Below are 70,459 nucleotides of genomic sequence, written 5' to 3'. Positions count from 1 at the left end.
TCCCAGCTAATTAGGACATGCACCCAAAGGCACACATGCAGTGTCACCTCTGCATTAACTGACTTAACAGCATTTTCCGTCTTAATACATAAACACACTGATTGTAACAGCTAAGTTCAGGTCTGCTCTCCTGCCTCAGGCACAACTCCCTGGTAATCAGGCATAACTGCTTAAGCCCACAATGATCATTATTTGTGCTACACTAAAATCTGAAGCTTCCAAGTAGAGACATCAGTTATCTTCCAGGAGCTTGCAAGCAATCTCCTCTGCCCACAACTGGCAGGCAAACAAGCCCAGGTAGGGCTTCTCAAATCTAGGCCTCCAACATTGCCTTGAAATTCAGTTTCTCTATTTCAGACAGCCAGCCTCTGGCTCTGTGAAGGTCCGTGACAGATAACAGCACCGTGCTCCTCCACTGGTAGGGGCTCCCTCATGCCGCAACAACGCTGCCACACCACAAGCCAGCTCTAGGCTCACCCGAGCTTCAGTCCCTGCAACGTAACACAGTCCCCACCACCACCACCCGCCTGGGTTAGCCGACAGCTTTCAGCATCAGGTGAGCCAAACCTTTTGCTTTCATTCTTCACCGCTCTGCCAAGAGCAGGCTTTCACGTGAGCCTCGACTCACACCCTGCCCTCTGTGTGACCGTTCGGTGTGACTGAGCTCCCATGCCAGATTCGTGGCCGCTTCAATTCACAACCTTCAGGATAAACTGAGCATCACCCTGGGTAGCTGCAGTAGGGACCCAATGCACGTCCAAGGGCAGTGCCTTGGCACCAGCTTCTGACATCTCCCCAGGCAGGAGAAGCAAAGACACAGGGAGCACAGAGTGCCGCTAACCTCAGGAAGCAAAATCCATCATGTCCCCAAGCTGCCCTCAAAGGACGCAGCACAAAGGGGGAAGGAAACTTTGAAGCCATCGCTTTGCTAAGAAGTAATCCCTGTCCGCAACAGAAGGGGCAAGGGTCTCCTGAACCTTCACCTAACATATTATTTACTGAGACTGCTATTAGCTCAGAAAGGTTGGGGGGGAGGGGGCGCGAAATCAGAGACCAGAGTCACAACAGAAGGTAAATACAGAAATCTTTACACGTCACCTAAAAAATGTGAAAACCAGGCAGGCAGTAAGGAGAATTCCTTCATTCTCTTATTTCAAAAATATAATTCTGGAAGAGCTTTTCAGTGTGTTCTTGCACAAATCTTTGCATTCCCACCCATGCGGCAAGAGCCTAGCCTAATATTGCTACACACATAGGCAAGTTAGGCTTTGTCTGCCTGGCAGCACTATGAGTTTTACTGCTGCAATTCCTCACATGGAGGTATTTTCCGGGGAAAGATAAGATTGAAAAAAGCACCAGTCATAGAACAAAAATTTTAGAATTCTCCCAAATATAGAGAATTATCTTACACCTTGGAGCTTCTCCAAAAGGACAAAGTCTAAGGTGTTTCTGCAACTACCACAACCAGACACTGTGCCCTCACAGTTAATTTTTTTAAAAATGCTTCTTGAGATTGATACAGGCGACCCATCTTGCAAACCACGCCTTCTTGTCAGAGAAAAAACTGCAGCTATCGCCGCATTCAGTTGAGAGCGCCTTTAGGGATGTGCAACACTAACACCACTGGTCACTAACCGATTCGCTGTCCCAGTCCTGCCTGCACACAAGCAGTTAGGGAAAGGTGACCAAACACGCCAGTTTGTTTTTCTTGGCTTTAGCTGCACACTGAGGACAACCCGATTACACTTAACAGCAAGAAACGTTTCCTCAAGAGAGGCTTAAACGAAGACAGAAAAGCAGGGTTACAGGTGAGCTGTGGGAGACATTGCTTTTCAATAGCCACCGTATGAGAGGAAGTACAGGGACCTCTCAGCAACAGGAACCTACACGTAGGGGAGAACAGGAACACAGGCTTACGTTTCCACATTAAACTTGTTGCCGTGTGAAATCTGACTAGAAAGCTTTACAAAATAGGTAAAAACGTTTAGACAGGAATTCCACAGGAGGCGGATGGCCAACTGAAGTATGCAGAGAAACGTAAGCACCCCCTGCTTTAGACACTGTACTTTGTATCCTGGTGTTTTACAAAGCAAGGCTATGCAACCACAGCATTTGTCCCCGCTACATAAATTAAGCACGTGTGCAAGTTTAACGCAAATGCTGCAAACAAATACAGTTCTCAAATATTTCCAGTTGTAAGAGACCAAAGACTAGACAGACCCAAACGAATGGTCTTATTCACAACAAGGACAATCCTATCAGCTCATGACCTGGTCCGCACAGACGGCTGGCGGCCAAAGTGAACTCCAGCAGGTACCATCCTTTAGCCCACGGGTGGCAGGCGAGCTCTGGAAGGAGGCAGCCGCAGGCTATACGGAGGACAGGATGGGGGTCACTGTGCTCGGTGGAGATAAAGACACTAGACGCTGGGCACACGTATCGACTCTTGGAAACACCCGCTTTGCTGGGCGCACGTATCGACTCTTGGAAACACCCGCTTTCCTCAGTACACCCTCACTAGCGGAACAGCCGCCTGGTTTTGTACTGAATGCTTCCTACGGACCACAGGGAAAGGCTTTTCTAAAAACCGTAGCCAGGCAGGTGGATGCGAACGAGAGATTTGGCTGTTGAGCTGGAGGAGTCACGAGAAAAACACCCGAGGGGTGAAGTGAGGAAGCGAGGCAAGGGTGCGGAGCGAAGGAGCAGGAGGAAGCGAGAACGAGTCCTCTCCAAGACTCGGAGAGGATTTTCAGAACAGAGTGCTCTCCTCAGCAGGCGCTCCTCCAAACAGAGGCTTTACGCGACACACTGCACGAAAACACCTGCACCTTGGTGAAGGCTGCCGGGGCCGCTCCGAGGATAAAACCCGAGCACGCTTACTACACAAGTCCCTCGGTAATCGGCAACAGACGAACGAGGGGCGGTTAAGCGGCGCTGCCCGCTCCCCCTCTCCCAGCTCCGAGTCGGGCTCCCGGCCCCGGGGGGGGGGCGGGACGGGGACAGCCGCCCGGCAGCGCCCGACCGCGGGCTCAGCGGCCGCGCCCCCGCCCGCCGGCACCGGACCACGGCGCCGCCCCGCGCCCCCCCGCCCCTGCGCAGGGCGAGGGGGAGCCCCAGGCCCGCTCCGGACACGCCGGGCCCCTCCGCAGCCCGGGCATCGCCCTGGTGACTCCTCAAGCCTCCCCACAGCCCGGCCCCGGCGCCACGGCCCGGCCGCGCCCGGGGAGGCCGGGATCGCCGCCCCGCTCCCGCCGCTCACCAGCTGCTTGAGGTCCTCCTCGGAGAGCCCGGCGTAGCGGTACCGCTGCTGCTCGAACTCGTACCGCGTCGTCTTCACCACCACCGCCACCCGCGACGGCCGGAACCCGCCGCCCGCCGCCCCCAGCCCGCCGCAGCCCCGCCGCCGCGGCGGCGCGCACGGCCCGGCGCCGGCCCCGGCCCCGGCCCCCTCCGCCGCGCAGCGGAGGGCGAGGAGGCGCCGGCGGGCGCCGCCGAGCAGCGACAGCCCCGGCAGGGCGGAGGAAGCCCCCGCCGCCCGCTGACAGAGCGGCGGCGAACGGCGCCCGGCCGCCCGGCCGGCGAGGCAGAAGGAGCCGCCGAGGAAGCCCCGCGCGGAGGACATCGCCCGGGCTCGCTCCCCGCCCCGGGGCGGCAGCCTGCGGCCGGCGGGCGGGCGGGCGGGCGGGCGGGAGGGAGGGAGGGGAGGGGAGGGGAGGGGAGGGGAGGGGCGCGGCGCGGCGCGGCGCGGCGCGGCGCTGCCCGGCGGCGGCCGCCCCCGCTCTGAGGCTGCCTCCCCGCCCGGGCAGCGCTCGGCACACATGGCACGGCCGCGCCGCGGCGCCCCGCCCCTCCCCGCACGCAGGCGCGGCCCCCGCCAATAGGGAAGCGCGCCGCGAGACTCCCACCCTCCGGGGGTGGGTGGGGGGGTGGGGCGGGGCAGGAGCAGCGGGGGAGGCTCCCGCGCCGGAGCGCATGCGTCCGGCTCGAGACCAACGGCGCCGGCCGCAGGGGGGGAAGGCGGGGACAGCTCCCCCTCCCGCGCCTCGGGAAGCGGGAGTTGCGCATGCGCCTGGCGCACCAAGTCGCCTGCCCCCACCCGCCCGTCGTCTCGCGGTGCCGCTTCCCCCGCCGCGCGGGAGGCGGGGCTCGAGGCAGCCAGGTGGGCGCGCGCCGGCGGCCGTCGTGAGGGGCTGGGTCCCCTCAGCCGGGCTGCCTCGGCTCCCCCCCGCCCCGGAGGGACACCTCCTGCGTCCCCTCGCCGCCTCCCGCCCAGCCGCCTCCTGCCCAGCCTCCTCCTGCGGCGACGGCTCGACAAATAAAGCCGCTTGCGTCCTCTGAGGTAGCTGGGGGAGGCGAGAGTTGGTAGCTGAGAGGGCTGTGGAAATCCTGAGGTGGCAGCTCCCGCAGGTGCCTCGCGGGGAGGCTGGCTGGCTACCTTGTTAAACTTGTCTGAGGAAAGGGATTCTGGAAGTTAGGAAAAAACGCAACAGGTGCTTTGTTTTAAAAGCACCAAGTACCGCATCTTGGGAGGAGAAGGGTGTGATTTGAGAGGTCAATCTCTTACTCACGACTGTTCTGCTCTGTATTACGTTTATTCCACTGTCTGAGGAAGCGCAGAAAAAGGCAACGTGGTGAAAGCAGCAGGCTTGGGAAAAGACCTGTGAAACGGGCCTGTGAGTTTGTGTGTCCGCATTTTGCGTGTCCAGGTTTTAAAAAAAAAAAAAAAAAAAAAAGGATCGTGTGTTACTTTTCAGTATTGTAAGCAAACTATCTAAAAAAATGGGGGGAGGGGGGCGGTTACATCATTAATAACTGCCTTTTCAGGTATTGACTTTCACAGTTGGGGCGGTGGTTACATCATTATTAATAACTGCCTTCTCAGGTATTGACTTTCACAGTTGGGGCGGTGGTTACATCATTATTAATAACTGCCTTCTCAGGTATTGACTTTCACAGACAGTACTTCTGCACTGAAAGCCTCGTTTACGCACGTTTTTCTCATTACTCGCCTTGTGCCCGTTCTTTCCCTGGAGGAAGTCACAGCTTCTCCTTGTGAGGAGGGATTGAAAGCAGCAGCTTTTACCTGTCAGCCCAGCACCCATCTACGCTGCTCTGCTAGGAGAGCCTTAGGAAATGAGAATAGCTAAACCCATTCAGCTAAACAAAAGCTCCACCCAGTCTTTACTGACGGGGAGGAGGTTTTTCTACCTACTGATTAGCTTAGCCTTGAGGGAAACTACCACAAATCAGATTACCAGGAGAGTAATTAAACATAACTAATTCTCTTGCTAACCAGCTAATGCCTCGTTCTGTGTAACTATTAACTTTTGGATTGTACAAAGCAGTAGATAATACGAGATCCTGGAGACCAAAAGGATAAGAAGAGGTTTTGAAAATTTACAGCTGTGTTCCAAATTGTTATCTTTTTGATAGTTTATTTGACCCTTGAGCTGCACCTCTAGGATTCTGTGCTTCGTGTATTGCCTATTTATACGGAACTGTTTTCATCCTTGAAAGGCAAACTTGAGTATGGAACAGTATTTTACTCTGAGGCCACGCAATTATTCTGTTATGGTCTTTTGAATTAATGCCCACAGCAAGCATTATAAGCATAAAATATGAAATACTTATTTTAAAATGTAAATTCCAACCAGTAGATGATATCTTAAATGTTCTGGAGGTAGAGCTGCGGCACAGAGTAAGAAGTGATTCATCCAGGGTTCCCGGAAGGAAGTGTCTGACAGACTGACTAGCTGAAGAGCGCACAGATCACCATGCGACACCCCATTATCTACGTGGAAAAAGTTTTAAGCTTTCCATAACACATAAAATAGAGTTTGTGAAATGTCACTTACAGATCACATCTTACTTGTGAATAGGCCTATTTACTCTCCCTTACCACACCTTTTGGTTTGAATATACAACTGGTACACAGGAACAAGGCACAAGTATCTGTCAAATGACATGTATTTTGAAATATATTCACAGTTTGTGACACGACATGTCTTCACACCCCATCTTCAATGACTTCGGAGCAATATACCCAGTGCGTTAAGGGATAGATTTGTTCATACAGAATTAAATTAATAAGCACAGGCATTTTAGCCTGGTATTCCTACAGGATACAAGTATGAAGCACAGGTGAATTCCCACTGTAGTGACTTTCTAGACCCTTGGCTAACCATGACCAGCTTCATTCTGGGCAGAGAGTACTTAAAAATTCCTTATGGAAATGGACACCTCAATACTGCCTGCAGTAAGGAAAACTCTTCAGAGTAATGCACATTTTAGATGCCAAGGAGTTATCATACATGAGGTAAATTTCAAGATGCAAATCCGTAGAAAACCAGGCATCCTTAGCTCTACATTCTTCAAATTATACAGTGGACTTAAAAAAACCCAAAACCTCTGTGTAATAAAATAATTTATTCAGTGTTAAAAAACAATGTAACTGGAAAGTTTTGTATGTAAACACTAAATTAGGAAATTCCTAAGTTATTACACTAGCTGCAAAAGTGGCAATGCATGACTGTACCAGCCAGCAGTTTTACATAAGAAGGTCTCCAAATGCAGCCTTTTTGCATCCAAAGGAATTTACGTATTGCTTCTAGAGTAGTTACAGTGCGGGACAACTGTTCATTTCTACTCCTTACTGAAGTCTGTGAGTAACGCCTTCTTGTGATCATTGAATTAATCACCAGTGATAAAATTAATCCAATCATTCACATGCTCTATACTTTCTTTATATGCCCCTACGCACTACTGATACCTGAAAATGACAGTGCTGTCTTTCTGTTGAAAATGTTAATGTTGTCACTGTTGGTTGCATTCACACAGGGGGAGATGAACAGACCATCACGGTAACATTTCACAAAACTGAGCCCTCAGATTTTGAGCCCAGCTGACCACAGCTGTCAATTCTGATTATCCAGAGGGAAACTCCAGACTAATGCTTAGAGAACACATCACTCGTGCAGCACGTCAGAATCTGACAGGACAGGTAGATGAACACATTAGCAGGTGTAGTCTGATTAAATTTCTGATCCCAGATTCTACCCATGGTGTATTGGTTTTGTTTGGCAAGGTTTTGGTAGCGGGGGGGGGTTACAGGGGTGGCTTCTGTAAGAAGCTGCTGGAAGCTTCCCCTGTGTTCAAGAGAGAGCGAGCCCATATTAGCCGGCTCTGAGACGGACCCGCCGCCGGCCAAGGCCGAGCCAATCAGTGATAGTGGTAACGCCTCTGTGATAACATTTTTAAGAAGGAAAAAAGTTGGGACGGGGAGAAACTGCCGCCGGAGTGAGGAGTGAGAACATGTAAGAGAAACAAGCCTGCGGACACCAAGGTCAGTGAAGAAGGAGGGGGAGGAGATGCTCCAGGCGCCGGAGCGAAGATTCCCCTGCAGCCCGTGGTGAAGACCCTGGTGAGGCAGGCTGTCCCCCTGCAGTCCAGGGAGGTCCACGGTGGAGCAGATCTCCACCTGTAGCCCGTGGAGGACCCCACGCCGGAGCAGGTGGGTTCCCGAAGGAGGCTGTGACCCCGTGGGAACCCCGCGCTGGAGCAGGTTCCTGGCAGGACCTGCGGATCTGTGGAGAGAGGAGCCCACGGAGCAGGCTTTCTGGCAGGACTTGTGACCCCGTGGGGGACCCGCGCTGGAGCAGTGTGCTCCTGAAGGACTGCACACCGTGGAATGGACCCATGCTGGAGCAGTTCGTGAAGAACTGCAGCCCGTGGGAATGGCCCACGTTGGAGGAGTTCGTGGAGGACTGTCTCCCGTGGGTGGGACCCCACGCTGGAGCAGGGGAAGAGTGTGATCAGCCCTCGTCCTGAGGAGGTGAAGCGGCAGAAAATAACGTGTGATGACCATAAACCCCATCCCTGTCCCCCTGTGCCGCTGGGGGGGCTTGGTGGTGAAATCCGGGAGGGTAGTTGTGCCCGGGAAGAACGGAGGGGTGGTGGGAAGGTGTTCTGAGATTTTATTTTACTTCTCATTACCATGCTCTGGTTGATTTGTAATAAATTGAGTTAATTTTGCAAATTGAGTCTGTTTTGCCCGTGACGGTAATAGTGAATGATCTCTCCTGTCCTTATCTCGACCCGCGAGCCTTTTGTTATATTTTCTCTCCCCTATCCAGCTGAGGATGGGGGAGTGATAGAATGGCTTTGGTGGGCACCTGGTGTTCAGCCAGGGTCAACCCATCACAGTCTTTTTGGTGGAGAATGCGGGCAATGTGAGGAATTTGAGATAAGGATAGTAACTGAGAGAGGTAACGGGCAAAACATGGACTGAACGCAGCTAGAGAGTTAAGAGCTGCTTGATGAGTGGGGAATCTTTATTGTTGTAATTGTGGTGAAGGGATGAGGGGTGGATTGTGTGTGTAAATTGTCCACTTTTGTCAGTTTTGTGATGATATTATTTTGATTTTGGTGTGGGGAATTATTTTTGTGATGTGAGTGAAGACTTTGTGTGATGAATGTGGATTTTAATGATAGTTCTTAAAAATGTGATGCACAGAGGCGAGGGGTGGAATGTATTGGTTTTGTTTGGCAAGGTTTTGGTAGCGGGGGGGGGTTACAGGGGTGGCTTCTGTAAGAAGCTGCTGGAAGCTTCCCCTGTGTTCAAGAGAGAGCGAGCCCATATTAGCCGGCTCTGAGACGGACCCGCCGCCGGCCAAGGCCGAGCCAATCAGTGATAGTGGTAACGCCTCTGTGATAACATTTTTAAGAAGGAAAAAAGTTGGGACGGGGAGAAACTGCCGCCGGAGTGAGGAGTGAGAACATGTAAGAGAAACAAGCCTGCGGACACCAAGGTCAGTGAAGAAGGAGAGGGAGGAGATGCTCCAGGCGCCGGAGCGAAGATTCCCCTGCAGCCCGTGGTGAAGACCCTGGTGAGGCAGGCTGTCCCCCTGCAGTCCAGGGAGGTCCACGGTGGAGCAGATCTCCACCTGTAGCCCGTGGAGGACCCCACGCCGGAGCAGGTGGGTTCCCGAAGGAGGCTGTGACCCCGTGGGAACCCCGCGCTGGAGCAGGTTCCTGGCAGGACCTGCGGATCTGTGGAGAGAGGAGCCCACGGAGCAGGCTTTCTGGCAGGACTTGTGACCCCGTGGGGGACCCGCGCTGGAGCAGTGTGCTCCTGAAGGACTGCACACCGTGGAATGGACCCATGCTGGAGCAGTTCGTGAAGAACTGCAGCCCGTGGGAATGGCCCACGTTGGAGGAGTTCGTGGAGGACTGTCTCCCGTGGGTGGGACCCCACGCTGGAGCAGGGGAAGAGTGTGATCAGCCCTCGTCCTGAGGAGGTGAAGCGGCAGAAAATAACGTGTGATGACCATAAACCCCATCCCTGTCCCCCTGTGCCGCTGGGGGGGCTTGGTGGTGAAATCCGGGAGGGTAGTTGTGCCCGGGAAGAACGGAGGGGTGGTGGGAAGGTGTTCTGAGATTTTATTTTACTTCTCATTACCATGCTCTGGTTGATTTGTAATAAATTGAGTTAATTTTGCAAATTGAGTCTGTTTTGCCCGTGACGGTAATAGTGAATGATCTCTCCTGTCCTTATCTCGACCCGCGAGCCTTTTGTTATATTTTCTCTCCCCTATCCAGCTGAGGATGGGGGAGTGATAGAATGGCTTTGGTGGGCACCTGGTGTTCAGCCAGGGTCAACCCATCACACATGGGTGCTTCCATTTTGCTCGCAACGTATGTACCCTCATCAGTGATTACATAGTTGGGTCATACGACTGCTTCATAAATTCCAAAACAGAAGAGAATACTTCAGAAAAAGCAAAATAAGTGCAGTTATTCTTACAAATGCAAATTGCTGAAAATTTGTCACACAAAACCAATGGGAAGGGTCAAGCTTTCTTGTCCACACGTTCATTAGAATATGTTTCAATTAACAGAAATCTACTTTTCTACTTTTCTTCCCACTCTTTGCTTATGCAAAGCAAACTACACTGTCCTGAAGTGGACTAACACAACTGAATTCACCATTTCAGAAGCAATTTGAATATGCTTGAACAGCTGCAGACACATTGTTTTGTAAGAGTAACTTTAGTGTTTGTGCAAGACGACTCGGTAATCTGAAGCCCACTTTCCAGACAGACAACTGCTGTAGAACAGGCAAGGTGTGCTGCTTCTAGATCTTCCTGCCAGCATGCCCCAGTGGTAGGTAGGGAAAGAGGATGCTGTTTCCCTCCCTGACCATGTCATACTGGCTGTCGGCAGCACTGAAAGCAGGATCAGCTGTGCTAAAGGTTTTCCCTGTATTCATTCATTCAACAGAGACAGTACCAAACTCTTAACTTCATACAGTCTGCCAAAGCTAATTGGGAGGTCACTGAAGATCATGATGTAAAAACCTGAGTGACAAGATTTAGAGAGATACAAACACCTCCAGAACATAAGCCACTTAGGTTCTCCCATCCAAGTACACTTTGCTAGAAACTCATAATCTTAGTGGCAGATATCTGCATATGTATCCTTATATGAGGAATTGTTAGTCTTCCCTCCTTTTGAAAATTATTACTGTACTCGTATGTAAGAGCTTCCAGCTCTGCAGCCCTCGCATATATAAATTAATCACTGGGATTTGTTAGAAATAAGTAAGTAACATTCATCTGAAAGAAACATGGAAGAACACTTTGCTCCACAAACAGCGAAATTAACGATATCTACTTTCATATGGATTTGGGTCATATCCCTACACCTGTCTTCAGGACACAGTAATCCCAGGTATCCATCCTGCCATGGTTTCTTTCTCCTCCCTCCCAGCAAATGCTGCAGCTTGTTCAGAAGCAGGAATGCATCACTCAGCCCCACAAGCCTTACAGAAAATACCAAGCTTACTCTGAAACTTTTTCCTCAAAGGATACCTTCCTCCGAGTTCTGTCACTCAACAGTTGCCAATTTTCACGAAGAACTTAAATTGTCTTTGAGCCTTCTACCTCCCATCCAATTTTTCTGAAACTGAACAGTGGGCTCTAAGTGGGCCTGACAGATGGACAGAGTACGCAACAGTTTAAATCTTGTTTCCTTAGGAAAACGGGGTTGGAAGGAACTGTCTGTAGGAAGCTCTAACTCGGACACAAAATAAGACTAGTTAGATGGAAATTAAAGCTGTAAGAAAGTTGTTTATTGCTCAGGCATAGCAATCGTTGCTCTGGCTGTCATAAAATGACAATCTTCACATTTTTAACACCAAATTAATATATTATGTATTAGCATACTTTCAGTCTTGAGAGACAATGAATTTTAGTGCAATGAGACTGAACAGAATAAATAACTAGGATCTCAGGAGTAAAAATTCATACCATAAAGATGTCTGCACAGACACCTATTTATACGTCATCTATTACCACAGTATCCAAACCCTTCAAAACAGTTAAGCATCTCTTTTCCTCCTCAGCTTTTAGGAGATGTAGCTTCATGTTTGAGAGTGTGTGGTTGTGTGTGTGTGTGCATAAGCATGTGGGTTTGCGTGTGTACTCGTGTATACATGTAACAATCCTAGGAAGAGGCAGATCAAAGGAGAGTTTATTTGTGAATGATCATAAGCCTTGTTCCTTATGCTGTGGGAGCAAATGGCAAAGTTTAAGTCCTGTGTCTGCAGAAGTTCTGTTGTGCCTGCCCTGGAACACTCCTTCATTTGACAAGGATTTTACAGCTGTAGTAGAATTTAGAGGGATATCGTGACACTCGGGTGCTTAAATCCTGTTTCATGGAAGGCTTTGATTATCAGGACAGACTTTGAAATTAAACTCTGCATTCAGTGCATAGCCAGCTGAACTCCAGGGCAAAGTTATCACCATGACCTGTTGCTAAATACAGAGGGCTGCTGTGTTTTACAACTGCTTTAGTTTCTATAACATGGAGCTTTGTTCCCGAGTATGAGTTGCAGCAATGAAATATGAAGGTCAGTGATGCAAATACTGTTGTGGTCAGGAGCAAGGCCGATAGAAAAGGACACAATGTACAGGTAGTTATGGAAAGACATTACTCGCAGACTGAAGAGTGCAATCAGTGCTTCAGTGTTTGACACAGATGCTCTGTTGTGAAGCAGTCCCCTTTTCCTGAAGGCAAAAACCCGGTCCCACTTAAGCTTACTGTCATCCAGATGCTAAATCAATGTCAGACAAGTGCTAATTTTGGCAGGGTATTTAGGATTCAGCATAATCCAGATGCTTGCTAGTCCAGCTTCACCTGGATGCTAATCTTGACAGGGCACTGAGAATTCAGGAAGAAGCTGGTATTCTTCCAACTTCATACATGTTGTTCAGACAGGAAAACTAAAGTGTAATTTGACTCCTCGGGTGCGACGCAGCTTTTAAGATTGAAAAATTGTTACAAATACCTTAATTAAAAGGACTTCAGGTATTTCAGAACATTGTTTCAGCTCTGAGGATGACAAAGAAAGAGTATTTGGTAACCAACAATATACAAGGCAACAGAGAGTCGCAGCAGAATGATTACAGGCATATTTTCTTTCTCTTTTGACAGAATGAATAGAAAATACAGAGTATAAATGGTGTCTGTACTGTGCACAGGCTTATGAATGATCCAGTAACTCTTAATTCATAGGTGGCATTAGAGAGAATTGATTTTTCTAATTCCTCATGAGAATGGTTAGGTCAAAGGCAGTAGTTTGTGGAATCACTTTTCTAGAGTGAGTGGGTCTTTGGCACTGCTGGGATTATTGCACATATTAGGATGTGTAACATATTAATCTATTTCAAGGAACGATGCTGTTCAGGGATAGCTACAGCTAAGGCAGAAGTAATTTCAGATAATCTCACACATTTAAGAGAAATTTTTAGGCAGATATCCAGCTATACTGTGCATGCGTTTATTTGCGCATACTGAATGGACAAGTAACAGTGCAGGTGCTTGTTTTGTGCAACTGAAGAGGTGTTCATGAGTGCAAGTGGATATACTTTTAGATTTTAAAGCTCATATGCCTCTAGAACAGACTTGCAGTTCCTCATGCTGAATTCTCCTGGTGCTTATGGCTGTAAAGGCAGATTGTGGTTCTTTGCCCTTTAACAGAATTCTATAACCAGTATGCAACTCCAGGTATTTTCAAAACAAAGAGAAAAAAAAACCTTGTTATGAATGCTAGTTTCACAGGCCTTGGTCATGCTAAACTGCCATCCCCAGTTCTGCTTGTATGTACTTACAAACAGGATGCTGAATGTTACCACACAATTTTAAATGAATGTTTTTTCAGTGAAGCCTGATTTAAAGCTTTCCAAATGTATCTTTTAAATAACAGATGAAAAGTAACAAGTATCTCTTCACATACATTATTAGTTCATGGTTATGTGCTTTTATCCATCAATATGATGAATAAACATCTATTCCCTATAAAATTCCTTACTTTAATAATGCATCTAAATATATTTAATTCTAAAATCTGAAGCCTTGGTAACACTTCTTGAATATTGGAAGCCATTGTGTCATTGCCATCTCAGTGCAAAGCAGGCTGACTGGAATCCTCAAAAGTGCATCTGAAGTTCTTTCTCAATGTATTAAACTTAAGCTGTCCTTAAAATGAATCTTTGCTTAAAACTCATAAAGGAAAATGCATCTGATTTCCTCCCTCCTGGGACTAATGCGTCAGCTTAGACATTTTGGGAAGATGAGTTCCCAGCCACGTTGTTGTAACCTCTGGTAGGTGTCAGGAGCAGACTATGGACTGCCTGTGGTTCCATCTAGAATGATCTGAAAAAGAATTTGAAAAAATCCTGCTTATTTGAGCATATTCATGTTTTGAAACAATCTGGTATTTCATAATACCAGAGCACTAGGTTAGAGTTTGGATATGATCAGTTCCTGGTTTAGGTAAATATCTAACTAGATAACACAGGATTATTCACAAATATTTGAGCATGTGAATAGTGAATGAAGCCTGTGACCCCCCATGTCAATAAAGACAAGCACATAAGCACTTAAGGATTCAGATGTCCAGATAGGACATGTGTCTGTGATGCAAATCATCTCACTCTATACAGGGAACATTGTCTTAACACTTTGTAATAGATGCTCGCTAAGCTGTGAGAAAACCAGCGTATCTTCAAACAGCTCACTGGTCATGATAAAGTACCCAGGGGTGTTTTTGGTCTGTAATCTCTATGACTTTGACTCATCTGCAAAAAAGCAGATACAGCTGACTAATGCCAGCCATGTAACTCAGTATCGGTTTAAAAATTGCTACTACCATCTGGCTCCTGCTAAATACTAACTATAAGTTTCAAACTTCTTACAGGTGAAATGAAAGGTCTTGCGTTTGTCAGAACACTAATCTGATCCCCCCCCGCCCCTTTCCTAATATGTCAGCATTTAAAGCCAATCAGAGTTGTCTCTTCTTCTCTGCTTTAGATGTTACTGACTTCTGCTGCAAAGAATGCAGAAACTTGGACTCCAACAAAGAAGTTAATTCTTAACTTTTCCTCAGTTTTAATCACAATCAGGTATGGGAGTGTGTGTTTGAGATTTATGATTTGGAATCCTTAACAATTGGAAAGAATTTAAATTAAACTGACAAGAAACATCAAGCAAAGATAGCAGTTCTTCAGGAGTTCCTGTGGTGTTGCTGAACAGTAGTTCCTTTAAGAACTTTAGAAGTATTTTACTTAAAAATAAAAAAAGCTCTTGTAACATTTTAAATCTTGACCAACACCAACAGATGACAGTCCTAATGAGGCCAACATGGGAGGTATTTGTATAGTGGACCAGAAAAGGTCTGTAAAATAGAACAAAGACTGCACTGTCTGGCTCTCCACACCAGTAGTCTCCAAAATCCATGCAATTCTTGTTGGATCCATACAGGACACACGATGTCTTCGCACACTGTGGTTTTCTCTTAAGGTCTATGGCTACATACAAGAGAGACCTCTTGGGACTTACCTAGTCCTAGACTCCAGCATCTTTGAATTCACCCTAACAGCTTCTAAAAGAAAATTCCATGCCAAGAAAGAGAGGACACCTCGATCAAAAGAGAGGATACCTCAACCAGGATGAAGTTAGGAGAAGATTTAAGAGAATTATTGGTGAGGTACGGTGTAAGAAACAATGCGTAAAGCATTTCTTTGCCTAGTGACACCGCCGTCCTTGTCCCTCACAGGTACTTTTCCAGCTTCTCTGTTCTCCCTTAGGGATACAAATAAATAAATTCCTGCAAAATCAGGAAAGGGAAAAGGATGGAAATCATAGGAACCATGCTACCTATAGCCCCATGCTACTCTACTACTACAACTGGCATTTCATACTCCCCTGTGAAAGAAATGCCTCATGTGTCTCGAGGCATAACAGTTCTTTCTATATACTAATGGGGTTACAGCACTTTAAGAACCTTCCACTATTTCTGATGACCATGACGGAGGCGTTTCTAAATGTGATCAAAATGCATTCCTTTGGAGCAAGGACAGAATCTCCTTATGCCTATGAAGAAAAGACGGAAAAACTCTCTTAGAAGAGTCAGAAACAAGAGTACCATTTTCAGAGACATCTTGGTCACTTATGGGTCTAAGCAGTGACTTCCAATCACCTGCTACCAATGGCAAGCTTAGGTGTTGGGGCTCTAACAGTTCCATGTTCTGGCAGGATGGTTTTTTGAAGCTGACACGGGTACCTGGTTTGTTTGTGCTGCCAAGTGGAAAGAGATGGGCAGCCTGCAAGAGTTGCACAGTGTCTACGTTAGAGAACTGTCTATCCAATAACTACACATGGAATTTATGCATATTAGCAGTGCAATTCAATACTCCCATGTGCTGAATTTGTAACTGCCTGTAGTCAAGGTCCTTAAAAAGCCAGAGTCAGAGGACTTTGTCTGCACAGACACCTGGCACAGGTCTGCAAACACACTGGAAAGCCCCAAATCGATGGTTGAGATCTATTAGCAAAGCAGGAGGAGGTAGTGGCAACAGTCTGACATTATGGTACTCGTTGCAGAACAAGCCCCGGACACAGACTGATAGGGTGCCAAGTCCTCTTTATCCACAGGGGTCAGGAACAATTCGTTGTCTACCCGAAGGCAGTGCTCCCATACTAGGCTGTTCCATATGTCTGGCTAAGGGTAATTCTCTGTTCTGTTTGTTGAAGCAGATCTACCACACAGCAAAGAATGTAAGGCTTCCAAGTCCAAGGAGAGGAAAAACTAAAGGGGAGAGTCACGGAACTGTCTCAGGCCAGTGGCATTTCCCTCAGAAGGGAGCACTCTTGGTCCAATCACTCAATCAGCATTTTTCATTGTTTTATTTGTTATTTACTGAGAAAATTTTTCTTACGTGTAATAAAGAATTCTGCTGATCTGTCCTCACCTAAATCTAACAAAGACAACTGGAGGCAAACACAGTTACAATACTTAGCAGAGAAATGAACTAGCAATGAAAGAAATGGACGAAGAGATTTGCTTGACTTTGGTCAGCCTAGAAGTTTGCTGTCTAGTCTGAATTCATCTCCTCGGCTCACTCTGTATTCAGTGGGAAAAGATTAATACTTCCCAGAGAGTTATTGATCTTATCCATTCTCAAAATCCGCTTAAAGATTAATTGTTCTGTTTCTCTGCACTTAGGTTTACAGAGCAATTTGTTGGTAGAAATATCCAAGCTGTAACTGGTAAAATATTATCTGATAAAAGGAGCAGGTGCAGCAACTTATTCTTTATGGACTTTATGAAAATAGTATCTCTGCTTGAAAGTAAAGCAATAAAGAATTTAAAAAATGCTGGAGTAAATATCTATACTGAATTTGCAAAATGGTAGAGATACCTCTACTACCTTATACAGTGTCCTTATACATCATTAACATCCTGTTAATGAAGAATTCTGTGTAAAAAATTCTTACAAAAATGTCTTGCAAACAAACATAGGATCACTTTAGTGTTCATAACACTTCACTTACGGCATATATCATTTGCCTTCTTCCTCAGTCTCTAGCACTAAAGATAATTCTTATCTATTTTTTCATGTCTTTTACAGTGTCATGAAATAGATATCATAATCTAGGGAACTGTGTTATTCAGTTTAACAAGAAGGAAATTGCCTGTATTGAGAAAAGAAAGAACTATAATTGATTTCTTTTGAGACAAAACAGGTAGAATGGAAGGAAATAAAATGCAGGCATACTTTCTATTTATTGTAATGAAGCAGTCACTGAGGACTTAGCTTCTTAACATGTATGTGGTCTTAAGGAGAGGTAATCTCTGAAACAGAATTACATCAATAAAAAGAAGATGACTTATTCACACACATCCTTCAAAGAAAAAGAACACATGAAAATGAAAGATTTAAACAAATGCTCTTAAATATGCAGGATCTAATCTCTTGCATCCAAATGGATGCTTCTATGCTGATATTTAAAACTGACCTCACCCTGTTCTAAACCCATGAGGTATATTTTTCCTCCTGTCTTGGAAATGGGAGTTCCAGGGATAGGCATGTGTAAGAGGTGAATGTCTGCAAGTAAAGTAAGTGGGACTTGGATACCAGTAACTGACATGTATGCAAAATTAAAACCTTGTGGCTCTAAGAATAATAGAAGAGATTAAGATAAGCAGGAAATGCTAGAAGTCATCGAAAAAGCAGCTGAAAGGGATTGTTAGAATTGCTGTCAGTAACTGGACGTAAACGAAGGACAGATGCTTAAACTAAAAGATCAAGAAAAAACAGCACCTGACACTCATATCTCAGAATCTGTTTGCTGGCTGCCATCTGAATATTTGTATCAGAAGTCTCTGCAAATCAAAATAAATATTTAACTTGTAAATTTGTGCTCCTACACTGCTTTGACATTCCCTTTCCCCTCTTTTTTTTTGTCCCCTAAAAGAACAAAGAATTCTTATCAAGAATTCTGGAAAGGAATCAAGCTCCATCCAGAGTTTCCAAGTTACCAGTAACTCTTTGTAAAAGCCAATAGAGACTATTTAGGAATTACAGAGGGAATTTTGGATTATCTGGGAGCAATCCAGGGAGTTCTCACAGCTAACAATTTTCCCATTTCCTAAACAGAAAAAAGGTATTTGTGAGAAAATGTTGTATAAGAGCATCATGCTTTGCTTAGAGCACTGAATGCTACTGAAATGTAGTTAAACAACAATTAATAATGGGAACGAGCATTGTAAACTGCAATCTATTTGCCTAAAGGTGAAAAAAGACTTCCTTAAGGAAACAGTCACTTGTAGCTGTTACTCATACATGACTTAATTCTTGTTGAATAGTTGTTAAAAGGAAGAGTTTACAATATAAGGACAGTATGTTGCTCAGTTGCAGAGGGAAACTAATGCCATGAGCAACAACTCAAACATGCCCGCTGTAGTCCTTCTATTAGAAAATTGAATGTAATTGGCAGCTCCTGTATCCACTGTAGCTGTTTGGCACAAGCAAGTGAATTTGCCCCAGAAATGTGACTTGTCTTTTGCTAAGATAGAAGAGCTTTTAAGTCTGACAGCTGTTTCTGCCTTGCTTTCTGCAAATGTGACCCCAGCCTTGTTGTGAGCTGTATTAACAGCTTCTAGAGAAGGTTTAAGTCAGCAGCTTGCCCCTTATATCTTGTTTTAGTTGCATTCTTCCCTTTGAGGAGCCTACATTTTTGTGACGTTGAAGAAGGCTGGCAAAACCGGTGCATAAATCTTGACCTTCAGATTTCCTAATGAGGTAGTTGTTATAGCTGATCAAGAATCAGTCTTTTAAATCAAGTTAACCACTGCATAATAAATTATCTTAGTAAACACATTACACTTCAAGCCCTTAGTAACTACGTAAGCGCTGATGTGAATGGACTCAACTTTCACTTACTCAAGGAACACCTAGTATCTCAATACCTCTAGTCATTTCTACTGAAATATACTGAAGAAACTTTTAGGTAAAGCTTGACAATATTAAAATTTCTTAACCCTCAGCCTTTTGTCAAAAGAGTATTCCACTGCTATAAAGATGTGTAGAAGCTTGATCTGGCAAAACCTTGCATTTTAACAGTAGTAAGTCAAAATACTAAAAGGAATTACCGTCTTCTACGTGAAAAAGGGTATCTGTAACAGATGGCAGTTATAGTCAGCACGAAAAAAAAAAAAAGTAGTACAATTGTCATTGCTTGCAAGAAAATACCTTGAAAGGATTACAGCATTCCCAGGAAAATTTCTGCTTACCATATCCACTGCTGCTCACTTGAGTTATTTTTTCATCATCTTCATCATCACTATCACAGTTTAATGGCTCAAAAGCTATTTCTGACTCTGCATCTACTTGATTGGCATCTGGCTCTTGCTCAGCAAAGCTTCGCAATGCCACAAGGCGGTGATGCATTGCTGCATACAGGTATTCGGTGTCTTTTGAGCTTGCCTGCAGAACATAAAATGCATTCAGTCCAAACTAACCAAGAAAAACCTCTGTTTGTCATAGAGAAGCTGACTGAGAAATTTTCAAAAGTAATGAAGGAGCTCTATTTTGTCCTTTTTAATCACAGCAATCCATTTAAGATTCACACTTAATAATTCATTTCAGAAAATAAATTTAAATACAAATAAGGTCACGCTTCTTTAAGTGGTCTGAGTTTTGCAATATGTAGCTGTTGATTATTTTCCCTATAGTTACAAGAAACATAAGCTTAAAAATAATTTCCCCTGAAGAATGGCTCAGTTTGTACCGAGTACTCGATATTCCAGACAATTCCCGAGTATGATTCGAGAAGTAAGAAAGCACTGAAATGTTAATATATGTATTACATTATTTTGGTTTACAGAATGTAAGAATTTTAAAACCTAACTACAAAAAATTATTTGTGATTATAATATTTAAAGATACTATGAATTCTGCTGCTATTTTTGAACAGAAGATAAGCATCAAGAAGAGTACTGAGAACTAGACAAGGCAGCATTTTGCCAGTACATAAAACCTTCAAGCAGCCATGTCCTGAGTACTGTGTTCCGTTCTGGCCATCACATCTCAAGGATATAGCACAATTAAAGAAGGGAAAGAGAAGGCCACCAAAAATGATCAAGGGTGTGATGCAGCTCCTTAGGAAGAGTTGAGACACTTCAAGTTTGAAAAGAAGGATAAGAATGGGGTATAACTAAGGTTTTCAAAATTATAAAAGTGGTAGATAAACTGCATATGGTATGGCTGTTCATCAAACCACACAATAAATGCACGAGCGTACGCTTAATGAAAGCAGTAGAGGATCGGCATAAAAGAAAGTGCTTTTTCACAGAGTTGAGTAATAACTTCTATATTTGCAGTTTCAGGAGAGAGGGGGGAGAGACAATGTAAATTAAAAACAGCAGGTCAAAAATATAGTCACAAAAGTTTAAAAAAAGGAATTGGAAAAATTCAGGGGCAATCATTTCACAAAATAGATAGCAAAGGAAACAAGTAGGGGTGCATGTTCTCACATCTCTAATCCAACACTGAAGGATGCTGGGGGTCAATGAGGTGAACAGACCATACAAAGTGGCCATGTTTGCCTGGGCTTCCTAAAAGCACTGCATTTGGGCATTGCCAGAAGTACCAGTAGAGTACTTCTTACATTGTCATGAAGCAGATCATCTACCAGAGGGTAACTACATATGGTCTTCTGTAGTCCAGCTCTCCACTTCTGTGCATCACATAGAGTAATTTCTATCTGTATCGCTTGGCAATAGGAATAAATACATGTTGTTTGGATTGGAATGACACCTTTCAGTGTGTACAGGTGGAAAAGCATGCGAATTGGGAAGCAGCAGCAGATCAGGGTTGCCTTCTGTGCCACCCAGACTTGCAGCAGCAAACCGTTCTCTCCCTACAGCCGGGCAAAGAAGAAAGCAATTCAGAGTTGTTGAGATGTCTCAACTGCAAACTGCAGTTCTCAGTGGACAAATCTGAGCTCTGAAGATAACAGGGCTTTTCAGGAAACGCAGGGTCATAAATATGAAAAAGGCAGCTATTCAGTCTGATCATTTCTATTGGTAGCTTTTTACTTATTCATTGAAAAGCCAGAGTTCCTTTGTCACTTTAATCTAGTATGAACTCTGGCTTCTGCCAAGAGGGGTGGACTCGCCTCCGTACATCCTCTGACCCTTCATTTCTACCCTCTCCATTGTGCCAGTACCACCGTTAGGGCAATCACAGGGTGAATAGAATCAAGCTGAAAACCGAAATTAGCAAAACCAAAAAAAGCCCACCCAGATCAGTTCTCTGATCTGCCTCACTCATAGCTGTATGAATTCCAATGCCACCAAAAGCAAGGAGGGAGAAACAAGCATGGGGGAGTGGGCAGGGCCAGCCCTCTGCGCAAACCTGGGTGAGTACTGTAGGATCAACCGAATGGAGTCTTGTGGACCGCCTACTTTGTAGTCAGCATCATATGACTCTTCTCCCTCACTCATGAGAAGCCCTTTGGATAATATCCCTGAACCAAATGTATCAATCATTCATGGGACATGGGAAAACCAAATTTAAATGGCAGTTAAAAATATCTGCCGGTGCCTTGGAGGAGTGGGCTCCACTGACTACTAGACCAGCCTACTTACATGCCGAGGCTCTGGCAGTGCCTGCTGGGTGTCTCACGCATTGACCAATCTGCCTTCCACACTCAAGAGTCTCAGTGTTAGTTTGGCTGGATACTAGCTATAGGGAAGGATACCAGCCGCTTCAGTGACGACTGTAGAAGTAGCTTCCTGCAACCCTTGCCACAAACGTGTACCTTGGTTTCCTAATACATGTCTTTTTTTTGCTGTCCAGAAGTGCCACAACAGAATTTAAGGGATGTTTACATTTATATACACTAGAAAAACTGTGCAGCACATCTGGCAATCCAGAACATTTCTAATTCTCACAGGCAGACCAGCTGTCCAGCACAGCCATACATAAGTCAATAACTGTTTGGAAGTGACAGACTTACAGTGCTGGCATATAAGGTGCATAGTGCTTTGCTTGTGTATGACATGTGACACTTCCTGGAAGTGGCGAGTTATTTTTCTTGCCCAGGAGGCTGAACCCTTCCCAGAAAGGTCTACTGGGGAAACCGGAGACATCCTTAAACTCAGGTGGATGCTCTCACTTCTTAACCTAGGACATATGTGCTATTTATTTGCAAGTTAAGTCCACCATACTTCCATCCTCAACTTACCAGCCCTTGCTAGAGAAAACCTGGATTCCCAAGACTATTGTCTTACATAAGGTGACATTGCAAAATCTATGTTCTCCTCAACTGAGAAATGGAGGTCCTACACTGGATGGATTACTGCAAGCACTGTGTCGAGAACCATGGCAGAAAGCTGCTGCCTTGTACCAAAGTAATTTACGAATATCTACCTACCTGTGTAGAAAATAGTGTTGCTTCTGTAAGAAACAGCAGTTGCTGCATATGACTGGAATGATATCCATTCCATCAGTGGCAGGTGAACCACAGTCTGGAAATGTCTGCCCTAAGGCCATATCCCATCTTCACACCTTTTTTTTGAAATACCAAGGGATGGCACTTTCTAACTCATTTCATAATAAAAGCCATGTAACAGCTAAGCTAAACAGCCTGACAGAGCATCAAAGGCCATTTGCTAAAACCAAAGCCTCAGCAAGTCTTCACAGTCCTAGATGAAATGGGGATTTGGCTGGGGTTTTTCTCTCTTGCTTACCTGAATCAGAAATACTTGAACAGAGTGGTCCTCTTGGTCTCTTGCAGTGAAGCACAGGCTCTTTCTGTTTGCTCTTTTTATAACCATTTGATCCCAGAGTCGGGTGTTGAGAATCAGTCTCAGGCTGCCTTGATTTCGCATAACTAAAATAAGAAGGTTTATGTAAGGCATTGGAACCACCTTCGTTTTCACTGCAGCAGTCTTCTCTAGCACTTGTATACAACTAATATTTTCATGAGTTATTCTTTTTAATTAGGTCTAAAACCTGACATGATGAGATAACTATTTTTTAAAATACCAAAATATATTAGTTTCTTTCAATACATCTGGCGTACAAAGCAAATAATCTGCTGAAACTGTGCAATACAGTACAAAAAATGACAGCACAGTAACAACAACATTCTAGAAGTGACCTGAAACAGTCACTTGGAAAATCCTGGAAAAGCAGAACCAAAAGGGAGTAAACTGTCAGACTGGTGACTGAGCTAAAGATACACTGCAGCACAATTACACAGAACCCAACAACATATGCAAGCGTGAGTGTACAAACAGTGAAAAATGCCCAGTACCTCAGTTTGTAACACAGGTAACTTTATCAGGCAATGTTAAAAAGATGGCCAGCAACTTGACTTAAATAAAACTAGCTACTCAGTTTTAAATGTTCTGAAATAAACTTATGCTAGCCAGCAATAGTACAAGTTATTTAGTGTTTTGTGTATGTGTTACTTCGTTACTTAATTCTTACTTAGCCTTGACTGCAACATTCCACATTTATTGCTGGAAGTGTCATTAAGCCTCAGGGATCCTCTGCCTCTTTCAATCCAGGTTAAAGAAAGCTTGTTAAATACAAAAAGCTTGCAGTTGATCTGAAAGAGAAATACATAATGGAAATTGCCAGCCAATGTTAATATTACTGGTTCTAAAACTTTATGTTTTCAAACCTTTTGATACGGCTTTTAATACATCCATATGCATGTATAGAAAGATATATAGATCTATCACCATTATTACTTAAAATGAAATGGCTCCCAGATGTGTGCTAAACTTTCTGCTAGTTATGGAGGACATTCAGCATGAATCCCAGTTTACTTTTTCAATTACTTCATCTTCAGTAACTCTTCACCTGCAATACCCACTACCACAGCTGAATTTGTTGCAAATGTTCTACATCTTATTCCCTCACTCATTAGAAACATTATGCAGACCAGGATACCAGTAGTACCACTACTAGGAGAGTACCACTCCAAAGAGAGTAAAACTTTCATGTTCTGACAAGACAGAAGATTGAATCAATGATAAAATAATGCAACTTTCAATGTTAAGATTTTTAAAAACATATACATCATTGGTATTTTCTGAGAAAATAACATTTTGAAGATGAAGAATAGCAAGATACATCCTGGAGGGCCAGAAAGATAATTGATATTTTAGATGAACTATAAAACTAACTACTTTGACAACACATTGCTTTTTTCCAAACATAGTTTTGTCCAAAAAAAAATCATTACCCAAATCAGTTCAAATTTTGAAGTTTTAGTTACTGCTGGTACACTGTGTAGATGCTTATAAAATACAACTGTAGAACGCAGTTCTGAAGCAGCCACTTACTGAAAGGCACTATAAAATGAACAAATGTAATATGAAAAAGAAAATATCAGCCTATAGAAATAATGGGTTAGTAGAGTTATATCTTAAAGAAGTGAAAATTTAAAATATAAACTGAAGTTATTTTCAGATCTGTAATAGATCTAGATGATCTTCTCAACCACAAAACTGCTCACCATCAAGGCTTTATGAAATACATACCTGTAACACATTGTGTTCTGCTTCTTCTCCAGTTATAACGTCAACTTTATCTAACAGAATTTTCTCTACTGGCTTGCAAATAGAAGCAGCTGCTGATTCATTTAGTGTTGCATTCCTCAACAAAGCTGTTTCTGTAGGAGGCGGGGAAAAAAAAAAGGAAATCCTTTCTGTACGGGGAGTATTTTCAGAACAACAAAACTAGGACATAGGATGGCCTGCGACGTCAGTAAACCCTGTGGTATCTGATATTCTTTAGTGCTATTAACAAGTTTTTGGCCAAAGCAGTAAATACAAGAGAAAAAGGCTGGAATAATGCAAAATGTCTCACCTGTTCAGACTCATTTTGAATAGAACAGGGCTCTCTGCAGTTGCAGAGGTTTGCCCCAAGGGACAACTTGCAGAAACAAGCCCTAAATAATTAGAAGTTGATTTTCAAAATGAAACTTGCCTGTCATATTGCTGGGCAGATTAATAAATAATGAAAGACACACATCCTAGTATTCAGAATAGTAATACCTATACAATGAATACTTGACAGGAACACGAAAGGACAAGATTTGAAAGGAACATTGTTACAAAATTTTGTATTTTGCACGATCTAGATACGTTTTCCATAGGCTTTAATTTTTTATTTTTTTTACTTGTAAGAATCTTCATACAAAGCAAGAGGATCCAAGACATCCATTAGTAAAGAGGGCGCAAAATTTGGCAAGAGGGCTCAGGATATGGGCCTTCTTTGGATTCCCTCACAGCCTAGGTTTATGTGGCTTGCCTAGTAGAAAAGCTCACACCAAAGTCACAAACAAACCCCGAAATCTGTCTGTCTGGAAGTTTCAGTCCTCCAATTAGGATACAAATATGGCAAAGTAATTTATATGAACAGTCACAAAATACAAGCAGCAGACAGCTTAAAAAACGTAGTTCAAAAATGCGGTCCAAAAGGCATTCACAAAGTTCACCACATTTTTTTCAAGTAATAAAAAATAATAATCTGTAATAAATAATAATAATAATCCATAAAATCCATCCTTTCCTGAGTAACTTAGATCATTCATTCTGAAGTTAGTCCAGTTCAAATGTCATAAATCAAACTGTAGCTGCTTTCTGAACACAGATTTTTGGCACATGCTGCCAGTGTACTAGTGACTGGATAACTTGAGAATAGATGAAAATTATTGACCACCACTCATTTGACATCCTCTAAAATACAGTGAAACATAGTAACAAAGCTAACTGTACTTGTTTGCTAAGTACACTTACTTGTTTGTGGACTGACATGAAAAGGTTCTATGTACATGGATGTTATTTCTCCATTGTATGAATCAGCTCCATTACACGGCTGGGGATGCTTTTCAGGACTCTAGGAAAAAACAGGGGAAATAATAATTCCTATTTAAATAAAATGGCTATGTTACTTCATATCAGATACAACATCGAATCATTTAATGCATGCTAGGCTGAAGATTAGAAAATGGAGTATCTTCAGAGTAAAAACTGACCCAGATGATACAATTTCAGTCTCAAGTGGAAGTAACTTTATTGTCATAAAATCAGTATGTCTTTCTCCCACCAAGAAGAATGGCCTCTCTGTATGGATCCTGGACTAGGATTTAAATCCACTGAAGGACTTAGAGGTTTAAGTACCAGCTAATTTCCAGTTTAAGCACTTAAGCCCCAGAAGAATAGGTGAAAACTTTCAGACACCACAAACTTAACCTCAGAAGGATTAAGAATTTCCACGACCTTCAGTTTTTGCAGATAAAGTTCCTTAGGCATATCTAAATAAATGCTTCTGGCTCCTGACAATGCTCAGTGGCCCAACTCCTACCTCATACCTAAATCCTGGTCAGAAGTCATAACCCAGACCTATGGTTGCCAAGCTTTTTCACTGGCAGATACGCATACTGTTTTCATTCTACTTCTACTAGAAACTGAATTTCAATTCCCTTTTAAATGGTGCAGTCCTCAGCTTGGGAACCACCTTTTTGTCTGAGTTTCCTTCAGGACTTGATCCATTAAGCTATCTCACAGCACATACAACATAGTTGAACACGGACGCTATCTAGGATGGATGTTCGATTTTCCCCTCATACTAATTTCTCCCATCTCTTAACAGTTACAATGGAAATTATTAGAGCAGTATGGAGCACATTCTTTTATCTTGTATTTTAGCTGTCCCACTTTACATGGAATATAAAACCAAACTTTTTCGGGTTAAAAAATGAGCAAAAGAGAAGTGCGTACTAGTACAGGCTAGTAATTGGAGTACTTATCTAGGACGGGGAAGATAGAGATGCCTACCCCTTCTACAGCAAATATTAAGTTACTTTCTCCTCAACAGTCATTGGAATCATATTTTCTCACATCTTTAAAAGAACAGGATGACCTAAAAAGAATCAATCTCTGAAAAAAATTATACTCATGAGTACATTAACATTGATAAAAAGTCTGCCAGCATTTACTGATCTTACCAAAACTCTCTCAACCATGTTTTCTCCAAACACAAAATCAGAATTGCTGCTGTTTTGTACACTTTCATCTTCAAACAACTGACTTCTGTGGGAACAAAATAACATAACAATGTGACTTAGAACTCTTTAGAACTTTGTAAAGAATACAAATAAGTTCACGCATTTACTTTTCCACACCTTACATTAAAGACAAACAAAAAATGACTACTTAAGTAATCAGACAAAATCTTTTAAGAGAATCTGAGAATATTCTCTCTGTAACATTTCACTAAAGGAACGGAGTATCACACTGTATTTCATGAAGGTTACTGAGGATGTTCCTTAAAAGCGAAGAATAAGAAGCAAAACAACATGCCGCCTCCTCCTCAGGGAAGTGTCTTACTCCAGAAACTTTAATGCGTTACATTTCTTTCCCTGTTTCCTTTTGCTCCACCAAAAGACTACCAATGATTAACAATTATCCCTTCATGTTCCTACAGCTCTCATGCCCTTCAGAATACTGTCCTCCCCAATGCCTTACAGGCACTCCTCGGTCATCTACCTAATGTCTTGGAAAGGCAGAGAAGCAGTGTATTCTAATGCACACACTTTCAATTCACGTAAATACTGCAAAAATGTAAAGGCATGATAGCAGGTGGCTTATGAGAAGTTATAACTAAAACAAGAAGAAAGATCTTCTCTCCATTTTTCAATGACCTGTTCCATAGATATACTTAAAATAAGAAGTGAAGAAAACTAAATACTTGCAATCCTTTGGTACTGGCCCGCTATAGATTGGGGATACAGATTGAGGAGAAAATTTCATACAGTAGATACATCACTTTACATTTAGGATCTGGAATGTGACTGGTTCTGGCAGAAGATACATTAAAACAACACTTGTCCTTCTCCTCCTCTGTCCCTTCTTCCTTCTTAGTGTCTCAGGTTTTCCAGATAAAAAACATCATTTTTTTTTTGCATTGCCACCCTGAGTTTAACTACTCTCAGTTAGCCTCTTACCTCTCAGGTTTTAAGAGAAGGTAGCGAATGCATTTTTAAATAGTAACATACTCACAACTTGTAAAAAGTGTATTACTTGTGGATTACATTCAAGGATATTCTAATGTAAGTACAGCTGTGATTTGACCTGCTAATTACACAGCCACTTTAAATGTGACAGGATCCACTTTTTATAAAAGTCATTAGGAAGTCCTTGGAAACTTCGTGTGGAAGTTGTTCTTGCTGCTGGTTTGGGGCGGGGGGGGGGGGGGGTTGTTTGTTTTGGGGTTTTTTTCACAAAAGGCTTATAGGTGGTTCATGCAGTGTGCCCAGGTGGCCAAGAGGGCCAACGGCATCCTGGCCTGTATCAGAAATAGTGTGGCCAGCAGGAGCAGGGAGGTGGTCGTTCCCCTGTACTGGGCACTGGTGAGGCCGCACCTCGAGTCCTGGGTTCAGTTTTGGGCCCCTCACTACGGGAAAGACATGGAGGTGCTGGAGCGTGTCCAGAGAAGGGCAACCAAGCTGGTGAGGGGCCTGGAGCACAAGTCCTGTGAGGAGCGGCTGAGGGAGCTGGGGCTGTTTAGCCTGGAGAAGAGGAGGCTGAGGGGAGACCTGATCGCTCTCTACAACTGCCTGAAGGGGTCTGCAGTGAGGTGGGTGCTGGTCTCTTCTATCAAATAACTAGTGATAGGACGAGAGGAAATGGCCTCAAGTTGCGGCAAGGGAGATTTAGATTGGATATTAGGAAAAATTTCCTTACTGAAAGAGTTGTCAGACATTGGAATAGGCTGCCCAGGGAAATGGTTGAGTCACCATCACTGGCGGTATTCAAAAATCGAGTAGATGGGGTACTTCAGGACATGGTGTAGTGGGCATGGTTGATGGTTGGACTCGATGATCTTGAAGGTCTTTTCCAACCTAAATGATTCTATGATTCTATGCGTTCTGTAGAGCTTAATCACTGCATCTCTTGCTGGCCACAAGGCAAAACCATCCAAGTTCTAGTCTCTTCCTCTTCCAGAAGGATGACTTGGCAGGAAGACAATCTGATGTTCTGTCACAAACTGCATACTTCAGCACCACTTATCTGCTCTTCCAGATCATTCATCACCCTTGGGAGGGCTTAACAGCACCTATGTCGTGCAGAGGATATTCCTGTTAAGAAGCTGGGTTTGTTGCCAGAACTTTGGCGGTTGCCTCTAAAACTTAGTTTCTGTGTTCACAAATACAGTGTGCTTGAAATCTCTTCACACAGGATGAAGGAATTCCCAAGGACAAGCTATCTCCATTTTACACTTGAAGAACAAAATATTCCTTAACATTCTCATGCTCGATGTGTTGCTAAGACTAAGAGCAAATAAGAAAAAGAAATCAGAAAATCCATCCCTTTTCAGCCTTGAAGCCTTCCATATGTGTTTTGGGCCATGAACAGGGAATCTAAAGTGTGTTTAAACTAATGAGTTTCTAATCCTTAAGAAAACTGCCCACTAAAATTGACTGAATTGTGATCAGTTTGCATCCCGAAATTTTGTCGGCTGCTTCTAGGCTGCTCCGGTAGCAACTTGGGAAGGATAGCAGTCTGGAAGAGTAAAAAAACCTGAAAGTAGAGGTTTGTCTCAAAAGAAATAATGTGGGAAATGGATTTTGATTATTTTTGGAAATGTAAGGAAGAAGTAACTGGTGCAGGATCTTTCTTCTTCCGGACAGTTAATTGGAAGTGCCAGCCTTAAAGCTGTATTAAAACTTCAATACCCTTATGTTGCTGCAGGGCAAGAACAAAGTGTGCCCGGGATGACATTGCCATGGAGATTCAAAACAGAGGCACTGAATTCAGGGAATGAACACTAACAAGGGAGAACAGGAGAAGGAGAAATGTGGATAAGATACTGGAAAGGGACTACGGAAAGGGAGTAGATCCAGGTACTGTCCTCAGAGTGTCCAGAAGGGTCTGAGTAGCTGCCAGTTCCAGTGCCGGCCTTAAACCCTGTCAGTTTTCCAAGCAAATCCTTGTGCAGAGCTGAATACATGACCAGAAGCCTGAGCTTTCCCAGCATTACATTTCTGTCACTTACGACACAATCTTCTCTCCAAGTTTTTAAGCCGACTTAAGAAACTGCAAATTTCTTCTTCTCAGTTCATTACTACAGCCCGTTCAGGAAACGGAACCATTGGTGGTTTCCTGGGACGTGGACAGCTGCAGCAACTGCAGAGGGCTAACAAACCATTTTCATTCATCTCTCTACAGAATCATGTCACATAGAGAAGAGGTGGAAGAGGAGGGAAAGCAAGAGGGACGTTTGCAGGCAGCAGCAATCCCTGCTGTTGAGTGTGTCTGCATTTTATTTTGTAAATAAACACTAGCTACATCTCGACTGATAATTAAAAACAAACTCAGAAAATTCTTTACTTAGCAATGAGCAGGTCTGGCTGCAATGTTTACTACTGTTTAGCATGTATACGGAGTTTATAATAAAGTTGTTTGTTTGAATACTTGTTGTCAAGCTATCTATGAGAAAACAGCTATGCCCAAAAGACTCTACTGAAGTATTTTAAAGCATCAGTCACTTAATACACATCGGAAGAATGGCACTTACACCCCCTGCAATCTCAGAAGAGCAGTAAGCACCTGGTTGTATTTAAATTAGTTTTCAACTTGTCAAATAAACCAACATTTACCACAACTGCGATATGCAGAATTAATGAGGCATGAATACCCCAAAGAGATTAGCAATTTCCTTTTTAAAAAAGAAAAGGAAAAGAAATACCATAAGCACTTTTAAGTCTTGTAACTTGTCAGCACTCAAACACTGCATTGCATTTCTGTGTCCATCTACTTCACAAAAGAAAGCCACTCACCTATCTTTTCCGAGATATTGTGCAGCTGACAGAAAGTAAATAGATTTGAGTAGCGATAGCAACTGATTTTGAAGTCAGTACCACCTTCCCTTTAGCTTTTCTGGTATATGCATTGCCATCATTTTGAATCTGCTAAAATTCCAGCATGCTCTGTTGGCTCCATGTTGTTCTCACAGGGCACCATCACTGTGATAGACAGCATTAACTGTGATAGACAAGGACAGGCTGGCTCTTCCAAAATCACAGTGAGCATCTGCCCTCTAATTATGCTCTTCTTGTTGACAAAGACTAAGAATCTAAGTTCTCTGTGCACCTAAACACTCCTTACTTCCTCAGAACCCCAGCACTGTGCATCCCAAACGTTGTGTGCAGGAAGCTTTATCTGTGGCCCATCCAGCCCTGAAGGAGACTGGACTGGACTCCTTTGCAGTTAAGACGTTCTCTGCCCTCTTTGGGTGGGAGGGGGAAAGGAGGCAACATCCCAGATGTGCTATCTGTGGCCCTAGCCATTTTAAAATGTCATTCTCTCATCACAACTGATCTCAGGCGTATTCCTGATGCTCACAACTTCCAGGCAAACAACCCTCATCAACCATCAGCAAGCAGTATTAATACCTACAAGATAACCTGCTGGCTAACCACAGACCTAACATTCTCATGAGCCAGTCTCCAGAGAGAGGCAATAGCCCGCTTCTGCACCGGTATGAGCTCTTTCAGTCAGAGGCAAGGGGCAACGTCCTAGCCCAAGCAAGTCAGCTTCCTCATGCAGACATTCAAGCCTGTTCTGGTCAACCCATGTCTGCACAAAGATGCCACCCTACCACAATCATCACAGCCAGCTGTTCATCCCAGAAACTCTGGCGTGTGCACGGAAGTAGAAGATCAGTTGCAGCACTGACCTTGTCTTCCAGATCAGTCCTGTATGGTCGTCTTCATGTCTTCTGTGTCCAAGATGCTCACATATTTTTGTAATTGCTGAGTTTCTCTGCATCTGTTTATGAGATGCAGCAGCCATGCAATCAGAATAGAGCTCTCCAAAGGGACACAAAGATGACTGTAAACATTCAAAACTGGGACATATTTTGAACTGCCAAAGCTGCATGACATGGCAAACCAAAATAGTTTCTGGCTTGGGGGTTGCTAATGAGAAACAATCTGTCCCACAGAGATTAATTTCCAGCAGGAGTCCATTTCTTGTGGTGTACGGAGCTCAAGTCAGTACCCACAAATTCTGGCACTACACACAAACACCACTGAGCATTGTGTGGGTGTAGATACCACGGGCTTAGTACCATGTTAGACATGTAGGACAAAAGGGCGTGCCATAGGCCAAGTGACAAAATGGTGCAGGAATACAATAAAGAAAAACTTACTGTGTTGTTTTAGAGGTAGAAAGATTCATGGTAGTAGATGACCTCACTGCTGTCTTGGAACTCACTGAATTCTCAGCTGAGGAATAAGACCTGTCTTCAGATAGCTAGGAATGGTAAAACCCGATGAATTAATTAGACCAAGCTTATTTTCTGCTATAAACAGGTCTGCTAGAAGTCCAGAGTCACCGAGGCGTATATATATATATATGTATATATATATATGCGGTAGTTGGCTGAGCTTCCTCCAGCTGTGTACTAAGCCAGTGCCCTTAATCAAAATGCTAAAATGTTGCTTTCTAAATAAACAAAATCCAAAAAATTCCCAAAGCTGGTTTGCCCACAGAACCCTGATATCTGAAAGCTGAGCCAGCCTGCAGAGAAGAGATGTGTTTTCAAACACAGCCAGCACGAGCTTAACAGTTCACACCATGTCAGAGATCCATCGATTCCACTGAAACTGAGAGGGGAACTTTCTTGAAAATCAGGCAGTGGAATAATTAACTGCTTTAAGACAGCACTGGGTTTTTGTATTTGAGCTGCAAACATACATTAGCCAGTAAAACTACTTTTCTTTTTACCTGAACATATGCTTCTTTCTTAGTCACTGGAGATACTACAGGATTTTCAGGACAGGCCAGGGCTTGTGGGGGTTGTAAAATGGCAGGTCTAATGACATTCCGCAATTGACTTTGTGACAAGGATCCTTGCAAAATACAAAGACAAAATATTTAAACAGAGACTTTTTCTTCCCATCTAATTCATACCTATGTGTCTTGCCTCCTTCAACTGAAAGCTTCAAAGCATATTTAAATAGCATTTATTGTTTACTTGCTACACATTCTGAAATTTTGTAATCCATTCTAAAATGCACAACTCTGTAGTGACACCAACCCCATGATCCTACCAGAATTAAAAGATAATGTGTTAAATAAAAAAAAATAGTTGTTTAGATGTATAAAATATATTTGTATTTATGTATTTAAATACGTGTTTATATTTATACTTATATTTACTGCTTTGTGTTAGATCTGTCTTCTGCTATTTCAAATTTAATCCTGCACCTGCAGACGCCAAGACGGTTCTTCACTACCCTCTCCAGGAGCAGAGTTATTCAGTTAGGAATGTGGAATTTCACTATTCAAGGTTATATTCAGTCCACTCAGGAATTGAGTAGTCAGAGCAGCGGCTCAGAACAGAGCTCACAGGATATTTACACTGTCAAACAAATAACTTATGTCACAAAGATTCTTAGCCTATCACTCAGCATAGAGAAGAGTTGTCATTTTTATGTCTTCTTGGTCTGTTAAGAATGCCTTTGTGGAAGTACAGTGAATAAATATTGCATTGACAGTTACCTTCTTTTGTACTTCTGATCAAGTCAGGGTTTCTTTGAAGAAGAGCTGAGGTCATGAATATGTTATTCTTCTTTACTACAGAACAAGGAATTTAAACTTTAATAGTGAGTAGTAACAAATTTGAATTATTAATTCACATCTCTATAACCCCTTCCTATTTTGGTAGTACATGAGCAATATTCAAACCTATTAATCTAAACAAGATCTCTGAGATAACTGTTACTGTCTCCATTTTACAGGTGGGTAGACTTAGGCACAGAAAGCACCATGGCTTTTCTGGCTATGTCAGAGACAGAAATCTTTGGATACTAATGGATGTTTTAAATTCATAAAATCCTTCGACAGCTTTGAAAACCAGGTGCTGCTGGTTTGCAAAAGCTATTGAAATGGCAATGCTATCTGGTTCAGTCTTAGGCATTTTTAAGATAAGTAAATGACGCCCAAGAACATGGGAATAAATAAATGTGCCCTGCCCTGTTCTGCTAAAAAGGCTTTCATAACTTACTATAATGATGGTGGTGCACGACTGATGCTTTCACCATTTTAATCAAGATAGCAAACACCAGCCAGAAAGTGATGGCAACCATGTACCACATCCTGTAAAATGACACAAGATAAGCACAACTTTTTCATTGCAAAAAGGGCACGGTGTGCTGCTAAAACAATCTTGTGTCCTCTTAAGATTGTTTAGAAATCCTTTATGCCAATGCCTGCCAAGGACCTGTAAAACATTTGGGAAACACATAAAACATTTCTTCTATTGAACTGCCAGTCCTCCTCCTAAAACATTCCTTTCTTCTGTCCAAATACCAGACTAGTCCAATGCACCCCAGCTCTGTCCTGCAGAAAAAGCATTTCTGTACACCTTTTTATTTTAGCTAATACCTGCTTTTCTACATAAATGTTTATTGGTTTTGTTTGGGGTTTTTTCAGTTACCTGGCTGGGAGGGAGGGAAAGTAGGAAGGATGGTAAAGGAAGATGATCTCCCTCTTTTCTGAGCGACAGTTGTATCTGAAAGGATAAAAGACTCAAATTATCATTTGCTCGGAGGAAAAAAAGAAGATTAATTTTAAGGTTAGCCAATTTGATGTCATGCCTTCATTGGCAGTAGAATAAATTATTACCTGCTAACTACCAGCTTTCTGAAGTACACTGTTAGGTTATGCCTGTGCTGCTGAATCAGAGAGGTCTCTGAGGCCAAGCAGCACAGCCTGGCTTAGGCACGCTACTTACAGCTAGTCCACTCTGTAACAGCTCTGTCTTGGAGACTGCTAGTTTGGGAGGTTCAAAACAGAAGCAGAGAGTTAGCTATCAATTAAGCAGTGTGGACAATCAAGAGGTCAATCACTCAAGCTTCCTCCTATACCCCGCTTTGTTTTTTGGTATAGGCATACTCTAACATTTCTACCATATCTATGATTTTTTGTGTATGATCTCAGTATAATTTTCAGAGTAAACCAAACTTAGGTTCTCTTAAAGCCTCATAGCTACATTCAGGTATGTCACAGGACTACATAAAACAAAATACAGTGTACACATATGAATGCCTGAATTCAGAAATAACTTTCTGGTCCCATCTGTATGTTAAATAAACGCTGTAAAAACCAGATCAGCCCTTCTGCAGAGGCGCCTCAGTGACTTGTGTGCATTTCCCATGGAAGCACTACATAGTCCTTAAAGAGCCTTCCAGGTGAGCTGTTGGCTGAATGAAAGGAGGGGCCCTTCTGGAAACTGCTTTACATTTTCAGGGATTGCCCAAGGAACACTGATCTCTTCCACAAACCGGGGAATCTCATTCCTTTCCAGCCCTCCTCCTCCCTTGACTGTGTGAGCAATTCAAGGAAACAATATGAAATGTACAAGTTTTTCACTACTTTATGTTGTATTATGTTAGTACGGAAAATGAATATATTTTTACTTAAAAAGGGATTTATTGGAAATTACCAGCAAGTTTATATCAATGTTTAAGTTTTCATGACTTGCAGCATTTCTACAGTGCAGAAGCTTTTCTTAGACAGTAAAATTCCTTCTCTTCTTTACCAGATGAGAATACAGAACTATAGTAATTAAAACATGACTGTAGCTAAACATCATACCTGTGTTAGACTGAGAGTCAGACTTCCGCAAAGTAAAAGATGATGATCTTGCACGCTTTCTGGAACAACTAATGAAATCTAGAGAAAAGTACATATAACGTTCTGCAGGGACAGACTGGCAGGAGATTTCAGCACAATGTTATGATACGAAATTAAAACCTGAACACAATGAATTCTAGGAATGACTTACATGAACAGCTTTAAGGCAGTACCTAAGAGCACGAGGGCTTTGGAATCTCAGTCAACACCTGGCACAAAGGCCTAGGGAGTCTTCTTTATTTCCACTAGGTTCAGGGAACTTAAATCAAGGACTTAGAATCAGTTCATAGCCCACAGGCTCAGAAGACATTAAGCATATTAACTTACATGATAATGTAGCCTAAACAAATAGAAAAGGGCAAATAGGAACCCATACAGCTGATGAACATACTTGGCCACTTTTCAGGGCTTCTGGATTTTGACTTTCTGGTAAACATGAGAGGTAAGATGGAAGAATTCTTGAGGTAAGACAGGGACATATATATTAGGACATGGCAGGTGACTCTACAACCCACATAGCCTTAGTCTACTAACAGCAATTTGTCCCTGCTCAAGCGATCTGTCCCTGCTCATACAAAGTAAGGGTCCGAACACTATATTCACAGGCAACAGTCAGACCTAAGAATAACCCAGGGCATTATTATACTGTTTCAATGAGGTGGTTATTACCATTGTCAGCTTTGCAAACCAGGTCTTCTGCAGGCCGCTGGAAAAAAAAATACAAGCATGGGAAGGTCAAGGAGAACAGAACAGCCATTTTCTAGACCAGGACACAAAGTATATCAATCCAGCACACATGCATTGAAAGCAGTCTTGTTTCTAGTTTCTACTCTTCCCTGTTCTGAGACCATTTATTACAAGTCTTAACCTGGGCTAAAATCTTTTATTACTGCTAGGATTGCTGTCTACAGAATTCTCATTTCTCAGCATTTTTTCTCAATTAGGGGGGAAAAAAAAAAAAAAAAAAGCTTTTTACCTTCAAAGGACGGTCCTTCTTTTCAAAAACAAATGTTGGCTGGGCAAGCACTGATCTCTCTGGAAAAGGGAAGAGTAATAACATGTCATAACAGTTCTGTAATAGCACTTCTCAACCAGTTCGCAAAGTGCTGTACAGTAACAAACAGGACTTTATCCTTTTGTAACAAAGGAAGAAAATATAGAGCTGCAATGATGTACAGCACGGTCCAGAAATAAAAATAAAGATGAGTCCTCAAATTCCAGTGTGAGTTTTGCCTCACTACATGCCACAGGATTTGGCCTCATACTATTTCGCACTTCTTTTAGTTAAAAAGAACAAAAAAGTACTTTTAGCCTTTACAAACAACATCTGCCATCCCTTAAGCACAAGGGTAAACTGCAGCTTTTGCTCTCAGAAAACTGCAAGGACATGACATGCAAAATGATCCCAAAAGGAAAGCAAGGAAAGGTGTTACATTGGCCTCTCAGCTACATGCACACGCTTGCCATTCTTTAGGCTTCATGTAAGTGAATGCCTAGTGTCAGTTTTAATGTGTGAGTATGACATATAAACATCAAGTTCTATAGAGCAAATTCCGCTCTCGGGCGTACCTCTGCATTTCTTAGGTATGACTGAAAACAACTTTGGATCCATGTCTTGGGGTTTTTTTCTATGAAACATATTTCAGCATACAGTTGCCTCACATCAAATTTTATGTTGATTTAGGGTTCACTGCTTCTACATCTTACATGACTTCTTTGGGCTACTTACTTTGAAAGAATGAGACCTTCACAGCCTCTGCAACTCGAATGGGCTAACTTCGGTTGTCAGTGTGAAAGCAGAAGTTGTTTTCAGCAATACCACCAATTAATGACACATTTATTATGCCAATAAATGGCACAATTAATGAGCAAAGCAGCAGACACAAATAGATTTTTTTAGACCACCACATACAGGATTGACCTCATGCTAGCTTGAGCTGTCTGTAACGTGTAGTCAATAGAAACAATCAGCTTCTGAGCACGAGCATCTTTTAGCTGTGTACGTTGAGAGATGAACGAATGAAGAAGAATGAAATGCATGTATTTCTCTCTATGGGTGATAAGGACAGGCTAGGGTGACTACTGAGCTAAATATGACTGGCCTTTGGCCAGAGAAATCCCACACTTGATATCTTGTTAACTGACGGCTGACAGAATATTTATCATGTACACACCATCTTTTTCCTCTGTTTTATAGTAGAATATTTACCTGTTCGACAAAAAACGTCGGTGGGAAAATACACGGAGTGACGTTTTTTTTTGGCTGCCACATCCATCTGTGAGCAAACCACTCCAGCATTGGTATCAATCGCTTAAAGGTTTAATAAAGCAAGTATCAACCTGTCATGGAGGTTTTAAAATTACTGTATAAATATATATATTCAACAATCAAGAAAAAAGGAAACATTTTTAAAATAAATGTGTGTATGTAACCTGGGGCAAGAAGCATGAACCTGTTACTCAAATCCAGTGATATACAGACACAGCAGTAAAAACTAATACAGTTTTGCTGTTGTTGAGGTTCATTTTGCATTTATTTGGGCATTATGTGTGCACAAATGACTGATTTTAGCAAACCTGGCATGCTTTGCAATGCAGATCTGCTTTGTCCTTAATAGAGAAAGCAGAAAAAAGTTCATATTGTTCAACTCCAAAAAAGGTAACTCTCTGTGACTGAAAGTTGAAGAAAATTTCCATAATCTGGTTGCAGCTGGGGGACCATAGCATCGCATGAGATGGGGTAATTCCATTTCTACTCACTAGAGGGGAGTGGCACACATAAACTATAGTATTTCACCGAAACGTGTTTTATTCAGTATAACAGCCTTTTTTCCGGTCTCCTTAAAAACAAAACAAAACAAAACAAACAAACAAAAAAGTCTTGTATTCTATTGAATAAAGGAAAAATACAAAAAAGTATGACTACAGAACCCTCCATATTCTCCACAGTACCTACCTCTCAAAGCTCAGAAGCTAGCACTATTTCTAAAAGTAGGTTTACTGCTCCAAAGCATGGAGTTAGCAAAGAGTGAATTGCTGTGAAAAGGGAACTGCCCTTCTACCACAGAGTGAACTTTTGCTGGAGCTAAAAGGCTGCAGGGAGTTTGAAGGAATTAGGAAAGCTCACTACAATTTAAACAACAACAGAATTCCTGTAATAGTTTCAAAAAACCCAGAAGCTCCTCTAGAAAAACTGGTAACTGGTTGATCACCAACAGCAACATGTGAAGCTAGGGTATAATGGTAGCTCTTACAGAGAAATATTCCTATTTTGATATTGCGCTAGATACAAAAGACGTACCACATCGACCGCTTTTGAGCGCAAGGGGAAACTTTCCTTCCGTCTGCAGACGTAGTCAGAGGCTGCTGACGCTGCCACGGTTATTTATCGTTTTTGCGGTTCTGTATTGCTTCTACCCAGACGAAGAAAACCTTTTTTGTAATTCCTGAGCAGCATTCCCTGTAGCTCATCCGTAAGACCTTCACTCCTCAATCGGGCCACCCACAGGACGACCTTCCCAGGCGTGTTCGCGTTAACTATGCATGTGTCCTATAACTATGGATGGATCCTATGCCTCGACTCCCCCCTACGTTCTAAACCTCCCAGGCACGCAGGCCCGAGACACCTGCAGCCGGCGGCCACCGAGGCGGCGAGGCGGGATTACCCGCGGCCCTCGGACGAGGCCGGCCACCAAGGAGCGGCCACCGCCGTGCCAGCGCGCTGGTTTTAACCCCGGGAGGCAACTCCGCCGTCCTCGCCTTCCTTTTCCCGCTCCGAGGCCGCCGCCGCCGACAGGCCGCACGGCCGCCTGCGGGCAGCAGGAGAGGCGCCTCCGCACCCCCCTCCCGCGGCGGCGGCGGCGGCGGCGGCCCCGGCGACCCCGGCGGCCCCGGCGAGGGGGAACGGGGCGGCATGGAGCCGCCCGCCTCTCCTCCTCCTCCTCCTCCTCCTCCTCCTCACCCTCACCGGCGGGACACGGGCGGGCACAGGCTGGCTAGCGCCCGGTTGAGACTGGGCCGCTCCAGTCCCCAGCAGCTCGGTACTTGTGGGTGAGAGGGGCTGTTGGAAAAACGACCAGAAAAACCTGCCAAGTGGGCTGGCCGCCCCTGGCTGCAGAGGCTGGACTCGCCCGCCAGCCTCAGCCAAGAGTCCGGGCACAGGAGCCGTCTGTCAGCCATCACCAGGACCCGTCTGTCTGTCTGTCCGCCCGTCAGTAACCACCACGGGTGGGGCTCTCTGTCCCTCACGAGCGTTCCCCTGACGCCGCTGAACTCGAAGGGTCCTGGCCTCACATTTGGAGACACATCAGAAGCGCCGGGTTCCCTTGTTTGAGACCTCGCCTGCACGGCCTCCCTGCCTCCGGCCTCGCGCCCCGGGCAGAAGCACCACCAAACGTGCTCCGACCTCCGCGCCGCGCCGCGAACGGCACCCGCCGCTCAGGCCTGCTGCCTGCGCCGCTTGGCTCGGATCGGACCGGATCGGATCGGATCGGCTTGGCTCGGATCGGATCAGATCGGCTCGGCTCGCCTCGGCTCGGATCAGCTCAGCACGGCTCGGCCCGCGTGGGCTCTGCCGCCCTGCTCGGCGCTCTGCCTCGCGCGGTACGTGCAAGGCAACCGGCAAGTGATGGTATGCCCCGACGGAGACTGCATTTACCGAGTTCCGTTTGAAAGAAAATTGCAGAGGTGCATTTGGGGAAAAGTGATCGCTGGCTGCCGCCCAAGCCCGGGAAGCACTGGTCAGAATGACATGCAAGAAAGGCTGTAAAATTGCTTTCACCAACTTGGCTCGCGTCCCAAAAGCCAGCATTGTCCATGAGGTGTGGGGGTCCTTCAGCCTTTGCTGCGACACACCACCCTTCACTTTTACTGCTATTGCTTCTCCTAAAGCTGTAGAAACTTCACAAAACGTATATGTTAAAGAATAAGCGGGACGCTGATGGTTTTGAAAATTTTAGAGTTCTTGTTGTTATTGCTCCGTCTTGCCCAGAGGACGATCCTGTGAGGGCTAAGGGCCCAGTGGAGAAAAGATGAGCCCAAATCTCTCTCCAATCTTCAGGCAGTCGTATGCCTGAAGCTATATGTCAAGAGTGGCTGACAGTGCAAAGCAAAACAAACTCAAACCTTTAAGAGGATAAGACAGGAATTTGTGACCTCAATAAAAGTTTTTTGCTTCTGACTTTTAAACAGTTAATTTTGACATTTTCAGAGTCAAAAGAAAATCAATTCTGTTGCATCTTCACCACCACCAAACTTGCCAGAAGTCAGAAAGCATCTTAACTCATATTCATGGCAAATACTTTCACATTTTCCTATCGAAAAATAGGGCTAGGAACCCACAACTATAAAACATAACAGTAGAAGGTTTCACATCACTCGGGATGGCTGACTCCAATGAGAGGCTGTGAGGGCCCATCAAACCTAAAAATCAAACCGATTTTCATACGCATTAAAGTGCCAAAATGCAGGCATCGGTGTTTGACGGCAATTACGGTTCTTACACATCAATCCTATTTTCCTCTTCCAGTCTTAGCAACGTATACTATTACAGAAAGGAAGTACAGAAACTCATTTTCTCATTCAAATTTGCGTTCTGTTCAAATCAATTTCATTGATTAGTGATCCCTTTGAGCTCATTACAAAACTGAGTAACTATTTAAGCAATTGGGCTTTCTGTGGTGTCAGAGGTATGCAACTTCACCTGGATTTTCAAATTCTTGCTCAGTGACTGGACAATACCTTCTTCAGGGACTAGCCAGTCAGCGTTGAAGCAAGCTGTAACTACTTTTCCAGTAAATTAACCTAGTACCTTACCAAATGTAAGGTTATACACTTTACATGGTGTTCTGCTTTTCTACTTTGTATTAAAGTTTTTAACTAGGGTCCACTGAAAGTCATACGAAAAACTGTAATTTAAATATTTCACCACAGAGCTGGCAGTAGGCATTTTTTATTCTATTTGTCAATTGAGTGCCACTGACGAGTTAGGGGGCAGGATTCTCATGTCTCTGTTGTTTCTTTCAACAGTTTCATCCAGAGAATTTCCATAAAGGCCTAATGCCAATCCAATGGATTTTGCCTGAGCTTCTACTTTTCCCACAACTTTATATATTATTTGTATAGCTCTTTACTACCAATCCTGCAATCAGGTATTTCAGATTGGCTTACCTACAAAACTGAATCCTTCACACTAAACCTGAAAAAACCCCCACCTGGTAGTTCATAACTGCCAACAAAGATCTAACACTGATAACAAAAGCTGACTTGTAAAAAATGACGTTTTTGTCATAATTCCTTAAATTAAAGTAACAACTTGAACCTCTTTGGGTTTGTAGCAATCCCATTTGCACCTCATAGGAAAACTTTTAATTCTGAAACAGAAACTACAATTTTCTACTTTTACACGGTAAAAAAAATTAAAAAAAAAAAAAAAAGGAAAGAAAGAAAATACCTTCTTAATCAAAGATCATTTTCTCAAATAGAATAAGATGCTGGAAAATTATATCATCTCCAAGCAATGTCACTGACTTACAAAACCTTTAACTGCATCTAGCTTTCCCTCACAACATCCTAGTAAGTGTTACACAACACAAAAACTACTACATGAAATTTTATAATCAGATTATAATTTTATCCTGTCAAAAGATAAGGCTACGACATAGTATTAGCAAGTTTCTGCACTCTAATACCCTATAGCATGAATTTTACTAGCTTTGTATATTACTGCTATAATTTGCAAAAATAAAAGCAGAACACTACTGCATTTTTATGTTACTGCTTAGATTGATGGTTGCCAAGTCACAGAACTCACACCAAATGAAATTAAGAAATAACAACAAATTCTTGCACATAACATTGCCGTTTTGTTTGTTTTGCATTCAACAGGAACACGTAATTGCGGAAGATGTTAAGAAGAAAAGTAGGTTTACTGTGACTTTAGTTCCAACATCCCCGGAGGTAGTTTCACAATACTAAAATACTAAGGAAAAAAAACCAAGGGAGAGTGTTGCCTCTGCTATTTATGAATATATATGCTGTTTACAGCTATTACTTGAAAAAAACACTAAGACAAAATATTGTGCCTCGTATTTTGTGGTAAGTGAAGAAGGCAACAATGGACTAGCATGTAAGTGGAAGACATGGATCCAGAAATTTGTATCGTCACGTTAAAAAAAAAAAAAAAAGGAATTATCTTGACTATGCTAGCTGATGATCTGTCCCTTAACATGTTGTCTCAAGGAGCATCAGAGATAAACTATGTACTAATATGACCAATTTCTGTTCAATATGCTGCAAAACCACAGAAAACTACTTATACGCAAGATAAACTGCAATAACAGGCAGAAGAGAAATACATACAGTGAAAATATGCAGTAGGATAAATTAACAGAATACTTTGCTATCCAAGCTCAGGCTCACGGTTAAATATTGTGTCTGGGTTTTGATACAAAAAAGACATCTGTCAGTATTTCCAGAGATGCCCCATTTTCATCTAAAAAGAGGTGAAAAAATAGTAAAAACCTTCTGGCTAAGAACAGGATTTGCCAAACCTGCAGTAGAACCGCGGTTTCTGTTTCCTAAATACTGAACATCGCAACATAAAATAGAGTCAGTTCACAGCCAAGCGAGAGTGCGGCAAGGCTGCCAGCCAACTTCTCGGGTCCCTCAGTGACCTCGCTACGTAAGCCAGGCTTTCCTCTGCCAAAACTTAAATAATGAAGGTGACATAAGGCAAAATGGGGATGTCCTAGAGCCGTACTTTAGGCACCCAACTTAATAAAATTGGCCAACTTTAAGAGATACAGAAAAAGCTTTTTAAAAATTTTGAATTGCTGACCCCGAGTAACAGGTCTGTTTGTGGAAGCGCTGAGCAGTTGAGAACTCAGGTGGAATTCACATGCATGACTGGCTGCTCAGCACCTTTGGAAAATCAGGTCACTTATTTAAGGCTCTAAATATGGACCTGGAAAGCTACTTTCAGGTTCTCGTTTATTACCCTTCACACTTTTGATTTCTGCTTATGAAGCATATTCAGTACTTTCTAGGACAACTCCATTAAAAATTAGTATCAGTTCTAATGCCAAGATGGCAGGATTTTCCAAGCAAACTTACGGTTCGGGGTTTTGGGGTTTTTTGCGAAGACACTGTGAAATAAGCTTGATTAATTAATTTGCATGTAAATCCAGTATACGTACATGGTAGGTTTTGTAAATCAATAACCACTAAAAACAAAATGGGAAAATAAACAGAGTCATAAATCAAATTAAATTCTAATCTGGTCAAATCTTCAATGCTAATCAGAAGAGTTCTCCATACGCAGAGACGCATGTTGCTATACAGGCCACAAATTTTTAAGTTCAGTATCTTAGTCATATTTCCAGGCTTGTAAGCTAATTGAATTTTTTTCTTTTAGAATACTCTTCTATTGAAGAGTGTCACTGGATCAATAAATTTGCAACAAGTTCTCATGAATCCTGATTTTCCAAAAATGTTCAATAGAAATTGTTCTGAATAATTGGTCCCAAACCACGCGGAACTGTTTTATGAGAAGAAATAGTTTCAGCATTATTAAAATAAAGTCCTTCAAACATATTGAGATGAAATTTTGGACAAAGCCTTTCATTTTCTGAAAAACAACATTCTTGAGAATTTTCTTTCTAGAGAACTCAAACCTACACAACAGACATTTGGCCACCTGGCTGTGATTGCTACAGAAGTGACTGTACTTCAGTGGCCCATGAAGAGACTACTGAACACAGCACTGCATGCAGCTCAAACACTGTATTAAATACAAAGAGTACGTTGCTTATCTTGGGTTCGGATGGCATCTTGTAAATACTGTTTGGGGAACTGATAAATAACTTCACATATCCCTGTTTGGATCAACAGAGGGTGCATCATCAAAGACGTTTCATCGTACTCAGAAAGAGGAAAGGAAAAGTTCACCCAACTGACTATTGCAAAATAAAACTCCTGGAAGGATTTCTCCTAGGACAGCTTAACTGTACTGCTAAGGCTCCCGTCTTGCACGTTCTTTGCCATGCAAATAGTTCATAACCCACATAAATAATTTCACTGTCCTTAGTGAGACCAGTTATGGGAGCAAGGATTCTTCACCCAGGCACAGCTGTGCAGAATCAGCCTTAACTTTTTACGGCCCGTTCAGCCTCTCTTCAGCCACTCTTCGCAATGCTACAGATTCTAACTACAGTTTTCTTATCAGTGTGGAAAGGGTTCTTTTACCCCCAGATTCCATTTACTACTCCTAGCTTCCACTGCGGGTTTACAGCATGCCATATGAGATTGGAAAATGAACACACTTCTCTTTAGCCATGGAAACTCAGCTGACAGCCTGCAAAAGTGTTTATAAATACAGCATATATCACACCCATTTATCTCCGTAAAGCACAGTCCTCATCTTTGTACGGGCAAGACATAAATAGGCATTACAACGAAAAAACCCCTGCCCCAGCCAACACTTTAACACAATTCCTGAGAGAAATGAAACCTACTTGGCTTTATTTCAAACGCTAGAGTGAAGAAAGTATTTTTGGGAGTCTCATCACTATAATGTAATTCTAGCAGTGATGCAATGACAGAAGTAACCGTGTCACTAGATCAGCAGGGCTGTGCCAAAGTATGGAACCAAAACTTGTTTCCCAAGCACTGAAACTTCCAACAAGCCAGCACTCAGCATTTTTAATGTATCAGAAAAGCCTGTAAAATACTCAATGGAACGGCAGTAAAATTCATAGGCATATAAAGCTTTACCATTTTCAGGGCATTGTACCAATATTAAATTTCATAAATCCCTACAAAGTAGCATGGAAGTAACACTCGGGGATTTTGTGCAGAGGTTGAACTACACAGGTAATCAAGCCGTGATCCAACAACGCTCACACCCCCTTAAATTTTAGGCCTGTAAGTTGGACTAGGTGTGCTCAACACTAAGCACAAGCTGAAAGGCTGGTTGACTCATAAATTAGCCCAAGCGCTCTAAACTGCATCAGTCCTAGCATCAGGTTTAGACCTTGAAAGCGCATGCCTCCTTTTGCTGTTTTGGGTTCATTCGTCAGCCTGCGTGGTAAAAAAAACGGTTGGTGGCATCACCTGCAAAATATCCTTGCTATTAGCCCTTGTTTCTTTGTGCATCCTCTTAGGAAATGTTACCATCACAAGCTCACATAAATCATTCTCAATTCTTGGCCCTCCTCACTACCGAGGTGAGAAAGGATTCTGCTGGCCGCCTCTGTAGTCAGGCTCCTCGCGGGGGAGCCAGGCTGGGCCCCTTTCGCTCTCCCTGCCCAGGTGTGCCGGGCAGGGAGGAACAGCCAGGGAAGCGAGCGCTCTTCCCACCCGCTGCCAGGGCCGGCCTTTTGGAAAGCTGCGGAAAGCTGAAACAACAGGGGGGGTCAAAGATGGAGAGACCACTCTGGGGTGCTCTGCAAGTAAAACCCCAAGCGTACACTACCTGGCCGTGTCTTTCCTTCAACTAAAATACAAATCGGAGATGCCTGGCAGATTACCACTAAAAACCTGCAGCAAAGAACCTACAGCCAGCCGAGCTCTTGCTCTGCATCACCCACAACGCTGTTACCCAACGGGCACGTTCTCTGTGTTCATCCCGTTCTCCAGAAACCTCCTTGCAGGGGGAACAGAGGAGACGCTCCAAAAACGTTACCCAGCAAAACCTACCTGTGCGGCATTCCTCCTTGGGATTGAACCTTCCGCTGCGGGAGCCGGACCTGCGGGCCGTCTGTTCTTGCGGGCGAGCAGCTTGGTGCGGAGCCCAGCGGTCACTGGGCCGGTCTGGCCTTTCGGGGAGGCCCGGCTGGGCTTTCGCATCGTGCCGGGATCTGACGGAACCGCCGCAGCCTGCACAGGAGCGCCGTGTACCTGCATGTAGAACATTCCCTTTGCAAGCAGGAATTGGCTGGTTTCTCATTATGAGGTTCTCGGAAGTACTACTTTTTTTTTATATATATATATATATATATGTATATATGTATGCAGTTACGTAGGTATGTATGATGCAGCTGAGTCTGGAGCTTTGGATTTGGTCTCATTAGCTGCTGCCTAGGCCACCCCCCCCTCACGACTAGTCAGGCGAGGCCCCGCGACGAGCAGCCCTCGCAGCCGCCACCGGAGGGGAACGGCCGGGGCCGCGGGGGGACACTGCCCGCCGGGCAGCGCGAAGCCGGAGCCGGAGCCGGAGCCGGAGGCTGCAGCGGCGGCGGCGGAGCCGGCGGGGGAGTGAGGGCCCGCCGCTGCTGCCCTGACAGCTCGGGGCAAGCTCTTGGCGGGGGCCGGGCGTTGGGAGGGGATATGTAAAGCCCGGCCGATTAACATAAGAGGGCGGGCGGGGAAGCGGCCGTGCGCCGTCTTTACCGGCGACGGCTGAGAGAAGGCGGCGGGCGGGAGTTCAGCCGCGGGCGGCCCCCTCCGCGGAGAGGGGCGTGAGGAGCTTCCCGCCGAGCGGGGGCGGGCTGGCGGCCGAGGGGGTGGTTTGTGGGTGCCCGCTGGCGGCGGGGCAAGGGTGGGCCGGGCCGGGCCGGGCTGCCGGCGGGCGCGGCCGTGGCGACGGAGGGGAAGCGCGGCCGGGGCTGGCTCGGTTCCCGTCGCGGTGAACCACCCCCCCCAGGGTTGCTGCAGCCGCTGTCCCGCGGCTCCGCAGACCGCCGGGGTCGCGAACGCCCGGCCGCGATCCCAGCAGCCGCCCGGCGGCACGGAGAGGAGGGACGCTGCAGGGCTTTCACCAGGCTGTGAGGGCTGGACGGCGGGCGGGCGTCCGCCGCCGCCTCCAGCCCGGGAAGGGTCGGCGGACGGTCGGTCGGCAGCTGCCTCCGGTGGCCCGTCGCGGCGTGGGCCGCAGCAGCTGGGGCCGGCAGCCCGCGGGCTCGGAGGACGGCGGCCCCGCGGGCAGCTTTGGCGGGCGGCGCCGGAGCCGGGGGCGGCGGGAGCGGCTGCCCGAGGACGCCTCCGGGCCGCCGCCGCCGCCGCCGCGACCTGAGCCGCTGTGCGGCCGGTGGAGACACAGCGCGTCGTAAAAATGCCCCCCGCGAAGCCGAACCCCTTAAAAAGGGCGGTGGTGCTGCGCTCCTCGGTGGTTTCACCGCGGAGGACCTCTGTTGTCCCCTCCAGTAGAACCGCGGCTTTTGCTTAGCAGCAGCCTCCTTCGGTAACTGCGCTTGGTAGTTGATTTTTGAGGCGTTTTGTTTCCAAAAGGAAGGCGAAACATCAAGCGACAGAGCCCAGCGCTGTGGTTATTGCCATGCTGACATGAACCCCGCGCAGTGTCAGCAAAAAAAGGTGCTACGGTCCCCTCCTTCCAGATGCTCTGTGCAGCAAGTTTATAAAGCCTAGCCTGTGTCTCCCGTTGTTCGCTTAAATGATAACGGGCCCAAATTCTTCAGTTCAAGTGGGAGCAATTTCAGGCCATTATGTTGCAGGCCTGGTGTTAAACTGCCTCTAATCCGAATAGTTCAAGACAAAAAGGAAGGAATTGGCTAAAAGTTCGTCGGAACCATGCATCCAGTCTAAGGCAGTTTCTCTGTACCGCCAGTGCCAGATGCTTCACAGAAAAAAAATGCAAGAAGCCCGAGAGCGGGCAGATGTTGAGTAATTTTCCCTCAGTAGAGCCCCAGCGTGTGTTGGCATAAATCCTGAAGTGTGCTGTCTTACCCCTACTGCAGTAGAATCATAGAAACACTTGGGCTGGAGAAGACCTTTAAGATCACCAAGTCCAACCGTTAACCTAACACTGCCAAGCCCACCACTAAACCATGTCCCTCAGTGCCACATCTACACGTCTTTTGAATACCTCCAGGGCTGGTGACTCCACCACTTCCCTGGGCAGCCTGGTCCAATGCTTGATAACCCTTTTGGTGAAGAAATTGTTCCTAATATCCAATCTAAACCTCCCCTGGCGCAACTTGAGGCCATTTCCTCTTGTCCTATCACTAGTTACTTGACAGAAGAGACCAGCACCCACCTCACTACAACGTCCTTACAGGCAGTTGTAGAGAGCGATCAGGTCTCCCCTCAGCCTCCTCTTCTCCAGGCTAAACAGCCCCAGCTCCCTCAGCCGCTCCTCACAAGACTTGTGCTCCAGGCCCCTCACCAGCTTGGTTGCCCTTCTCTGGACACGCTCCAGCACCTCCATGTCTTTCCCGTAGTGAGGGGCCCAAAACTGAACCCAGGACTCGAGGTGCGGCCTCACCAGTGCCCAGTACAGGGGGACGATCACCTCCCTGCTCCTGCTGGCCACACTGTTTCTGATACAGGCCAGGATGCTGTTGGCCCTCTTGGCCACCTGGGCACGCTGCTGGCTCATATTCAGCCGGCTGTCGACCAGCACCCCCAGGTCTTTTTCTGCCGGGCAGCTTTCCAGCCACTCTTCCCCAAGCCTGTAGTGCTGCACAGGGTTGCCGTGACCCAAGTGCAGGACCCGGCACTTGGCCTTGTTGAACTTCATACAGTTGGCCTCGGCCCATCGATGCAGCCTGTCCAGATCCCTCTGTAGACCCTTCCTACCCTTGAGCAGATCGACCCTGCCTCCCAACTTGGTGTCATCTGCAAACTTGCTGAGGGTGCACTCGATCCCCTCGTCCAAATCATTGATAAAGATATTAAACAGAACGGGGCCCAACACCAAGCCCTGAGGAACACCACTTGTGACCCACCGCCGACTGGATTTCACCCCATTCACCAAAGCCCTCTGGGCTCGTCCATCTGGCCAGTTTTTCACCCGGCGAAGAGTGCACCCATCCAGGCTACGAGACGCCAGCTTCTCAAGGAGTATGCCGTGAGAGACAGTGTCAGAGGCCTTGCTGAAGTCAAGGAAGATAACATCCACAGCCTTTCCCTCATCCACTAGGTGGGTCACCCAGTCATAGAAGGAGATCAGGTTGGTCAAGCAGGACCTGCCTTTCGTAAACCCATGCTGGCTGGGCCTGATCCCCTACTTGTCCTGGACTTGCCACATGAGTGCTCTCAAGACAAACTGTTCCATCATCTTCCCCAGTACCACGGTCGGGTTGACAGGCCTGTAGTTCCCCGGATCCTCCCTCTGACCCTTCTTGTAAATGGGCGTCACACTGGCACAGGAGAGACAGGCCTGTACTGTGTGATGGTCAGTGTGTCCCATTGTGATAGCAGAAGCTTGGAGCTGGTGAGTTTTTGACCCCTGAGCATTGCCCGTGCGTCCAGGGATGCTGCAGTAGTAGAGGAGTTCCTGGTCCCTCCTGCCCAGCTCAGCATTGCCTGAAGACACCCAGGCTTGCCACCTTGTTAATGTTCTTTCCCAGCCTGGTCTCTTCTGTCCCAAGACCCTGTCCCTAGTGCCAGCTGCCGGCTCTGTAGCCGTGGGACCCTGGCAGGCTTTGCCCCTCCTGGGACAGTTGGTGCTGGAAGAGTTACCCCTTTTTTCCTGTGCTTAGCTCTGACAGCTGCTCCTGTGCTTTGACTCTTTGTACTGCTTGTTTCCTGCCTTTGGTTTTGTCCTGTGACCATCCCAGCTCCCATCCACCGGGAATGGCAGGTCCAGAGCTGCGGCCTTACTGCCCGGAGCATGCGGTGGTAATGTTTTGGGAAGCTCTCAGCCTGTACTTGTGGGTTGGTTTGTCAGCTGTGTGTTCCTGAGAGTGTTTTAGCTGGCTTTTGCCTGCCATCCCCAAGGGAAGAGCTGCTTACTAGCTGGGCTTCCCCAGCTGGGCTTTCCCAACATTTCCGACATGTCTCCACTCAGTGATGCTCCCAGGCAGGAGGAACCCCGACAGCAATGCGGAAGCTCAGGATGGCAGCAAGGGATGCCTTGCCGCTCCTGCATGCTGCTCCTGCTCGCTCCCAGCCCCAGGCGAAGGCGGCAGGCTGTGCTGCTGACACACCTGACCTTCCTCTTACCCCAGCAAAGCACGTGAGCCTGTATCAACCTGTTGAGCAGATGGGTGGCGAGACACCCGTCGGAGCCTTAAACACTGCTTTCCATCTGTGCATTATCATCGAATGATCATCGAATGGTTTGGGTTGGAAGGGAGCTTAAAGATCATCTAGTTCCAACCCCCCTGCCATGGGCAGGGACACCTTCTGCTAGACTGAGCTGCTCAAAGCCCCATCCAGCCTGGCCTTGAACACTGCCAGGGAGGGGACATCCACAGCTTCTCTGAGCACACAGCCCCACAAACCGGTGTGGGGTTTGCTAGCCCAGTGTTTGTGATCTGAATGTTGTACTGCCTGGCCCCAGAATTCCTCTGCTCCTGCTGCTGCTCCCCAGCTTGGCAGTGGACTGTGAGACCGATTGTTCGTGGTACTCTTGCTCCTGCTGCATCCCATGTGGTCTTCCCAGCAGCGGGAGAAATGACGCTCTGACGGCTAACCATGGAGCACCAGCCCTATACGCAGTGTTGTCTGTCTCTGCCAGGACTCCAGCCTACCGGTAGGAGTGTTCATCTGGGAGGTGGAGAATGGGAAGGATGAAGATGTGGATGTCTCCATCATGTTCAGCCTGCAGAATGGCACAGGAACGAAGGAGGACGGGAGCGGAGGGCACTGGAATGAGCCCTTCGCCTATGAGAAGGACGGCGAGCGGGTTGCTGGAGTCCTGCTGCACCACTGCACACGCGTGAACCCCTTCACCCTCGCCATCTCTGCCAGAGAGAAGGTAAAGGGCTGGCACTGGTGGTGTGGCTCTTGCTGGTGGGCTTGCACAGCCCTGCTGAATGTGGGGGAGCTGCTGCCAGGCAGCTAGTGAAGGATGGGTGTACAATGGGCTGGGGTCAGCACCGGTCCTCAGCGCTTGCCTGACTGCTGGAGCAGGAGTGGGGACATGAATTCCCTGAGGGCATCCTCTCTGGGGGTGGGTGCCAGGAGAGGAGCTATGGGTAAAGCTTGCAGGACAGCGGGTGAGTAGGTTTAGAGTTAGCATTGCTGGGCAGCATGTGGGGAGTGAGTGTGGGCTTCCAGAGTTGTTGGGGGCAGGGGGCCTGCATCTGCCCCTCAAAACTACCAGCCCCTGATGAGGCTCTTCCCTTCCCCAGGCAGGCACGGGAGTCACCCACCTCACGGCATTCAATCCCACCGGATCGGGTAGAGAGGTGTGGCAGGACCTCCTGCAGGACGGCAGGCTGGATTCCCCCGCTCGTGAGTCCCTCCGTCCTCCATGGGATGGGCAGAGGGGAGCAGGAGGAATGGGTTGCCACGCTGGTTGTGGAGCACAAGGCACCCACGCAAGAGTGGATTTCCCTGCCTCTGGCCACCTCGGTGCCTTCGCAAAAAGCCCTTCGTGGCGCTGCGGCTCGTTCCCAGCTTTAGGCTGTATCCAAATTTCTCTTTGCTAGTCACGCTGTCATTGTTATGGTTCTCCAAAAGCTGTTCACACCAGTATGGGGCTGTTCTCAGCTATGTTAGTTATACATGCCACTATCTTTTTAGTCTGTGTAGGGTTGCACACTGAGTTGAGATTTCTGCTGAGTAGTCAGGGTGATAGCCAGCCACGTTCCCCAGGTTCCCATTGCCAGATCTGTGAGCTGGGCGCTGTCAGATTCATTCTAGTGGGTGTTTAGCAGTCCTTGGGTTTGGTGCTGCCATCACTTGCTGTCCTCTTGTTACTCTATCAGTTCCCTGCAGGTCAGTGGTGTTCCCTTGATACTTCTACATCATCCTCAGTTGTCTGCTCACTACCTTGGCAGAAGCCTTGAAGTAGCATGGTGTCTCCCAGCCCTTGCTGCTAATCTCTTATGGCGATAAAAAGTGACCATTTGCATTATGTCTCTGCCAGCTTTTGAACAAGGATGATCCTGACAAACTAGTGATGCTGGCACTGGGCCTTTGCAAGATTTCTTGAAGCTTAAATTATGTAAATAAAGCGTTTACATAAATATTTCCGGAAAACCAAGTTTCCTGCCTAGATGCACTCAGAGCTCACCGGGCTATTGGGATGTGGTTTTCCTTCATGAATACCAGCCATTATCATAGTTGGGATCTGTGCTTCTGTTCAAATTGTTGCTTTAATGAGTTTACGTGGAAAACATGTCAGAACCAGCATATAATTATCCAGCTGCCTCCGGGCTTTTCTTAAATATGGGCATAGTTCAAGCACCCTGCAAAAAGCTGGAGATGATGACTGTCACTAGAACTTCACAGTGTCTCTGAGTGCAACGCAGTTAGTCATGGGATGCCCTGTCCCTTCCACTCATGTCTGGTGGCTTTTCCTGCCTGATTTCTTCATCTGCTTTGATGACTTACTTTTTTAACCCCTCGCCCACAGCAGGTATTTTTTCCTGCTTGCAAAAAGCAGTTACTCATGTGCGGTAATGTCATCCCTTAAAACTCTGGGCATGTACCCTCCAGGTTGCAAGGAGGCTGGGGCATGCCCAAATAGTCTTGTCTGTCTTGGAGTGCATGGGAGCATCAGTTACCACCACCCCCACCTCCCCCCCCGTAGGGCTTCCTTGGTCACTTGTGAGTATTTTTTTTCTCCCAGCAGGTAAAAGCAGCCTGACAGAGAAGGGGGAGGTGACGGCAGCAGCGGTGCCTGCCCGGCGGCACAGGACGCTGGAGCTGGCCCTGGCTTGGGACATGCCCCGTGTTTACTTTGGCTCCAAGGAGAAGCTGCACCTTAGGTGGGTGGCTTGTCTCCAGTGGGCCTTGGCTCATGTCCCCGCAGCCCCCTTTTCCCTGCCTCCAGGCTTCAGTACCGCCTGGGGAGCCTTGTGCCACCCGCTCCCTGCAGCCGTGGCCCTGCCAGCTCATGGAGGGGACCCTCTCGCCAGCCCCTGCTCCTCAACACCTCTGCACTAGCAGTTGCATTATTAATCTGGTGTTCACTATAATCCAGCCCCTCTCCCACAGCCGAGTGGGCTTCCCAGGCTGAGCCCACGGCATACTCACCAAACCCCTGCTCGGCAGGCGGTACACCCGTTTTTTTGGTAGCGGAGGTGATGCTGCTCCTGCCCTGTCGCATCATGCCCTGACACACTATGAGGAGTGGGAGAGGAAGATTGAAGCGTGGCAGAAGCCCATCCTGGAGAACAGGTAGGGTAGGGGTGGGAGCACCTTCCCAGTGGCCTCCTGGGGCTGGTCAGAGCAGGAGCATCACCGCCTGGGCCACCGTGGTTGAGTTTCCCTCTTGCCCACAGCCAGCTGCCTTCCTGGTACAAGTCGGCCCTCTTCAGTGAGCTGTACTTTGTGACGGATGGGGGGACCATCTGGGTGGAGCTGCCCCCGGACTGCCATGCCGAGGACCTGCAGGGGCCAGCGGGGGCTGGCCTCTCCCACCTCCTCCCTGTCCTGGGGGAGTATGGAAGGTTTGCTTATTTAGAAGGTAACTTGCAGGGACGTGATGGATGGTCCCAACTCAACCCCTTCCCATTGCTGTCACCAGGTGGTTTTAACCTGCCACGGGGATGTTCTTCACACCCTGATGGCTAGGGAGCAGCGCTGTTCCCAGGAAAACCCCTTGCAGGACCAAGCCCTGTAGGACATGTCACGAGACCTTTTTCAGACTCCTGGGTGCTATACATAGAGAATAAAAACCACTTCTAACGGGAGCCCTTGCCTGTGCCAGCAAAGAGCCTACCCTCCTGGGCTGTGTGGGAGGGAGGACCTGCCCCTACTTTGCCTTCCCCCTCACTGTCTCCCCGGTCCTTGCAGGCCAGGAGTACCGGATGTACAACACCTACGATGTCCACTTCTATGCCTCCTTTGCTCTCGTCACGCTGTGGCCCAAGCTGCAGATTAGCCTGCAGTATGACATTGGTGAGTGACCCAGGAGACCCTGGCTTGATGCCTGCTGCTGTCTTCGCCTAGAGAAGAGACGGAGGATCTGGGACAGCACCTGCCATAGAAATCTGTGCCATGGAGCCAGCATCCCCCTCCAGCTCCTCTGCTGGGCCCAGGACTTGCAAACCCCCCACATAGCCGCCTCTCAGCATCTCTCTGGCCAGCACTGGGATGCCTTCTTGCCACACTTGGGGTGCACGGCTGGCTCTGCCTGCCCTGGGAAGTCCCTGGTCTTACCATCTCTCCCTGTGCTCCTTGCAGAGGAGAAGCATGGAGCTGTTTGCAGACCCTGATGCTTTGGGTGGGCTTGGAGGCTGCTCGGCCTGGCCAGTGGTGGAGCACAGCCCTTTGCTGGGCTGTGGGAGGGCTGAGCCCACTGGGGTTCCCTCCCAGCCCTGGGTGCTGCCACCACCTTGCTTAAGGGGGTGGCGACAGTTGCATGTCCCCTGCTGAGGGGAGACTGGGAGCAGCCCCCTTTGCAGAGGGCTGTGGTCTTGCAGCCGGAGCCCCAACGGGCAGCCTGGTGTGCTGGTGGCCCTGCCTGCGCTTGGAGCTTGCTGCTGCAGTGCCTGCTGCCTTTCTAATGCCTTTTGCTCTGTGTCCTCTCCAGCTGTCACAGTGGTGAACGAGGACGTCCAGCCCCGGCAGTACTTGATGTGTGGTCAGACAGCTCAGGTGAAGCTGAAGAATGTGGTGCCGTGTGACATTGGGGACCCAGGTGAGGTGATCTGGCCGGGCATGCTGGCAGGCAGAGGGGGTGAAGGTCTGCTCACATAACTTTCTCAGGGTAGTTAACTCCCGAGCTGTGGGAAAGAGGTATGATGCATGGAATACACTGTTTATTTTCTGGGAACGAAAAGCTTGGATGATTTGGGGTGGTGATGAGGACCACACTGCATGAAGCTTGCACAAGGGAGACAGAGGGAAGCTGAGCAGCAGCAGGAAGGCTGCTTTCACTAGAGGTGGCACAGGATGCAACATGTTATTTTAGTGCAGTTTAATCGCAGCACCCTTGGGACCTTGCTCCTGGGTAGGAGAGAGGACGTTCGTTGCTTGCTGCCCTGCTGCATCCGCTCTTTCCTTGCTTAGGTGATGAGCCGTGGCAGCGTGTCAATGCCTACCTGATGCATGACACAGCCGACTGGAAGGACCTCAACCTGAAGTTTGTGCTGCAGGTGTACCGGGACTACTACCTGACACGTGACTCCCTATACTTGCGGGACATGTGGCCAGTCTGCCAGGTACTGGGAGGAGATCAGACCATGGCACATCCCCCTTCCCCACTTGGGAGCCATGCGACATCCCAAGAGGATGGACTCTCCTGAGCAGAGTGTGAGGGGCTGCCAGCATACGGGGGCTGCGTGACCATCTCCTGCCTCTCTCGCAGGCTGTGATGGAGTCGGAGCTGAAGTTTGATATGGATAATGATGGGCTCATCGAAAATGGTGGCTTTGCTGACCAGACGTATGATGCGTGGGTGGTCAATGGAGCCAGGTGAGCAAGAGAGGCCGGTGGGGCCTGGAGATGGGTCTTGTGGGGTGGGAAGGTAACTCAGAGCCTGGACTGTGGTCCCCATCTGTTGTGGGAGCTCTGTGCAACCCATGGGGTGTCCCACGTTGCTGATGCTTCTCTCCTTTGGCTCCGACAGTGCCTACTGCGGTGGGCTGTGGCTGGCAGCTGTCTGCGTGATGTGCAAGATGGCAGAGGTTGTCCCGACCCAATATCGGGGAGGGTTGTTAAATGATCCCGAGAGCGAGATTACGACACAAATGAGGTCAAATGCTGTACAACCTTACAACTTTTATTCCCTACAACAACCAATAACTGCAATAGAACAGAGTGAGGAAGAAGGGAAAGAGACAGACCTAAGCAAGAGAACGGAAGAGAGGTAGCAAGACTAGTTACCACCACCACAAAGCCAGCAACGTCCTGCTGAGTCGGTTCCGACGCTGGTGTTGGAGGGTCGGGTTCTTCAGCTGCCAGTCAGGTGTCTGTCCTTCTAATCCAGATGTTACAGTCCTTCAGGCGTCTTCCAAGTCCAGGTTTTTTCACGCGCGCGAGAGGGGAGTACGCAGTTCGTTTTTATTGTTCCAGTCCCCACGATTTCTCAGAAAAGTCCACCCATTTCTTCAGAACTCATTATCCTGTGTGCCGCCCCCTGTTCCTCCATGGACGCATGCCCAGGTGCTCATGGTGGTTTTCTCACCTTGCTTGTGGGCAGGCACAGCTCGGCAGGCGCGGATGTGGTGGCTTCTTCAGGGACACCTTGTGCGTACTCCCCTACAGCAACAGGATGTCGAGGCAGCAGCGATGTCGAGTCAGCAAACCAACACAGTCTCTTACATCCACCCCGTGGCTTGACATTGCTGTCCTCGTGGTGGCGTAGAAAGTAAAGGGAGAGAGAGAGAAAGAGGGAAAAGGTGCATGCTACAACGATATAACCAAGTTAACAAATTTCCATAATAAAACAAAGACAAAAACCAAAGGTCAACATAAAATTATTTGGCTTTTTAAGGCTTATTCTATGTTATTACAATACTTCTACATTAGGCAACAATATGAATGACCAACGATATCATAACAATTATCTTATAACATTTCTAAATAGGTTAAACAACAACATCCAATAACCAACAACATCTACTTAACATCAACTTTTATTCTAAACTTAACTAACTCTACAATATTAAAACACATTTCAAGGTTACAGAGAGTCAATAAAAAAAAAACTACGGCCGTTCACACGAACAGCTACAAGGACAAAAGAGAAGTATTAAGAGAACTATTAAGATAACCGCCATTAAAGCAAAGGCTATATAATAAATTGGAATCAACACAAACACATATTCGTACTTCGTCATCTTGCTGGCGCTACGCCACAAAATGGTCCCAGCCCTAACAGCCCACGCAGTCTGTCGGTGTTGGAGTCCGCATGCGCCTAAAGTGCATGCGCCGCTTGGGCCTAAAAGCTTCTCTCCCAAATTAAACAAAAGTACGTAAACAACAATCCTATATAATAATAATAATTAACCACTATTCTACTTAAACACATATTAAGATAACAACAACAACAACAACAACATTATCTACTTAAACGTGTCCCTGGCCGGGCCTAGGAAGGTGTTCCTGGTCTTTCGGAACGGGGAGGGGGAGAAGGTGGTTGTCCACATGAGCAAGTACAATTACAAGATGGTTGACGCGGACCCTTACAAAACCAACACATGCATACCACAAGGAGAAATGTAGCAAAGGCCAACAAAACAACTGCCACAAAATTCCAAAACCACCGGGGACACTTACAAAACCAAGACATACATATAGCAACAGCTAACAAACCAAGTGTCACAAAGTTAACTACAAGAAAAGTATACATTTTGGTTAACTACAGAGCCAAAAAATGGTGGTCTGACCAACCTGAGTGCGAGGGGGTGTTTATGCAGTTCCGCGCCCCAGCCCAGAGTGCATGTGCCTAAATGTATTGGTTTTGTCTGGCAAGGTTTTGGTCGCGGGGGGGGGTTACAGGGGTGGCTTCTGTAAGAAGCTGCTGGAAGCTTCCCCTGTGTTCGAGAGAGCGAGCCCATACCAGCTGGCTCTAAGACGGACCCGCCGCTGGCCAAGGCCGAGCCAATGAGTGATAGTGGTAACGCCTCTGTGATAACATTTTTAAGAAGGAAAAAAAGTTGGGACGGAGAGAAACAGCCGCCGGAGTGAGGAGTGAGAACATGTAAGAGAAACAACCCTGCGGACACCAAGGTCAGTGAAGAAGGAGGGGGAGGAGATGCTCCAGGCGCCGGAGCGAAGATTCCCCTGCAGCCCGTGGTGAAGACCCTGGTGAGGCAGGCTGACCCCCTGCAGTCCAGGGAGGTCCACGGTGGAGCAGATCTCCACCTGCAGCCCGTGGAGGACCCCACGCCGGAGCAGGTGGGTTCCCGAAGGAGGCTGTGACCCCGTGGGAACCCCGCGCTGGAGCAGGTTCCTGGCAGGACCTGCGGATCTGTGGAGAGAGGAGCCCACGGAGCAGGTTTTCTGGCAGGACTTGTGAGCCCGTGGGGGACCCGCGCTGGAGCAGTGTGCTCCTGAAGGACTGCACACCGTGGAATGGACCCATGCTGGAGCAGTTCGTGAAGAACTGCAGCCCGTGGGAATGGCCCACGTTGGAGGAGTTCGTGGAGGACTGTCTCCCGTGGGTGGGACCCCACGCTGGAGCAGGGGAAGAGTGTGATCAGCCCTCGTCCTGAGGAGGTGAAGCGGCAGAAAATAACGTGTGATGACCATAAACCCCCTCCCTGTCCCCCTGTGCCGCTGGGGGGGCTTGGTGGTGAAATCCGGGAGTGTAGTTGTGCCCAGGAAGAAGGGAGGGGTGGTGGGAAGGTGTTCTGAGATTTCGTTTTATTTCTCATTACCTTGCTCTGGTTGATTTGTAATAAATTGAGTTAATTTTCCCAAACTGAGTCTGTTTTGCCCGTGATGGTAATAGTGAATGATCTCTCCTGTCCTTGTCTCGACCCGCAAGCCTTTTGTTATATTTTCTCTCCCCTGTCCAGCTGAGGATGGGGGAGTGATAGAATGGCTTCGGTGGGCACCTGGTGTTCAGCCAGGGTTAACCCATCACACTAAACAATTGATACAGTCGCACGCTTTGACTGGCGAATGACAGGAATCTGTTTTACACCGTCGAGCAAAGCAACAGATACAAATTGCATATTCGATACGACATGTTGGATTAGCTGAATAAACCAAGGAATAGCACATGGCACAAACATCAAAGCGGCAAATGCACACAACAGGTAAAACAGAAGCCGTTTTATCCATGGTGCTCCAGGTAACCAAGACCATAGATCACCGTCCCAAACATTCCATGTTTGAATGGGGACATGGGTTAGTTTCTAACAAAACAGATTCGTTATACTTATAGGAACCCTATGGGATAAGGAGAGGTGGGGGAATTGGCTTCCCTTCACCTTCATAGGTAAATCTCCAACATAACATAATTAGAAATAACATCGTGTCTGCTTCTCTTCTTCTGTGGGTACGTCTGTGTCGCTTGCTTCTTCCTGAAAGTTAAACAAGAACAACTTTGCTTCTCGGGTTAGTATGAATCTTTTCAATTTTTCCACAGGCATCTTTTGCCTCTCTCAAATGCAGGGGTTTACCCTCGGGCTTGTGCTTCACAACAGAGGTCTTCGACTCCTGAATGTTTCCGTTTTACGTGTAGCCATTCCAACAGGCATTCCCAATTTTCCACTGTCTGGGTGCTTTGTAGGAGAGCTAGCCGGGCCAGCTCATCCACTTTAGCATTCCATTGGCTCACCGGGGCATCATCTGGTTGGTGAGATGCTACCCATGCTACTGCAAATTTCCTTTGTCTGGCAATGGTAAGAACATCTTGCCATTTTTCCTTTTGCCACACAGGTATCCTATTGACCTCCCACCCGTTTTGTTCTCAGAATGGAAGCCACTCAGTGCAGTCCTTAAACACAGCATAAGAATCAGTATAGATATAGAGGAAGCAGATTGAGCCTCGTGCTGGAAGACGCTCCACACAGCAATTAGTTCTCCTACTTGTGCACTACCTATCCCTTCGGTAATGATCTGTTCCTCGGTATCTACTCGAAGTGCCACAGCTCGATATTTCCAAATTTTTCCCTCTCGCTTCGACGAGGCATCCATGAACCAGACATTTTGCAATTGTCCAGAAAACGGAGGAGCTACTTCTATTACAGGCAAAAGCTCGGAGGCGTCTCTATCTGGGTTCACCTCGTCTTGTATATTTAACACTTTGGCGGCTCCTTCTGATACGGAGAAGGTTTCACAGTAGTGTTCTGTCTGTGCATACCACTCTCGCACAGAGGCTCTCTGGGCCACCCCGTCGGGGGGTGGAGTTCCTGCCAAAACTGCTTTGATCACTTTAAATGGACCTCTGAGCACTATCGATTGTTGCCGGGTGGTCCGTTCGGCTTCTCTCAGAGCTAAACTAACTACAAATAGACCCTTTTCCCAAGTTGTAGACCTTTTTTCAGCATCTTTAAAGCTACGAGAATAAAACCCAATGAGCTGAACAGGTCCCTCTGGACCCTTTTGAATGGGACCAAGGGCCTGATAGGCATTCACTTCAAATACCAACAACTGTAAAGCTTCGTCATGGACCTGAGTCCATTCCCACTGAGCTCTCTTTCCCAACAAGTCATACAGGGGTCTAGCAGTAATTGAGAGGTCAGGAATGCGTTTCCTCCAAAACACAAGCAATCCTAGTGCATGCTTGAAGTCTTTCTTTGACTCTGGCATCTGGATCTGATCGAGAGAGGAAAGGGTATCCGGTGGGATACACGTCATGTCTCCCTTCCACCAGATTCCTAAAAATTTTACCTCGCTTGAAGGGGTTTGGATTTTCTCAGGTGGAATTGTCAACCCTATACTTTCCAAATGGGTGATGATGTCGTTCGGGGTTTCTCTAACTGCTTCTACCTGCTTTCCTCCTATGAGCACATCATCTATATACTGATAGATCTTTACCTCTGCTTTTATGGGAGTTGTTTCCAACTCTCACGCTAGAGCATGGTGAGCCAGCGTGAGGGAGTGCTTGTATCCTTGGGGCAGTCATGTAAAGGTGTACTGTTGTCCTTCCCAGGTGAAGGCGAAGCAATCCTGGTCCTCAGGTTGTAAAGGGACCATAAAAAACATATCCTTAACATCGATCACTGCCATGACAGGGTGGGATTGTTCCTGAATGGCAGCAATCAATTCACCAATGTTTGGTACAGCAGCTGTTAGTGGACCTGTGTTGGCATTGAGCCTCCTGTAATCTACCGTCAATCTCCATTTGCCATTTGGTTTTCGGACTGGCCATACTGGGGAGTTGAAGGGGGAGTGAGTAGGAACTACAACCCCTTGTTTCTTTAAATCCTCCAGAACTGGCGTAATTCCTTCTCTTGCTCCTAGAGGCACTGGATAGGGTTTAACATTTGTCAGCTTGGAAGGGGGGAGGGTAGGTGCTGCTTGCAATAGACGCACCTCCAGGCTGGATGTTTCGGCTAACTGCCTAATCTGAGGGACACCAAAAGACCATGAGTTTCCCTGGGTGTCCCGCCACTGTCTACCCTTCAAAACATCTATACCTAAAAGGTTCATCTGGAAAGATCCTACGGCCACCATGGTATTGACCGGGTTTTCTTCCCCTGGCAACCATAGGGTTGCCGGAGTCATGGGCATGGATTGGGTTTTCCCAAAAGCATTTAAGACAATCAGATTTTTAGATGGGGCCGAAATCCCGCATTGTTCTGCTTTAGTCCGCCTTAGCGCAGGAATTTGTGCCCCAGTATCAATTAAAAAGGTCACCGGTCTTTTCTTTGGTCCTACAGCAATAGTAATCAGTAAATCTCCTTTTGTATTGCAGGTGAGTTGTCTAACAAACATCCACCCTCCGCCTCCCCCCTCGCCTTCAGGGGGTGGAAGATCTAGTTTCCTGCCACCTTCTCCTCCTTAGTCGACTCGTCCTCCAGGCTTATCAAGGGTGGGGCACTAGGGGTTGGTTTGGAAATGGCCTTTTGCCCTGACCAATTCTGCACAAGCTCCTCCAGTCTTTGGGTCGAGAGCCCATCCATCAAGTCCCAGGGAACACCTTTTGAACCCCTAGTTGCCATAGTCCCTGTCGACTTAGGGGCCTCTCTCTTCCAGGGGCTAATAGCCGCCCACTAAGTCGCCGTACGATCTTGTTTTCAGTCCTTTGAGACGATCCACCAACAGGGCCGTATTTTCTCTCCAAGTTAATCAATTCCTGAGCTACCTCTCCCCATGTCCCTGGCCATCGATGGTCAGGGGACATTCTCCCCTCCAGAACGGACATAGTCCTTTCTCCATTGGGGGTGTTTAGAATTCTCCCTTGCAATTGGATCCCAATTGGTCTCAGAGAGTCAGGAAGCCCCCATATCAGAATAGTCATCCTCTTTGGGTCCACAGGCAGCATTATCGGGGAGCCCTGATGGGGCTTGAGCTCCCGGTCATACATCATCCTGATACATGCCGCCTTTTGCACACTTTCTAGCAGCTGATCCACCGTATCGGTTATGGCAAGGGGATCTCCCCGTTCCATAGGGTTCAGCCCTCCAGCCCAGTACGCAGCTCTCTGAGTCAATGACCATGGGGCCCGGTGATCACCAGTTGTTAGAAACACACCTGGACCCCAATATTCTTCTGCTTCTTTCTCTGACAACAAGATTCCATCTCCTCCTGACAAAGACACTCTCCACACGTACTCCGTCTCAGATTCCTTTGCCATCCTTGAAAAACCTTTTCTCAATTTTGCTAATTCAGTTGCTGTATATGGGGCTTCTTTAGTGATAACCTGAGGATGGTCGTCGCTACTGTCCTCATACACATACTCGGTTTTAATCACTGGACGCACGTCGCGGGGGGGCTCTCTACGGTCTCTTTTGCCCTTTGCAAATCCCTCTGAGGATAGATTTGCTGTGTCCTTTTCTCCACAGGAGGCGTGTCTACCTCCGTCTCTCTCGAAAGTTGATTCTTTAATTCTCTTTTTAAAACCCTAACAAGTTTCCTTTCCTCCTCCAACAACTGTTTACTTTCTTGCAGTTGCTTCTGCAGGCTTCTGATCATGTCACTTTGACCAGACTTCTGCTTCCTCTCTTCCATCGCGGCTGCCAGACTCACTCCCAGCACTGCACAAATTATTGCTTTTCCCTTCCCTTTTTTAACCTTAGCTTCCTTCTGCAAGATTCTTATCCGATCCACCACACTCTGTGGTTGAAACCAGTGGTTTTTCACCCCGTCTTGTCCCTGGACTGAGGGGCAAGATCGGTAGTCCTCTAAAAGATCATATAGTTTCTCTATTCCTTCAACCCGTGAGGGTGCAGAATCACAAACACCAACAGTTTCCCGAGCATCCATTTTTCTCTAACACAAATTAGGGGGTCTGCGTTCTGAGAGGGTCTCTCTCAGAAGGACACACTGTACACTTACAAATCAACACAACTAGAAGGGGGTAACGTCTTGAGAGGGTCTCACAATAGTTCCGAATTCCCCCCTTCTCCCTCTCAAGAGCACAACCTTCAACGTCACACACTAACTTGAAGGAGGATTACGTCCTGAGAGGGCCACGCGTGAATATACTAGTTCCCCCTTCTCACTCTCAGGAGCCAGACTGCACATTAACCCAAAAGTTCCACAACAAAGTAGTGCAGCACTCTCATCTCTGGGGATCCTGTCCGTGACGCCAATTTAAAAATGTCCCGATCCAATACCGGGGAAGGTTGTTCAATGAACCCGAGAGCGAGATTAAGACACAAACAAGGTCAGATGCTGTACAACCTTACAAATTTTATTCTCTATAACAACCAATAACTGTGATAGAACAGAGGGAGGAAAAAGAAAAAGAGACAGACCTAAGCAAGAGAACGGAAGAGAGGTAGCAAGACTAGTTAACCACCACCACGAAGCCAGCAGCGTCCCGCTGAGTTGGTTCCAACGACAGTGATGGAGGGTCAGGTTCTTCTGCTGCTGCCAGCCAGGTGTCTTCCCTTCAGATCCAGATGTTACAGTCCTTCAGATGTTTTCCAAGTCCGGGTTTCTTCAGCCGAGAAGGGAGTACGCAGTTCTTTTTTATTGTTCCAGTCCCCTCTGTTTCTCTGAAAAGTCCACCCATTTCCACAGAACTCATTATCCTGTGTGCCGCCCCCTGTTCCCCCATGGATGCATGCCCAGGTGCTCATGGTGGTTTTCTCACCTTGCTTGTGGGCAAGCACAGCTCAGCAGGCGTCATGTGGTGGCTTCTTCAGGGACATCTTGTGTGTAGTCCCCTACAAAAACAGGATGTTGAGTCAGCAAATCAACAGAGTCTCTTACAGATGTGTAGGCAAGGAGGTGCAGTTCCAGCTGGTGCTTCTGGAAATATTTGCCTGCAGCCACCTCTCATACAGGTGGGAACTGCAAATTTGCATAATGCCCTGGCCAGAGCTGCTACTCACAGATCTGGCAGCAATAAAAAGGCAAGAGACCAGGCACATCAGCAGAGCCCTGCAAGGAGGACATCCCTGTGTACACCTGCTCTCTGCCTGCTGTCGAGATGGTGCAAGTGACTCCACTCCTCCTGATACTCGGCATGGTGCTGGTGGCTCCTGGCTACTCTGCAAAAAAGGTAATGGCAGGGCTGGGATCCACGGGGCAGGGTGGGAAGGGTTGCCTACGCCTGCCACCATGCCCGCACTTGGGCTGTGCTGCAGCACCAACTCTGAGTCCCCTCTGCTCTAGTGTGTGCTGACTGGGCGCTGGATGAATGAACTGGGCTCCAACATGACCATCATGCCCGTGAATGGAAAAGGCGAATTCTGGGGCTTCTACCATACGGCCGTGAAAACCACCACGAACAAGATCCAGGTGTCACCCCTCCGGGGATCCCAGCACCGCCCGAACCAGCAGAGGCATCCCACCTTCGGCTTCACTGTCAAATGGAGCTTTTCAGGTACTTCTCCTTTCCCAGCCTCCCTGCAGTGTCCCCAGAGCTCCCCTGCCCTCCACTGTGATGTCCCCAGACCTCCCCTGCCCTCCCTGTGATGTCCCTGATGTTCTTCTGCCCTTCCCTGCAGGGTCGTTGTTGATCCCCTGCCTTCCCCTGTGGTGTCCCAAATGCTCTCCCATCCTCTGTGGTGTCCCTCATGCCCCCCATCCTTGACCCCAGAGCTCCTTGGCTGGTGTCACCTCGCAGTACCAGGGTGCAGAGGTTGTGCTGGAGGCTGAAGCCCGCTGCTGTCTGCCCATCTCCAGATGAGACCCCAAGCCCCCTGTTGCCTTCTGCCTCCTTTCCCCATCACCACTGTCCCCAGAGGGCAGGGACAGCCCAGGTCTACTGTCCCCCTGTGCTGGGGCAAGCTGCAGGGCTATGGGTTGGCACTGACTGGCTTTTTCGGTAACGTGACCACTCTCCCCTCCATCTCCTACCCCATCCCTGCAGACTCTGTCACCGTCTTCACCGGCCAGTGCTTTGTGGATGAGAAGGGAAATGAGATTTTGAAGACCATGTGGCTCCAGCGGTCACATGTGGACAACATCAAGGACGATTGGAAGGCCACCAGGTGAGCCCCCCATTCCTGCCCTGCGCAGGTCCCCTGAGCATCCCCAGAGGGGTTCGGGACTCTCCCACCCCGTGGTGCTCAGCGTCTGGCAGAGCTGCTGCCAGTGCGGGGGTGGTTGAGGATGGGGTGCTTGTGCACGGCCGCCCTGCGGGTCCCTCGGAGGTGCAAATGCTGGGGGAGGAAGCAGGGGGGCAGGGACGGGCAGGCGTTTGGCACAGCAAGGCTGCGTTTCTCACTCTTACATCTCCTCCCTTTGTGTCCCCACAGGGTCGGCACCAACGTCTTCACCCGCCTGCGCCCCCGGCAGGAGTGTAGCTGGGAGCAAGGGGATTCCCAGGCCAGTGACGACGACGACGACTCTGCATCCTGCTCCTTCTGCTCCGCCGACTGCTGCTCTCAATAAAGCTTTGCAGCAAACACTCACCCGTCTCCTGTCGTGTTGCGCCTCAGCGCCCATGTTCCCCTGTGTGTCCCCCACAGCATCTCATGCCCTCTCCGGGCTCCATCCCCGAGGCCCGGTGCCTGTCCCCCACCATGACCCCTGCCATGGCCTGGGCTCCTCCGTCGCAGCCCCAGTTTGCCCCACTGTGCTCCCTCGGGACCTCCGCCTTGCCTGGAGGAGCAGGACCCCACTCAGTCTGGCGTGGTGGCTAGTGGCCCGTCTCCCACCAGGGTGACCCTTGGCAGGAGGCCCAGCACGGGCGGCCACTGCCTGTCCGCGGGCCCCTCCACCATAAAAGGGGCCGAGCGGGCAAGGGGCAGCAGCGCAGGCAGAGCCCGGGCACCGCACACGGCCACCGCCGCTGCCGCCACGGGGAGCTTCGGCCGCTGCCTCCCGCTCACCCTGGCCCTGCTCAGCCCCTGTGCCACTGCTGGCAGGAAGGTGTCGAGGATTTCTTGGCTGGGCGAGGGCATGCGAGCAATCCAGCCGTTAGGTGGGAACGAGGCATAAGTTGACAAAGTGCAGGAGCAGACAAGGACGCTGTGCCCTTGTACGCTGGGAGAAAGGAAGATAAGAAGAGCCTGACAAGCAACTCCTGGATGCCGAAGAATGAGACAAGTAACTGCTGGACACCTCGTGAAGAAGCTTGCACAGCCAATGGAGGATAAGGTAGTGTCGCGTGAACCGGGGTATTGGACCAATTAGAGTATTGTACAAGGCGCGTGCACAAGCACATAAGGTATAGAACTGTGCTAAAAGTTGTAGTAAATGGGCTTCACTTGATCACATTGGTCTGTGCGTGATTTCCCCTGTGGATCCTCCGCAACATTTGGCGCCCGAACAGGGACCCTCAGATCAGCACTTTATCGTCTCTATGGGAATTTCTGGTGCAGCTGAACCGACGAGGAAGCGGAGGAGCCGGCCGAGAGTGTTCCTGCTGCCCCGGCAGGACGGCAGAAGCTTCAGCCACGCTGGGAAGCACGACGTGAGCTTCAGCTGAGCTGGGACGCGCCTAAGTGTGAATCTCGCCCTGAGCTGGGAAAACGAGGAGACGCGCGGAAGCTTGAATCTCGCCCTGATTAGGTGAGCGGTCGGAGAAGGAGATGGGGTTGGACAAAAGGCAGGAAGCAGTCCTAAAGCTCCTTCGTAATTTTCTCTCTGAGAGAGGACTGAAATTCGATAGTTCTGTGTTAAAGGGGTTACTTTTATGGGCCTGGGAGAAGGAACTTCTCCCGAATGTAAATGTCGCATTTGAAGAAGCGACCTGGGATAATATAGGCAAGGCACTGTGGGACGCTGCTAACTGCAAGGGGGGTAAGGTGAAGGAGATGAAAAAATACGCAGCGCTTGGGAAAGTAATGCCAGACATGCTGGAGGCGATGAGGGCGGACCGGGAGGCAGCCGCCGCTGCCCGCGCGGCCGTGACCCCTCTGCTGCCTCCACGGCTGCCGCGTCAGCCTACCCCGCTGGAGTTGGGGGGACATTCTCTACACAGCTATCTCCACCCCCCGACATCCATTTCTGTTAACGCTGAGACGCCTGCACAGGCGCAGCCTTTGCCTATACCCAGCCAGGCCGTTGGCGCCGAAAAAATTCCCCCGTCTGTTACTCCACAAGAAAGAGGGGAATTAGGGGGGGCCGACTGTCGCCCGACAGATCCGAACCCGACAGACTCGGGGGTGACCAATGCGGATAAACAGGTTGCGGGGGTGAGGGAACCATCTCCATCGGGTAGTGCGATGGAAGAGCTCCTAAGGGAGGTGGTGAGCCAATTACAAAAACGGACAGTACGGTCGGAAGAGCTCCCAAGGGAGGTGGTGCACCAATTACAAAAAATGGCAGCACGGTCGGGAGAGCCAGAAGTGAGGGAGAAAGGATCCTCCCGAAAGGATGAACCGAGAAGGCAAGAGCATGAGGATTCTGGCCGTGTACCAGTCCCGCTCCCTCCCCCGCCTTCTCGCCACCCCCTCCGCCCCCTCCCTCCTCCCCTCCCTCTCCGCCCCCCCCTCCGCCCGTTTGCCCCGGCACGTGTCAGCCGGCCATGGAGCGCCCGCCGCCCGCCGCGGCCGCGGCCGGACCCCGGGCAGAACCGTCCGCGCCCCCGCCCCCGCCCGTTCATCCATCCCGCCTCTCGGGACCGGAGACGGTGACACCAGCCGCGCCCGCGGTAGACGCGGAGCCGCTTGTAATAGCCGCTGCAGAAGAAAGGCAGAGACGCTGGAGGGGTGTAATAAAAGATGCCGTTACAGAAGGGACTATGCTCCAAGCATTCCCAGTTATTGCATCAAATGGACAGAAAAAATGGGAGGCGTTTGACTGGAAGGTCATTGAGAGATTAAGGAATGCTGTGAGCCAGTACGGAATCAAATCTGCGTTAACTCACCAAATACTGCACTTCATTTTTCTGCTGATACGCTGATACCTCAAGATATTAAACAGCTAGCACAGTTGGTTTTGACACCCACCCAAATGTCAGTGTTTTTCCGGCAGTGGGAGACGTTCTGTGATAGGGAACAAGCAACACCACGACAACAAACAGATCCCTTATGGGGAGTAACCACGCAGATGCTGAAGGGTACTGGACCCTTCGCATCAGGGAACGCTCAGTTACGGTGTGTCCCTGAGGTTCGTCATCTGTCACAGATCTTGGCGTATCAAGCTTTTCTTACCATACCAGACAACATGCGCAGCCGTGCTTTCACCCAGGTGAAACAGGAGTATAACGAACCTTTTGCACAGCTTATTAATAGACTGCATAGGGCAATCTATGACCACCCTGACGTGAACGAGGGCATGAAAGAAAACATGTTCAAAATACTCGCTTTTGAAAATGCTACTGGAAAGACACACAAAGCATTGTGTAATTTGCCGAAAAATGCAGACGTCGTTGATATGATGGAATACATGGATCGATCAGTGGACTCACAGAAAGTAGCCTATGCTGCCACAGCTCTACAAGGAGCTACAAAGAAGCACAAGGCCAGTAAGACACCCTCGGTCAAGTGTTTTAACTGTGGCAAACGTGGTCACATTAGGAGCAAATGTACGGTTACTGCCAACAGTAAGTGCTGCAACAAGTGTAAGAAAGATAACCATACCACCAAGAATACAGGAAGCAGGGAAAATTCACACCGACCGTGAAGGCCCCTCACGCAACGACACGAATGCAAGGGGCTTGGGCTGCCAGCCCTCAGGCAGCCTCGCAACCACCAGATCCGCCACTGCAGGAAGCTCCGGAGTGGATGTGGAAACCGCAGTACACATCCAACATAAAGGGACCATTGGGGTTTGGACTCAGTGCATTTTTAATGGGGCGATCTTCAACAGCTCTAGGAGGAATTCTAGTAGTCCCAGGGCTTATTGATGCAGATTATTGTGGGACTGTGAAAGAATTATGATTCATGATTTAATCCCTCCTGTTTCTATTCCTAAAGGTACCAGAATAGCACAATTAGTTCCATTCAGGACGTGTGATCCGAACCCAGGTGAAGTACAACGTGGAGATGGCGGATTCAGCTCCACAGGGAAACCGCAGGTATACTTTGCCATGGACACAACAAGGGGTAACCAGAAAAGGTAGTTGTCCTGGGTTCAGCTGGGATAGAGTTAAGTTTTACAGGAACCTGGGAGGTGGGGGCATAGCCGGGGCAGCTGACCTGAACTAGCCAAGGAGCTATTCCATAGCATGTGACATCATGCTCAGTATATAAATGGGGAGCGGGCCGGGGGGTGGTCTCGGTTTTCGGTGGGGGAAGTGGCGGAGCGTCGGGTCCGGGGTGGTGAGCAGTTGCACTGTGCATCACTCTTTTTGTATACTTTTTCATTAGTACCGTTGTTGTTGTTGTAATTTTTCTTTGTGTTTGTCCCAGTAACCTGCCTTTATCTCAACCCTCGAGGTTCCAGTTTTCTTTTTCTTTTCTCTCCTCCGTCTCCTCCCCATCCCACCGGAGGGGGGCGGAGGAGTGAGCGAGCGGCTGCGTGGTCCTTTGTTACCGGCTGGGCTGAGACCACGACAGTCCTTTTTTGGCACCCAACGTGGGGCAGAAGGGTTGAGATAACGACAGATCTGGCCAGAGCGTGTTGAAACAAATTTGTCAAACGCATTTCTTGGATAAATAGATGTTAGTCACAATGTTGTTTCATTTGTTTACATGGTGGCGTTTTGTAAGCTCTTATATGCTCTATGTATTGCCTGTAGTTGCGTATCTCATCTCTGGGAGAGTGATTGGGATTATCATTTTGCTGTACTGGGCAATGTCGACTTACGAAATTATTACATCGCTGGTCGTGAGGTTAAACTGGTATCTGTATGAGGCAGTGATAACATTTCCATACTTTGGGCACCTTCTGTCGGATTTTATTGGTAATTACACCCCATCCATGGGGAAGTTAGGGGGGGATACTCCCCGCCATCCATTCGCCTCCCTTTCCTCCTTCCGACTAATTACAACAGCTTTCGAGAATTTTGAATATCCTTGGGATGCGCAAGCCAGCGTGCTGTTAGTGCTATGCCTCCTGAATATTTTTCAGGTCTTGTTTAGGGCTACAAAAAGGCTCTTTAAGAGGACCGCCCAGAGATCGGCC

General features: G+C 47.0%; 4 protein-coding genes across 4 annotated transcripts; 2 read left to right on the top strand and 2 right to left on the bottom strand.

Moving 5' to 3' along the window:
* Positions 1-13,669: 13,669 nt before the first annotated feature.
* On the bottom strand, positions 13,670-46,657 carry LOC126036561 (ran-binding protein 3-like). Its single transcript, XM_049796501.1, has 15 exons — positions 46,268-46,657; positions 36,549-36,607; positions 36,242-36,278; positions 35,534-35,611; positions 34,374-34,448; positions 33,437-33,511; positions 32,660-32,784; positions 32,082-32,185; positions 26,875-26,959; positions 25,664-25,763; positions 24,404-24,534; positions 23,343-23,463; positions 22,598-22,740; positions 19,136-19,328; positions 13,670-13,713 (listed from the first exon to the last, which is right to left on the bottom strand). Exons 1-15 carry the CDS (start codon positions 46,515-46,517, stop codon positions 13,670-13,672), a joined length of 1,620 nt encoding a protein of 539 aa, XP_049652458.1. The 5' UTR covers positions 46,518-46,657.
* Positions 46,658-50,304: 3,647 nt separating this feature from the next.
* Positions 50,305-56,710, top strand: LOC126036242 (non-lysosomal glucosylceramidase-like). Its single transcript, XM_049795771.1, has 12 exons — positions 50,305-50,486; positions 50,954-51,230; positions 51,607-51,709; positions 53,055-53,190; positions 53,477-53,602; positions 53,707-53,891; positions 54,221-54,325; positions 54,960-55,067; positions 55,439-55,590; positions 55,737-55,843; positions 55,998-56,055; positions 56,636-56,710. The coding sequence occupies exons 1-12, from the start codon at positions 50,305-50,307 to the stop codon at positions 56,708-56,710; spliced, it is 1,614 nt and encodes a 537-aa protein (XP_049651728.1).
* A 5,070-nt stretch (positions 56,711-61,780) lies between these two features.
* Positions 61,781-63,700, bottom strand: LOC126036547 (uncharacterized). Its single transcript, XM_049796481.1, is given in 3 exon segments — positions 61,781-61,976; positions 61,979-62,764; positions 62,767-63,700. Coding segments are annotated over 3 exon segments (1,446 nt in total). The 5' UTR covers positions 63,254-63,700; the 3' UTR covers positions 61,781-61,803.
* A 174-nt stretch (positions 63,701-63,874) lies between these two features.
* LOC126036576 (avidin-like) lies at positions 63,875-65,818 on the top strand. Its single transcript, XM_049796515.1, has 3 exons — positions 63,875-64,499; positions 64,613-64,823; positions 65,313-65,818. The coding sequence occupies exons 1-3, from the start codon at positions 64,428-64,430 to the stop codon at positions 65,435-65,437; spliced, it is 408 nt and encodes a 135-aa protein (XP_049652472.1). The 5' UTR covers positions 63,875-64,427; the 3' UTR covers positions 65,438-65,818.
* The last annotated feature ends 4,641 nt before the right edge of the window (positions 65,819-70,459 follow it).

Source organism: Accipiter gentilis, chromosome Z (assembly GCF_929443795.1).
Source record: "Accipiter gentilis chromosome Z, bAccGen1.1, whole genome shotgun sequence".
Taxonomy (NCBI): Eukaryota; Metazoa; Chordata; class Aves; order Accipitriformes; family Accipitridae; genus Astur; species Astur gentilis.
The sequence above is the reverse complement of the archived record's forward strand: the minus strand, read 5'-3'. Positions and strand labels throughout refer to the sequence as shown.

Excerpts from the sequence above, each read along its gene's own strand:
- LOC126036576 (XM_049796515.1), top strand. The coding sequence starts at position 64,428 with ATGGTGCAAGTGACTCCACTCCTCCTGATACTCGGCATGGTGCTGGTG. Across the intron at positions 64,500-64,612 it reads CTGGCTACTCTGCAAAAAAG|TGTGTGCTGACTGGGCGCTG; the intron begins GTAATGGCAGGG and ends CCTCTGCTCTAG. Across the intron at positions 64,824-65,312 it reads TGTCAAATGGAGCTTTTCAG|ACTCTGTCACCGTCTTCACC; the intron begins GTACTTCTCCTT and ends CCATCCCTGCAG.
- LOC126036242 (XM_049795771.1), top strand. The coding sequence starts at position 50,305 with ATGTCTCCACTCAGTGATGCTCCCAGGCAGGAGGAACCCCGACAGCAA. Across the intron at positions 50,487-50,953 it reads CTCTTACCCCAGCAAAGCAC|CACCAGCCCTATACGCAGTG; the intron begins GTGAGCCTGTAT and ends CTAACCATGGAG. Across the intron at positions 53,191-53,476 it reads AAGGAGAAGCTGCACCTTAG|GCGGTACACCCGTTTTTTTG; the intron begins GTGGGTGGCTTG and ends CCTGCTCGGCAG.
- LOC126036561 (XM_049796501.1), bottom strand. The coding sequence starts at position 46,517 with ATGAGAAACCAGCCAATTCCTGCTTGCAAAGGGAATGTTCTACATGCA. Across the intron at positions 35,612-36,241 it reads GGTTTGCAAAGCTGACAATG|ATTTCATTAGTTGTTCCAGA; the intron begins GTAATAACCACC and ends ACTTTTCTCTAG. Across the intron at positions 23,464-24,403 it reads CAGAACACAATGTGTTACAG|ATCAACTGCAAGCTTTTTGT; the intron begins GTATGTATTTCA and ends TTTCTCTTTCAG.